Source organism: Bidens hawaiensis, unplaced genomic scaffold (assembly GCF_021521415.1).
Source record: "Bidens hawaiensis isolate Kalapana, Puna unplaced genomic scaffold, B.hawaiensis_p1.1 tig00034456_1, whole genome shotgun sequence".
NCBI lineage: Eukaryota > Viridiplantae > Streptophyta > Magnoliopsida > Asterales > Asteraceae > Bidens > Bidens hawaiensis.
The window spans coordinates 156809-228897 of NW_027495957.1; the positions used below are offsets into that span (position 1 = coordinate 156809).

Here is a 72089-nt window from a genome sequence, read left to right on the forward strand (position 1 = left end):
ATCTCTTATTGATTTCGATCTTGTGATTAATTGTCTGCTTCTCGTTTACTTGTTTATTTAATTTCTTAGTTTAATATTAGTTTAAAAACCCCTTTAAAATATTAATAATAAATAGTCATGTCGTCAGTTGAGTCTAATTAGTTAATTAACGTAATTTATAGAGTCCTGCGGGTTCAATATTCCGGACTTACTTAGCTTTAGTACAATTGATCGGTTCACTTGCCGGTGTTTTGTGTAGTTGAGTCTTAAGTCTTGTTTTTATTACTTGTCTAATTTAGTTAATATTTAATTGACTGTTTTAAACACATCAGATATCCTTTCCTCCATTCATGCTTGAGAAAACGCTTGAACCATCCATGTAGTGTATTTTCCTCATCTCCTCCACCAACTGCCTTTCTAAAGTAGTTCATATCAAGAACGGGCAGTGTGTGCATATCTGCATAGGACAGATATGTGAGATCATCGTTGGCACGTCAGATAGCCTATCTTCCAATATCTTGGTGCCATTTTGCGTAGAGGATAGGATCAGCATCGTGGTACGGCTTCGACCTCCATCTCAGGCTTGCCATGAGACTCACATAGTAATGCTTGAGGCACTTCTTTAACTTTTGTTGAGTAGGCTTGGCAGCTGGATCAACAACGAGTTCTTGATCAGCATTTCAATAGTCACCCTTTTCCGGAGTATCTGGATTGGGTGAGTAGCTTATTCCATCATCACTATCGACTTTATTTTATACCACGGAGTCTTGAACTTGTGAGTCGGTACCAGCAACAGAATAAACATTAAATAAAGATGCGATTTCAGCCTCGATTGCAGCATCGGTCTCACGAGTCTTTTCAGCCTCGTGTGGCGGAAATTCATCTCCCGCCTTATTTCCAGTGGCATCACCAATACTACTATCGTCATCATTACCACCATCACTACCACGAGGATCATCAAAAATATCATACTCGTGGTCATCATCATCATCTTTCTTCTCATCACCGTCCTCCTCATCATCATCGTCGTCACCATCATTGTTTTCATCATCAGATTCATCATCGTCTCCATCGTTTCCATCATCACCACCGCCACCTTGAGCAACATGTGGTTGTGGGACATACTGAACCAAAGTAGTTGAGAAGACAGCACTGACTTGTTCACCAGTAGAGGGTGCAACAAGTGGTGAACTTGTGGAACTGACCTGCCCAGATGTAGCGACAGTAGTAACCAGGTTCAGTTCTCACAACTGTTCCAACGACATCATCAGGTTCATCAACTTCCTTCACACCTGATCCTCCTTCACCAGCATCCTTTCTTGGTTCACCCGTGTATTAGAAACTGTACAAGTTTCCTTGAGCTCTGACCCTTTCAGCATTAGTGACCAGATTAGCTCTGCTCGGTCTTTGGCTCATTTACACGGAGAAACCCACGAAAGGTCTCCATGAGATGCATTCTCATGTTCTCTACATCTTCATCTGTTAACCGCATTACCTCCATAACTACATGGTAGCGGTTCACCAATGATTCATTAATGTGACCTTGAGAGTTTTGTGGATCTTCCATTTCGCCTTCTAGCTGCTCATTCATGTCACGCAGCTCCACACTCTCACCCATCAACCTGTCTACATCCCTGTTGATTCCACCTTCCAACAAACCAACTCTTGAGCTTAGTGGCTCAAAGTCAATCCAAACTTTATCAAGTGTGGAGTCAAGTTCCCTCTTAAAGTTGCTTGAAAAGTTAGAGGATGAGGGAAGATTAGTCTCCAATTTGGATACCCATGATTCAATACTTTCCAGCCCATTATTTTGATCATCATTTCTCAACGAGTTACTATTGATCACCTCTTTCTGATTGTTTATTCTATGCTGCAAGGTATCAATCCACTTCTTCTGACTTGTAATTCGGGCTTGATCCAGATCACGCTGCTCTTGTAGAATAGCCAACTGATCAGCCAGAGCATCACGTTGTCGAGTAACTTCTTGATTGATAGCTTGTTGATCTTTGATAAAATTGATCAACATCAGCTCATACTTGGCAGGGTTCTCATTTTCAGCTTCCAATGTCTTCATCCTCTCGAGGACAGGATCTCGAAACACTGGAGACTTCTTTGATTTACCACTTGAAATGGGAGTGGCAGCTATAACTCGGCTCTTATGGGTTGAGGGAGGTGTGGTTGAAATGGTTGAGTGTGGTGTGGTTGGTATGGGTAGGGTTAGGGACAAGGTTGGGAATGATGTGGTAATGCCTAACGGTAGGCTTGTAGGTGCGATTATGGTTTCTATGGTGGATGGTGGTTTATGATTGAATGGATTACGTGAATGTAGAGGACCAAAATGTTGTTCCTCTAATCAGTGAAGTAAATTGGTAAGTTGGTGAGGTAACAGATGCGGTGGTCATAGGGGAGGTTAAGGCTTCAGTTTGGGTGGTTAAAGAAATGTTTTCAAACATAGATGGCATGGGCTCATCTAGTCTGGTTGGCGAGGTTTCGGGGGATGTAATGTGATGGGGTTTTTGACTTGGGTTTGGGTTTGGGTCTGGTTTTTAGGATAATTCTAGGTTTGGTTTTTGATTGGGATTTGGGTGGGTACTTAAGTTTGGATTTGGATTGGGCTTTTGGTGAGGTTGAGGTATGGGACAAGGCGAATTTTATTTGTTTGGCTTTAAAGGCTTCTATGGTCTTGGCTAAGTGGTGGGTGATCCTATCTGTGGGTCAGGTATGGTGGTGGTTTGTATGGTTGAAGTTGTGGGTGCTACGGATTAACTAATCATACCTGAAATATAAGGAAATCGTACCTTAATGGAACACACTTAGGAAGGCGAAGACTTCTTGGAATCTTTGGCCTTCTTCAAGCGTTTATATGTACGCTCTAGCTCGTCTTCCTCCTCCTCCTCAGCATTAGCAGCAGACTTTTTAGAGGATTCATCAGCTTTCCTCTTGCTCTTGTCATGCTTTTTCTTTGACTTGTGCTCCACCACGACATCAACTTCCGACTTAGTCTCAGTTTCAACCGCCGGTTCATCAACGGGCTCATCATGTTCCTCTTTTCAGCTTTCCACTTATTCTTCTCATAGCTATGAGGGAATTCCCGCCTTAATGTGTCAAAGAGCCAAATATGCACATGCTTGTTCCATGAAATGAGAATACCACTTCAGTAGCCATGGTATGCTATTCATTCTTAATATTGGTAGTATTGATCCATTATTTGTTAATTATATAGCGGGCAACCAGAGTACATAGAATTCTCGTTCCTTCTCAACACCCCCCCCACTATATACTTCCTTATCATATGCATCGATCCCACATTTTTAACAATTAATTATTTAAGACGTGTGACAAAAACAAAAGTTTGGCATTTGTAGCTTCGTGCGGAGACAAATTGCAAAACACCCTCAATGATGTCCTCCCACGTGTAACGGCCTCCTCGGCCATGAATGGCTTAAAAAGAGAGCGTCAGAGGTCGTATTGGTATTGAAACTAGTGTTGTTGAGACCGCACCAGACCGGCCAGCCGAACCGGTCTGACCGTGATTCGGTCCTCTACAGTTCACTCGGTTCCATAAAACATGCAGGTCCAAACCAGTTTACCGGTGGACCGGTTGACCCGGTATTTTCTATTAAAAAATATATTTTTTGGAAAATCTTTTTTCCAACATTTTTTTAAGCAAAAGACATTCGACCGGTCTGACCGGTTGAACCGGTGAACCGGTTACCCGACCAATTTTCCGTCTGATCCGGTTATTAAAACATTGACCGAAACAACACATAGTACATAGTCACACTACAACAAAAAGGGCTTTTTAGGACCTTTTGTGTGGGACACTTGTAAAATAGGGTCCTAAAATCTATTTAATAGGACAAATGAACATGTGGGGTCCTTTTACAATATACGCTACATAACCATTGTCCTAAAAAGTTATTTTATAGGATGGATGATTCTTTGGGGTTGTATTATATATAACTTAATAAAACACTTAAAATGTAAATCCTAATAAAGTAATCTATAAGACATGGAGTTTTTGGTGTCCCATTATGTGGTAATGTAATATGACACTTGATCACTAGAGGTATTATTATAACATAAGTTAATAGGACACTTTGTAGTTAAGCCATAAATGTTCGGTGTTATAGGACCCTTTCTAGTCGAAGTCATATTAGAACATAACTTAATAGGACATTTTACACTAGGGTCTTATAACTTTAACCTTTATAAAATGCTTAATCATTGTGGTGTTATTATGATACACTGTACTTAGACATTTGATATTTGAGTCATAAAACATCTGTTTTATGGGATTCTTATTCGCTAGAGTTTTATTATAACATAACTTAACAGAACACATGACACTTGAGTCTTATAACTTTAACCTTTATAGGACGCTTAATCATTGTGGTGTTATTATAATACACCGTAACATGACACTTATTCGCTAGAGTTTTAATATAACATAACTTAATATGACACTTTTCACTTGGACCTTATAATTAAAACCTTTACATGACGTTTAACCATTTTGGTGTTATTATAATACATCGTAATTGAACATTTGATATATGAGTCATAAAACATCAGTTTTATAGTACGCTCATTCGCTAGAATTTCATTGTAGCATAACTCAAACCCAATATCAAAAAATAATCCATATCCCATCAATCAATCTGGATATGAAACAAATTTTTTAATAGATTTAACCCATTCAATATTTAAAGAGTACATCTTATGTAACATACCGATTTATATATATCGCCCCGTTTGTCGCTAGGGGCGGTGTGCCAAGAAAAAATCGCCCATATTTGTCGTCCACTACACATTGCCTAATGAGTTGACCAATAATAGACATGACCACACTTACGAATAAGAATAAGGGTTCGACCCATTTTGCTCCCTTTCGGCGAAGTAAATTAACCTAAGGTTAAGATAAATAAGGGTTTGATCCGGATTTTTCTTCCATTTAGGTGTCATAGACCGAGAAGGATATTTTCATTCCTTGTATTCGCTGATTGCAAACGCGGTATGCGTAGATGTTACAGACGATTAATCAATTTCTTTTTCTAAAGCTGTGACTTTATCCTTGTTAGTGCTGTCTATAATGATATTTGAATCAAAAGCTTGATTGATCCATAATATGATATCGTCTACAAATTCTGCATAGCTCATCTATTTGAATGAATGAAATGAATTCATAGGATTATTATTATTCATAGTCAAGTTAAACACGCCATATATATATATATATATATATATATATATTGAATTATAAAAATACTTAATTAAAAATGTAAATAAGCCAATCAGAATACGCTAAAGTTGCTTCCGCCATTTCCATGTTCGAACTTGTCACCGTCTGCGCCACTGCCTCTCAGGTTAGGTTATCGGATTGGGTTCTTGGCCAATTTATTATTTGTTAATTAATTTGTATACGCTTTTAACTGTTATATATTTTGAGGAAAACTTTTACTAGTCTAAGCTCAGCTTGAGCTCGTGTGTGCACTGTGGAATTAATACATAGAGGTTAAAAGAGTCAAAAATTATAAATGCACTAGGCACCAGCTCGGGCTCGATAACTCAATGAGTTGTATTTGATATCAGACTCGGCTCGTTTCGAGGTTTTTATCGATTCGATCTCGGGTAGCTTGCAAGTGGTTCGGCTTGTTTGCACTCCTAGATTTGTGTCTAAATTTCACTTATTTAAATCCTAAAGTTCAAATATTTAGGATTTAATGCTAAATTTGATATTTGTTGACTCATTCATATTGAATGTAAGGAGCAGCAAATTGATGATTTCAGTGACTTGAATGCAAATAAATTTTTCGTGGTTTCGTGACACAGGCCCAACTGTTAAGTTCTTTCATTTCAACTGTCTTTTGATTATAAACTTTGTTTGTAACTTCTTGTTTTATAATAATTTTCTTTTATTATATAGTTTCTTGTACGTGACGGGAAATCTTGTTCAGATAAAATAAACCACAATGTTGCTGGTATTGATTGGAACTTCAACAGCTGGGGCAGTAAGCTTTTGCAGATAACAGTTGTTTTATTCTTGCTGTTTATTTGCTTGTAAATGTTTTGTGCTTGTAGATATATGGTTTGACCATGTTGACATTTTGGGTATTATTATTTTAGGTATTGTGGATGGTTGCTACATAGATTGGAGTCATGATCTTCTTGTTGCACGAAAGGTTAAATCACTCACAAATTCATTGTTACATACATGACTCTGCAACTTTAATAGATTTTTATTATGTTTTATAAATAATATCTAAGTTTCCATAAAAAATGTTGCTTAAAATTTTTATTTATTTTGTTTTCAAACTTGGTTAGATTCTTTCAATGGAGAGGGTTCCTCGTTTTCCACAATCTATAAATGGTCGAGTTAGTTAATTCATCTCATTATATGCCTATTTGATTTTAGAGATTATCAATCTTGTTGAGTTGGTTTACTTGTGTTTTTAATTGAATTAATAGTGGAATTGATAACAAAATCTTGGAACATGTTTACATTAAAGTTTGATGCACACCAAGTGTTTGCTAAAATGCCATAACGAATAAACTATGAGATTTAAATGGAAAATGTGGCATTAGCTTGTGTAGAGATATATATGTATGAATGTATGGTAAAGACCACGTGGGATGTGTTGTTTTATTAGAGGTTTGAATTTTAATAATCTTACATAATACATTGTAGCGCGGTGTGTTGACTTGCAAACTAATTACTTGATACGAAGCTTGGGAATTAACGAAACGGGAAGAGAATCTAAGTATGTTATATCCTATGGGCGAATGTGAGTAGTACAACCCTTAGTGTTTGCTATCAACTAATTATATGATATGTAATTACAATGAAACAAGTGTGGTTGTGACAAATTTGGTAAAGTTTGTAATTAATTTCATTAAAGGTATTGTTGATGTCCACGATGAATGGTTATGGGCCGGGGTTTATTTCGGGTATTAGACAGTATACATTCGTTACAAAATTTAGTTTCAACATTCCTTAAACAATTTTATAGGTCCTATAAAAGTATTCACATCAAATGGGATTAACTAAGGGGTCAAAGCAGTCCTTTAAAAGTGAATTATTCCTTCTGTCCCAACCAGGTCAGCCTGTTTACAGATGTATTTTCGGGGCCTTAAATATTTTATTTTGACATGTTTGTTTGACAACGGTTAGCTAACATCATAATTGATATTGTGTAATTTTTATAGATTTTTCTGAAAACCTATGATATGGTTTTCGGAATTGTTTATTAACGAAATAAGGAATTTCAGCAACCAGGTCAGCCCACTTACGGGCGTCGTTTTGGGGCTTTAATCATTTTAGTTTTTCATGATTTTTAGACAGCAGTTGTCTAACATTATAATTGATTTTATGTAATTTTTGGGGATTATTTTGAAATTACTTGATGTGGTTTTATGAATATTTTGTTAATAAAATACAGATTTCAGCTATATGCTTAATAATCATGGACCGGGTCAAAAGAGTACACATTCAGAAGTGATTAATAAAGATTTTAATAGTAAATTCATCGCATGACCTTATCCATTCATCTCGGTATATATTTGTTAAACTTATGATACGAATAATTTTAATAACATGGCACTTATGCTTATACATGGATGGTTTATTTGTAGGTAGTTCGTGAGGATTGAGGACGCATGATGACTCGGGATTTTATGGTGCTTGTTTCTTTTATTGCTTTTCATTTCTTTGTTGAATGTCACAAGAATTTATGTTGGATAACGTTATAACTTATTAATGTTTAGTGGTTTTACTATGAATAAGCTTATTCAATATAATGAAGTTTTATTTCTTTCAATGGTTGATGTTATACACAATAACTATTAGGATTATATATGTTGATGGTCTTTTTATTATTTAATAAAAACCATTAACTAGATGACCATAACTGTATCGTAAAATTGTGTGTGTGGACGTTTAAAAAAGGGTTGTATAATATGATTTGTTAAGACTTCAAATTTTTGTCCTATTAAACGTTAGAACATTGTAACAGTGTCAAAATATGTTTTTAGGACGCTATTTAAGTTCATAGATGATATTATGCGACCATAAAATTTAGTTTCATAATCTTGTTTGGGATATTAGGAGCTTTTTCTTGGTAGTATAATGTTCCATTACAAGGGTCTTATAAATTAATTTTTAAGGACGCTTGTATGTGTATCAAAAGTTTACAATTAGGTAAGCGTGTGTCAGAACATTGTTAAAGTGTCCTAATATGTTTTTATTGGGACACTTTTTGGGTTGTTAATGAATATATTATGCGACCGTAAAATTGGTTTCATAATCTTATTTGGGATATTATGACACTTTTTGAGTTCCGAGACTTATTACATGGACTTCACTGCCCTAACACGTACCAATCAGTATACATGGAAATTTTACAAGTCATAATAATAGCTAAACATAGGTTACGCCAGAATTTGTTTAGCGATCCTAACATGAAGCAAATTGATAAATATATTGTGTATGGATGAAAATAACGTAGCTTAATACTCAAAGAGAGGGGGGGGGGGAGAGAGAGAGAGATCAGAAGTCCACTTATAATCACACCCAAATTTTATCTTTCATTACACAAAATACCATGATATACATATACATACATGAATAACAAACGGCAGTTACACTTCAAGAAATTAACGTCTTAAACCCTAAAAACGAAAACTCAAATTTCAGTAAACTTGGATCATTGTCAGCAAACATAAATGGTACTTTCACTTCAATATGATACTTTCTCGTTATAAAATATAAACGGAAAATCGACCTAGCCAACCATAACTGGATATAGATGACTAGTTTATAACCTAAGACACTACATATCTCTTACTTCAAACATGTTGCGGTTCTTGACAACTATATCATACATATGCATCGGTTTGAGCTTCTTAAAGTCTTTAGGCAGAGAAATGAGATGCACAGTCGCCCTTTTATGAAACTGCAACAAATCAGGATCATCGTAGTACCTTTCCCATCCGTATGATGACAAGATTCTTTCCAGCACAATGTATGAAGTCACCACTTCATTCGTTGGCACATGAACCAGAACCTTACGTCGGGCCGAACCCTGGCAGAAATCACTTCCAGGGCTCTCCACTAGTTGAACCACACCATTCTGCTTGAACACCCAAACACCGGACATATCTTTAGCTCTTAACTAGCTAACTAGAAAAGGTTTTATGTTTGGTTTTCAATTGAGCTTTGAAGAACAAGAATATGAGCGTCTGGAGTCCGGAGTGGAGATTTATATAAGGGTTTCTTAGCAATAGATTCGGTGGAGAATATTTTTATGTATATAATACATAAAAACTTTTTAGGGCCTCACTTACCCACGTGTGAGTGTGTGGGGATATATGGGAATTTGGATGTAGGAGAATCCAAAATCTTTATCCATGTCATTATAAATACCCTCATATTATCATAAAGGGAAAGATAAGCTTACATTGGTCGAGTAGTCTCTGGAACAACAAAAATTGGAGACAACTGTACTGTATATATGCATCGGCATCTTGTGTGACCAGATGTTGATTGATGTTACAGGCAGTCAACAAAATTTTAGTTGTATTTGTTATCAACTTATTTCTGGAACAACAAAAATTGGAGACAACTGTACTGTATATATGCATCGGCATCTTGTGTGACCAGATGTTGATTGATGTTACAGGCAGTCAACAAAATTTTAGTTGTATTTGTTATCAACTTATTTTGGTTAAAACAATTTTGTTGTATCTTACAAACTGAATTAATTTGCTGTCAGTTCACGTCTCAATATCACCCCGGCGGATATATAAACAGTTCCCCGAAGAATTGTTCTGAATTTAAATACTCCGTCATTGACGCACACTCTACCCTAGCTTTGAGCGAAATACAAGGGTGATAAGTCTGTAGACTAAAATGTGATGGAAATCGATGTGATAGGCCGATAAGATTCCTCAACTTATTGGATGCACACATGCAAGGGTATTAATCTATAACATCTGATGCACATATAAAGCTAATGCAGTAATATTTTAAATTGTAATACGTGTAGTTTATCTCTAAGGCATGAATCTGTAATGTAATTTATTTTAATATTTTAGGGAACAACTTGATTTCATGGTCTGTCTTTTAAGAGGTAGCTGCAAAATTCTCGTTCAAATATTCTAAGAGGTAGCTCTAATGCCGAGGTTACTAAATATGCCTCTGGAGCTTCGCATACCCTTACATCATGCCTCTGTGATTTACCGTGATAATATCTTTGTGGTTTATTTGTCAGGTAATCATGTCCAGCATTATAGGACTAAACATATGGAGATCGATATTCATTTTTCTGTCAACAAGTTCGCTTGTGCTTTATTAGTATGCTGATATTTTCAACAATTGGTCTTCCTCGCCGGCTATTTCAAAGTTTTAGATTCAGTTTAACCTTTAGTGATCTGCTCGAACTGTGGGGGCGCATCTAAGAGTTATATTTGATTTATGATAATATAGAGTTATGATCAACTAGAACATTGTGACAACCCATAATCAAACTAAAAGGATGTTCTTTGTCAGCAAAAGATACGTACTTTCACTTGTGCCCATTAGAGGAAACAAACACACGATATAATAACACACTAGTTATAAGCAAACGGAACCATATAACTGGATACGGATGTTTATTTAGCTAAGACACTATGTATCTCTTACTTCAAACATGTTACGGTTCTTGACGACTATATCAAACATATGCATAGATTTGAACTTGTTAAAGTCCGTAGGGAGAGAAATGAGATGCACGCTCGATCTTTTGTGAAACTGCAACAAATTAGGGTCATCATAGTACCTTTCCCACCCTAATGATGCCAAGAGTCTTTCAAGCACATGGTATGAAGTCACCACTTCGTTTGTTGGTACATGAACCAATACCTTACGTCTGGTTGTACCCTGAACAGAATCACCTGTTGGGCTCTCCACTAGTTGAACCACACCATTCTGCTTGAACACCCAAACACCAGACATATTTTTAATTAATTAGTTTTTGATTGGCTAGAAAGTTGTTTAAGTTTTGGTTTTAGAAACAAGAATATGAATGTATGAAGTTGGAGGTTGAGGTTTATATAAGAGTTTCTAGCCACGTAGAATATATAAGTAATACATAAAAGCGTATGTTCGGGCCCATTAAGGTAATGAAAGTGAGTTTGTGTGTTTAAGGCATCACTTATCTCACGTGTGATTGTGTGAATGTGTGGGGAAGGGGAATCCAAAATATTTTATAGTCTCATTATTAATCGCCTCAAACGAAGATTGGAAACAACTGTATTGATTGGCATCCTTTGTGACCACATGATATAATTATTTACAGCCAACAAAAGCAAATTAGCATATGCCTATTCGGCTACATATTTGCAACTTGATTCAGCATACATGAAACTATTGAATTGACAAAATAGGTATTGACATCAAAATATATATTGATATTAATCCAACTGAAATGAGAGGGGATCTAGAGAAAAAGCTATTGAGAGAGAGCAGCATTTTTTTTTTCAGCTATAACCAAAACCACTAGAGTATGCGTGCTTATACACTAGGAACCAGGGGTGTTCATGTAAGATTATATATATAGTTATATACTTATATATGGTTATTATAATCATTTATATTATAATAGATCAAAATATTAATTATACCTTATTATATATTAGTTTGGTGAGACCCATACCCGTGAATTCGGTCAAATGCATGAGAAACCTCTATTTACAAATAATGCAATTTGATGGTTTGAGAGAATTTAGGGAGCAACCAGAGAACTTTAAAAGGTTTCGTTCATATATATTATAGATTAATAGATTAATAATCTTTATATATTCAAATGTTCAGTATACGTAGATGTTAATTAATTAAATTTTCAGTCTATTGTAGTGTCAAAATTCAACACCATAAACATGACCCGTGAACAAAGAAAAATGGATTGATACACATAATAATAAAAACAAAAAAAAATAAAAAATAAAAGCTAAACTATAAATAAAAATATTTTATAATGAAATTGTATGAATTTGCAAGTAATTTATACAATCTTGGTTTTCATAGTTACATATAACAATTATATCTTGTATATCTTGTTATAACAACAATTACTAATATATGTTTACATTTAAAGCATAATATAGTTAATATAATATTCATATTTATACTATATATAATAGATACGTAAAGAGCAAATATATTACCTTTTAGTATATCACTACTTTATAGGATATTTATATCAAATATTTAATGATATTAGTTTTTAATTTAATGAGATGTTATAACCCGTTTAAGAAATATTTGGGTTTGATGAGACCCTATGCATGAGAAGCCTCCATTTAAAAATCAAGCAAATCTGGTGACTCCAAAAAAGGGGAAGCGACCACATCGCGACACGTAGGATTTTTGTGTTTTCGTTTATATATATTATAAATATATATACACTCGATTACATATATATAATTCAAATACATTAAGCCTTATCGCATACAATCAAAACCATCACATGGAGACTCGATCACTTCTAAATATACACATATCGCTCACTTTGTTAAACTTAACTCGCATACACGAGGGGTCGATTACTATGGCTGAATCGCTTACAATATGCTGATAAGGAAGATTCGATTACAATCTAGAAGTCGCTTACATTCGGGATACTCGAACACAACCCTTAGATTCGCTTACCTTAGACTCGTTTACAAAAAAAAAAAAAAAGAGAAAAGAAATCGTTTACAATATAAACATACATCGCATACAATCAGAGTAGATTACAAGACTTAGAATATAATCAAACCAATCCCATTAGACTCAATCACATCCCTGTTCACGTCCATAACATGCGGCCAATCAATTCCATTCACATAACTCACATACAAAGTAGACATGCATAACTCGCATACATTATAGACTCTATTGCATCGAAACTCGAATACGTTAACACCATTGATCACTTTGATACACTCGCATACATACACCATACTCGTATACACGGCTGTATCGATTAGAAATTCTTAATCTCATATATCCTCGAGCTCGGTTATGATGATGCCCTTGAAATACCCAGACTCGATCACACCTCTAAGCTTGTGGACAATGACCCCCCCCCCCCCCCCTCTCATACAATGACATTAGCTTACAATCATCGCATACAATACTTAGTTGTAATGGACATCAACTACAAGACTCATGCATGCAAAATATATATACGCAGACCTGTTTACAAGACCCAAGTCACTTACAATGGAGCAAATTCCATTTACATACCTTAATCCCTTATATATAAGTCGCATACAAGGAACTCGAATACACAGTTCGCATACAATATGACTTGGCTTCATAATGTAATCGAATATAAGGTAACTCGGTCACACCGATCACATCATAAGACTCGTGTACATTGTAATCTTCAATTACAAATGAGTTCCCTTACATTATGTCAGTTACAAGTGAGCTCGATTACATGGACGTCGATTACAATGACACTCGATCACTGTTGGTACATGATGTCAGTAGTTCAGTGTCTAGTGTCTGTAATCGAGTCGTTTGGATTTATGTTATGTATGTAAGCGAAGTTATCACAAGTTCGCTTGATATAGGCGAACTTGTGGAACAAGCGAAGTTAGAAACAACTTCGCCTGAACATGCCAGGCGAAGTTGTCGTGGTTATATAGCATTAGGTTACGGCTGTGTCGAGAAGTACGAGAGAGTTAATCAGTTATCGAGTTGTAACGAGTCCAGTGTTTGTGATTGAAATCACGTGTTTACGGTTGCAATATAACGAGTCTTTGGTTATTGTAACGTGTGTTTAACCGTATCGTCTTATACGCTCGTCACGTCTTACGTAGGGATTCCGCACCTACGTAGAATGAGATATCTCGTGTAGATCCGGCTAGGAACCTACAATTGGTATCAGAGCTTTTCCTCGTGATTGTGGTTCGGGATTATCACGCGGGTGTAGAAATCGTTCCGTTTGACTATTCGTGGGACGAGTTTACCGAGTTTTTGTGTCCTACTCACCTCCCAACATCATAAACAACCCATTACACCGTCACAAACCTCGCAAAATCCAGAAATCAAACCTGCAAAACCATCGTGTTCATCAGGCGAAGTTGCCGTCACTGTTCGTAGGGTTTCGGCGAAGATATAAGGTTAAGCGAAGTTATCCACAACTTCGCCTACCTCACAAGTTTGCCTAAGCGAAGTTACCCACAACTTCGCCTACTTCACAAGTTCGCTTACCTCAAGCGAAGTTATTCACAACTTCGCCAAATCAGGCGAATTTAAGAAAGAGAGCGAAGTTAAGACTTAAGCGAAGTTAACCACAACTTCGCCTACAGTACTGATAAAAATAAAATTTTTGTTTTTTTGGGTTTCTTTGTGTTTCGTAAAAGATGACTTCAATAAACATTACGGAACTGGTGAAGATGGAAGTGGAAGCGGGTTCAGCTACTAAAGCACCAAAGATGCTGAAAGGAACCGATTTTGTAGCATGGAAGGATAGGTTTGAACAATATGTCAAGTACCAAGATGCTAAAATGTGGGTGTGCATACAAGATGGATACATTCCACCAACTGCTGAGTATGAGGGTCGTGATCAGATTAAGAAATATAATAAGATGGAAGAAGAAGAGAAGAAAATGTATGAGGCAGAAAGCAAAGCTCATGCTGCAATAACTATGGCTCTTCCACAAGAAATTCTTCATACCTTCAGGAAGTACAAAACTGCCAGAGAGCTTTGGGAAGCGCTTGAAAACCGATTTGAGGGTAATGTGGGAATTCGTGCATCAAAGATTAAACTACTTAAAACCCAATTCTCGGTGTTCAAATACTTGAAGAATGAGTCACTTGATGATATCATCACTAGATATTATCATCTGATGACAGAACTCAGCAATTATTCAATTGCTTACAAAGAAAATGAAATTGTTGAAAAGCTTCTTGATGCTCTCCCACCGAAATGGGAGATGTACACTGTGTTGATGAGAGAAGACAAAGACTTTGCCGACTATGACTTGCAAAACAGCAGTTAACAAGCTACGAACTTTTGAAGTAAACATGGTTCGAAAAGAGACACCTACTGATCAGGTTCAAGATCCGGGAATGTATGGTGCAAAGGTTAACACAAGTTCAAGTTCGAAGTCTGAATCATCTGCCTATTACTCAAAGTCTGAGTCGGGCGCTAACTCAACACATGAAGGTCATGTATCTCTCAACATGAATGGTGATGTGTGTTTTGTAGCTGGAGGATCAAATGCTTCTAAACCTCAAGCAACCAAGAGTAGTTTCTCTTCAAGTGTTCCTAAAAACAACTACTATAAGATGCCCATGAGTGTTAAATCTGCTGAACATCAGTTTGCTCTCTATGCATCTTTCATTGCTTCGTATAAGAATTACATTCAAGGTAAGATTGTTGATCCAGCAACTTTGGATGAAGATTATGATCAGATCGATGCTGATGATCTGGAAGAGATGGATCTGCAGTGGCAGATGGCGATGAATGTGAGAAGGGTTAAACGGTTTATGAAGAAGACCGGTAGGAAGTTTGTTGGTGAAAAACTAGGGTTTGATAGGTCGAAGGTTAGGTGTTACAACTGTCAACAAAATAGCCACTTTGCGAAGGAGTGCACAAATGAAACTGTAGAACGTAGTCAAAACAGGTCTACACAACAGAGTGGGGGCGGTAATGAGAATAGAGCCATGATTTCCAGACAGAATGGGGAGTACAACTGGAATCTGCATGTTGAAGAGGTGTTCGAACAGGCCAATTTAGCGAACATCGTAACTGAAGAAAGTGAGAAAAAGACTGGCGAAAATGAAGCTTACATGGCAGAAGCTCAAAATGAAGCTTACATGGCAGATGTGAAAGACCAGCTCTCTGAGGTAAGTACCAAACTCCCTTGTACTAAGTGTGAAAATCTGTCTAAACAATTGACAACTATAACTGATCAGTTTGTTAGTTTGGATGCTCAATTTAAAACGCTAAAAGAAGATCATCATTTCACTAAAGCTAGAGAAAACAGTTATAAAGTAAAAATAAAAGCTAGTGAGAAAGATATTAGAAGTCTTAAAGCAAATCTAGCTGAAAAAATTCAAGTGATTGATCTTAGTTATGAAGTGCTAGAAGAGAAAACCAAACTAATAGCTGAAAGGGATAAACAGATAGCTGATCACCAGGTGAAAGTAGTGGAACTTAACAGGAAACTTGAGCAATTTAGAAATTCCTCCGCTATACTTGATCACCTCGTTAGTGATCAAGGTTCCCCAGTTAAAAGGGGAGGAATTGAAAATCATGAAGTTCCACCACCTTACAATCATAACTACACATATGATCCTAGTAATCAGAAATCTGTTGATGTTGATTTTGGTTAGACAGTTCCGGTTAAGGTAACTATTAAAGATCCAAAAGTTAGTAAAGGCGAAACGAGTAAGCCTGTCTCTAATGTGAAGATTTCTGTTCCTAGTCCTGTCTCATCAAACTCGGACAAGTCATCCGAGTCGAGTGAGACAAAACAAGAGGAAGTGTTACCAAAATGTGGAGAGAAAATTAAAACAACTGAAAAGAATTCTCCACTAAACCCGTATGTCCCACCATATGTGAGACAAACTGGCAGTAATGGAGCCTCAACATCTAAAACAACTACTGAGAAGAAAGTTGAACACAAGAGTTGTTTCAGATGTAATCAGTTAGGACACCTGATTGCTGATTGCCCTCTGAAGCAGAGATTCAGAGGTGTGAGGCCTTCAAAATCTGAGAAAAGAACTAACTGTAATCAATATAATGGTAAAAATGAAAACCCATCAAAATTCAGAAATTGGACTAATCCAGGTTTTCAAAGAAATCGATCTCAGTTTTTCACTGCTAACAACCAAACCATAAGTAATAATTCATTTAATTCACGAAGGTTTGGATGGCCTCATAGTCAATCTCCAAGAAGGTATCCGTTCAGGACTTACAGAAATTATACTGATACTAACTTTGGACAGCCAAAGTACAGGATGTATCGACCCAAGACCAATAGGTCTTGGGTCCCCAGATTTTAATCCTCTGCTTTAATCGTACAGGAACAGTTGAACAGGGCTGCAAACAATCTATGGGTTGTGGATAGCGGCTGTTCCCGGCACATGATGGGTAACAAGAATTTGTTAGACGAATGGAAACCTGTTCAGGGAGGAAGAGTGAGTTTTGCTGGAGAAAGTGGTGGAAGGATCACAGGAATTGGGACTGTGACTAACGGAAAGATGACGTTAGAGAAAGTAAATTTCGTTGAAGAACTGAAGCATAATCTGCTGAGTGTTTCGCAGATCTGTGACAAAGACTACACCGTACACTTTACCAAAAATGAGGCGATCGTGCTGTATCCTGGTTTCAAGATACCAGAGGATTGGATTGTTATGAAGGCTCCAAGAGAAAAGAACACGTATATTATGGACATGAGGTCGACTGAGATGGCCACAGAAGAATCGTGTCTTCTGTCAAAAGCAACTGAATCGGAGTCCGAGTTATGCATAGGAGAATGGGGCATATTCATCTTCGGAAAATGAACTACATTGTCAAGAATGGGTTGGTGCTGGGTGTTCCCTTGAAGAAGTTTAACTTTGAAGACCAATGTTTATCATGCAAAAAAGGAAAGCAACACAAGAAATCCCATCGCACCAAGAAGGTTAACTTAATAGTCAGTACCCTAGAACTACTTCACATGGATCTCTTCGGTCCAGTGAATGTAAAGAGCCTAGGAGGAACATCATATTGCTTGGTGATAACTGATGACTTCTCTCGATATTCTTGGGTATATTTCCTGAAGTCAAAGGATGAAACGGTTCAGATGGTAAAGAATTTGATTACCAAGGTTGAGAATATCATGGGGAAAAGGGTTAAATACATCAGGAGTGACAATGGGACAGAGTTCAAAAACTATGAGATGGAGATCTTCTGCTTACAGAAAGGGATTGAACACCAGTACAGCGCTCCGTATACTCCGCAACAAAATGGAGTGGCTGAGAGGAAGAACAGAACTTAAATTGAAGGAGCCAGAACCATGCTGGCTGATTCGAAACTTCCTGTGGTGTTCTGGGCTGAAGCTGTTGCAACAGCCTGTTATATCCTTAATAGAGTGTTAACTGTTAAAAGATTAAATAAAACATGTTATGAACTTATGCATGGGAGAAAGCCCAACTTGAGTGGTCTTGAACCATTCGGGTCCCCGTGTTCGATATTAAAGACCAATTCTAAATTTGGTGAAGTAGCCGACGAAGGAATTTTAGTCGGATACGTTGTTGGGACACCCAATAGACGGGTCTTTAATACATCGACCAGCAAGGTTGAGGTGGTGTGTAACACTGATATCACAAGTTACAAATCACCAAAACCAAGCACGGGACCCGCTGGGGTTTTCGACTATGATAGACTTTTTAAATCTTTTAACATGCCTTATTTGGATTGTGCAGAAGTTGATGAAAGAATTGCTACGAAGATGATATACGATGAGGAAGACACTTTGGTGCAACGACCGCAGTATGATGAATGTCAGCCTTCCTCGTCAAATGCTGTCGATACCCCTGCTGCCTCTACAGAAGAGGAATTCTTTAATCCGTTTCACTCTCAACAACAATCACCCATTGATGAGCTATCTTCGAATCTGGAAGACAATCTAAATGTCAGTTCGGTTCCGACTACGAGAATTCACAAATATCACCCTTTAGAGAACGTGATAGGTGATCTGTCCGATGGTGTACAAACAAGACAAAGCTTGAATGAGCACACCTGTGTTTACACAAGCATTAAAGATACGGGCATAATTAATGAATGCTTGTACACCTGCTTCATCAGCCAGATTGAACCAAAGAACTATCAAATGACTCTCAAGGACAGCTCGTGGGTTGAAGCCATGCAAGAAGAGTTAGCCCAGTTCAAGAAGATGGAGGTATGAAACTTGGTTGCAAAACCAAAGAATGTGCATGCGATTGGCACAAAATGGGTATTCAAATGAAAGAGAGATGAGAAAGGGATAATTATCAAGAATAAGGCGAGGCTGGTTGTTAAAGGCTTTAATCAGCAAGAGGGGATCGATTACAATGAGGTGTTTTCTCCTGTGGCGAGATTGGAAGCCATTCGATTGTTTTTGGCATTTGCTGCTCACAAGGAGATGAAGGTATTTCAGTTAGACGTGAAGAGTGTGTTCCTTAACGGTAAAGTCGATGAGGTTGTGTACGTTGAGCAACCTCCGGGTTTTCCTGACCCAGACTTTCCCGATCACGTGTGCAAGCTAAGTAAACCGCTGTATGGACTACATCAGGCACCTCGTGCCTGGTACTCAACTTTATCCGATTACTTGCTTGAGAATGAGTTTGAAAGAGGTAAGATTGACAGCACATTGTTCTTTAAGAGAAAAGGGAGCGACTTTCTACTGGTGCAAGTCTACGTGGACGACATCATCTTTGCTGCATCAAAAGTCGCCATGTGTCAGGAGTTTGAGGCCGTCATGAAGAAGAGATTTGAAATGAGTGCTATGGGTGAACTAACTTTCTTTTTAGGACTACAGGTTGATCAGAAGAAAGATGGAATGTTCATTCATCAGACTAAGTATGTCCATGATGTTCTCAAACGCTTCAAGATGGAGGACAGCACTCCATACGATACTCCAGTCTGCGTCAACCACAAATTGGGTGCTGATTCAAACAACGATGCAGACGTGGACCCAACCCAATATAAGGAAATAATAGGTTCTTTAATGTACTTAACTACTTCTAGGCCTGATATAATATTTGCAGTTTGTCTTTGTGCTCGCTTTCAGGCAAACCCAAAGGAATCTCACTTGAAGGGTGCGAAGAGGATTCTACGGTATCTCAAAGGCAAGCCTAAGCTGGGGCTGTGGTACACGAGAGGAGGAGACTTGGAGTTGGTCGCCTACACGGATTCTGATTATGGAGGGTGCAATCAGAGTCGGAAGTCAACTACAGGTGGATGTCAGTTTCTTGGTGGCAGATTAGTGTCATGGCAATGCAAGAAGCAGACCTCAGTCGCCATTTCAACCTGTGAAGCAGAATACATGGCAGCATCCAACTGCTGCTCCCAGGTTCTTTGGATTCAACAACAGTTGCGCTATTACGGTCTAAATTTCAATCATACTCCTATTTGCATTGATAACACTGCTGCTATCTCAGTAACTAACAATCCCGTAAAGCACAGTAAAACTAAACACATTGACATCCGTCATCATTTTATACGGGATTGTGCTGAGAAGAAACTGATTGTGCTCGAAAAGGTTGATACGTTAGATAATTTCGCTGACTTGTTTACTAAAGCGTTTGACAAAAATCGTTTTCAAAACCTTGTTGAGCTGAATGGGATGATCAATCCCGAGTAACCGTATTTAGTGACTTTGTTTAAAAAAAAAAAATGTGTCACTATCGCTTAGAATTATGTCGGTTGCCTTAGTTTGAAGGACATATCTTCGGATATGTTTGGTCCTCATTTCTACTTGTAGAATATGAGGATAGCCATTAACCAGATGACTGAAAGTGACCGGGCGGTTTATGATGAGTTTTTATTCTTTCGCTGAAAATTAGTCGATCATACTTAGTTAGAAGGACACATACTCGTATGTGGTTGGTCCAGCTGATCCATTGGATCTTCAGGATAGCCGTTTACCTGAAGACTTTGACTTGATCGGGGCGATAGAACTTAAAATTTTTATGGGAGATGAAATTATTTTCAAGTCTACTACTTCGTAAGAAGTTCCTTTACTATGTTTAACAGAAAATTGATCCAACCTTGGAAAGTGATAGATATACTGATTCTGTGTGCTTAACTAGTGAAGTTATTACGCCTAAAAGACTTTAGAACAGTCATTGTATGTCATGGTAGCTTTTTATGGTGCGTAAAAGTAGAAGTGATACTAAATAAATCTACTCAATTTTACGTGGAAACTCCTTAAGAGTTGTGCATGTCTTCATATATATCTTTCCGAATGATAGGCAGAAAAGCGATTACCCAGTCATACACGAGCCCGTGAGTGTTCTGATTCCCGTGAAGATAACGTGTCAAGATACTGCAGTGATCCAGATTCGGGACTTGCAGTAGTTTATCGGAAGTTGTGTAAATGTTAAAAAAAAATGTGAGTTATTGAGACATTCTAGAGTTCATAAATTAATACTTCTCAATCAAGGTGTAAGAAAGAGAACGGGAAGCAGAGTCTAAAGATCGAAGAGTACTTTCTAGTTAATCAGACACTACGGGTCGAGGTCAACTCGGGGTGACTTGGGGAAAGCCAAATACGCTTTGAGAATAGATAGGAGGCATCATAATCTCTGAGTTGTTGCCCACTTAAGGTTTGAGCTTAATTGAACCTAACCTGTATCACAGAAATGATGAAAACCATTCTAAGTTATTTACCTGCTTACAACCTGTTTCTTTTGTCATAATACAGCTGAACACGGATCTGTGTGACAGTCACGTAGTTAGTATGATTCCTGTTCGGATCTTTTCTAAAACATGGTAGTCCCTGTCGAGACTGAAATTTGATCCCGTGTACTTTATAGTTAAAATTTTTTTTTACTTATGTAGTTGTATGGGTTTCTACCTGGTTACTTGGTCTTGATCGTATCATTTAACACTTTAAAGGTTGTTTTAAAACTTAATTACAAATTGTTCAAATTATAGGGTTTGTTTTGAAAATTTTAATACCGGCGAAGTTATCCATAACTTCGCCTGCAATAGGCGAAGTTATCCATAACTTCGCCTGTATAATTTTGACCCTATATAAAGAAATTTCAATGGTCAAACTGTTCATTATTTCAAAACCCAGCGAACTTATTTCATAAACCCTAAGCGAACTTATCGATCTCGATTCATCTGTGTTACACTTTCTCAGTTCTAACTCGATCTAAAGGTGTGTAGGCTTGTAGTGTCGTAGAATCACTATCTTTGACGTTAATCATCGGTCGTTTCGACCCGATTCACGACCCCGTATTTCGAAAACCTAACCACCCGATTTTCAAACTTACTATCACGTGGTAGTAATGATACTGATCGTCTAGAACTTCATAAAAACATGTTTTACGGAGTCCTCAATCTCCAAATTCACCAACTACACGTCGTTCGATAAACCTATCTGTTGCCGATTCATATTCGGCGAAGTTACAGTTTAGGCGAAGTTATCCGTAACTTCGCCTGAGGTTTAACTTCGTCTGATAATTAATTATGCAACAGTATATGAGGCGATGTTGTGGTTAGGCGAAGTTATCAATAACTTCGCCTGGCCCTTTTTACTTAACTGTTATCCGGCGAAGTTCAAGTTGAAGCGAAGTTGTTCCCAACTTCGCCCCACCTCTAACTTCGCCTATACAGAATAAATCACAACTTCGCTCATGGTAACAGGCGAACTTGTGATTTGCCTTGACGTTTTATCTAACTTAGTCTGTTTGATGCAGATATGGCTGCTGTAGCTGGAGCAGGTGGTGCAGGCGGTGATGATGGAGGAGACAACCAAAGACAGTTTTTCCCGGGTCATAACATGTACATAACATTAGACCCGGACGCGAGTGGTGTTGATGATTTCCACGAGATCATCACGTTCTTACTCCGCTCGCGTATTCCACTCAATTACCACAACTCTGCCGATATCCTTGCCAAACATCGAGGATTTTTGGCAGACCGTGGAATATGACTGTCGAGTCGAGCCCCCGGTGATGCGTGCAACGGTTAACAATCAGATTGTTCAGTTCTCATCTGAACAGATCCGGGCGGCTTTACGGTTTGGAGATGAGACGAGGGATGACCCGACAGATTTTGTGGCTCCTTTCCGTGATGGAGTGTTTTTGAGGATGGGATACTCTGGTCCCTTGGGAGATACTCAGAGAAGGAACGGGTTCTTGCTTGACCAGTGGCGCTTTCTCATGCATGTCATGATTGTGTGCATGTCAGGGAGAAAGGCGGGCACTGATGGGATGGGCGCGACCATGCAGTCGGCGATGACTGCTCTGACTTATAATAAGCGTTACAGCTTTAGTCAGATGGTCTTTTAGGAGATAGATCGACAACGAAGAGCGGTGGCGCGTGAGAGATTTCTCATGTATCCAAGATTTCTCCAAATAATCTTGAATCATGTTGCTCCAACGCTACCTCAGCGCCGCCCGATCAGATACGTTGAAAGTGTGAGTAAACGGATCTTCGCCCAATGCAGATCTTCCAGTGCGAGGAGCAAACCTGAGCTCCGTCCTCGACATATTCCACTATTTGGGTACTTGATCAACCCGGAGTATGTGCCTGCTCGTGGGGACGAGTTTCGGGACCCGGCACCACAACAGGCCGGAGCACCTCAAGCTATACCTGCTGCTCCTGTTGTGTCACCGGAGGAGAATGTAGACCTTGATGCTGAATTTGGTGGTCAAGGCTTCTTTGACATGGAGAGGGTGGATCATGAGGAAGATGTACAAGTCTCGATTGCACAAGTCTCGAGTGTGAACGTGACTAGGGCCGCTACAACGGTAGCTGACTCTGATTCTGATAATGATGTGGCCGAAGCGAGACGGATTTTGGTAACACAAGAACGTATTCATGGGAAAAGAAAGAGAACTGATGATGACAGCGAGTCAGATTATGAGGAAGAAGTTCAACAGTTGATTCGTAGATCAAGAAGGGAACGGACAGGTGCAGGATCGGGAGCTGGTGAGAGTTCAAGGGTGGTACGTTTCACCCCACCCGCACTGTCCGGTATGACAATGGTCCCTTCATCATTACAAGTTACAAGGCCAAGCGCTACGGATGTTCCCGTGGTGGCTACCTCATCAGCATTCGGCCTCCCACCCACTACATTCCAACTTTCAGCTACTGAGATTGTATCGTTGCCACCTCCAACTCTTACTCCAACGGAGGTCGTGGCACGATTTATTGAGTTGACGGTTATGGCCACTGCAGGGTTATCGGTGACGATATCACCTGCGGTTACGTCTATGCCTACTTCTGAGGTCCCGGTTACATCGGAAATCCCTCCTCAGTACACTCAAGATATATCTCATCTGAGGTTTGATTTTGATGCAACCTTATCAGACTCTGAAAGAATAGAAGCACTTGAACGGGTCGTGACAGAACAATCAAGGGTGAATCTTATCCAGACCCATGCTATTCAACGCCTAGTTGCAAAGAATCAGATACAGTCGTCCCTGCTGGTCGAACATGGCAAAATCATTGATGCTTTGAAGGAGTTCTTGGCATCTCAGGGGGAGACGAGCTGTAAAGGCGATGAGTTGAGGACTAAGAAGAGAAATGATAGAGACGATGATCCCAATGCATAGAAAGGTGCAGGTGGAGAGTTGCCAAGAACTGAACAAGCTCTTGGGACTTCCGCAACTCAGGGGGAGTCAACAAGTGCAGCTGGTGGTGATGATGTGGTGGTCGTGGGAGTTGAGGAGATGGATGATGAGTTCATAGGTGATGATGATGTATTACCTGGTGATGAGATAGAGAAGATTGGTGAAGAGATTGTGATTGATAATGAGATTGAAGAGGGAGAGATAGTAGAAGAGAATATTGAGCATGAAATTCCGGAAGTGGATAAGGCTGATATGAGTAGAGAGATTGGAAGTGATGAGACGGAATGGGAAGAGCAGCCAAGATGGAAAGAAGGCTATGCTCAGTGGTTCGTCAAAACGAAGAAACCGGCGGTCCCTGCTATGTTTAAGAAGACTTACAACATTAGAGGCTATGCTGAATCGAGAAAGGGGATTATATGCTTGATATATGATGAGCAGTTGAGGCTCTTTGTTATTAAGAGGTATGATGGTATTCATTACTTCAAAAGGATGTTGAGATCATTGAATACATTGCCAGAGTGTGAAGTGAAAGACTTAGCCAGATTGGGATTGATTAACCGAAGTGATGATAATATGGCTAGAGTCATTGGGAAGATTGTTTGGAAGGAAAGTATAAAAGAAAAGAAGTGCGAGCTGTTGAAACCACAAAAGGGAAGACTTATTGAAGACAAAGATAGAGGATTGAGAGCAGATGGTAAACCTTGGATGATTATGAAGTATAAGCCGATCCGGTGTCTTAAAGAAGTGCCGATGAAACTAATGCCCAAGGATGTGCTGAAAGATCTGAAGTGGTGGTTTGTAGATTGTGAGACAGCTGAAGCAGTGATGGAGGACGAAGATGAACAAGAGCTGCTGAGAGTGTATGATCCGATGCATCTAGTGAACTTGTCACAAGCTGATCTGCAGGTGTTGAATGAGAAGAAGATATTTTATATTCCTGCTTGGAAAGACGAAGCGAAGAAATATCAAAGAGTTGTATCAGTTTGTGTACGCGAAGGAGTTCATGCTTAAAGATGAAGATGCATGATTGTTGAAGATTACGAGACACGTGTTTTGAAGATAAAGATATGAAGCTACTGCCAAGGGGAGTCTGTTGGTACATGATGTCAGTAGTTCAGTGTCTAGTGTCTGTAATCGAGTCGTTTGGATTTGTGTTATGTATGTAAGCGAAGTTATCACAAGTTCGCTTGATATAGGCGAACTTGTGGAACAAGCGAAGTTAGGAACAACTTCGCCTGAACATACCAGGCGAAGTTGTCGTGGTTATATAGCATTAGGTTACGGCTGTGTCGAGAAGTACGAGAGAGTTAATCAGTTATCGAGTTGTAACGAGTCCAGTGTTTGTGATTGATATCACGTGTTTACGGTTGCAATATAACGAGTCTTTGGTTATTGTAACGTGTGTTTAACCGTATCGTCTTCTACGCTCGTAATGTCTTACGTAGGGATTCCGCACCTACGTAGAACGAGATATCTCGTGTAGATCAGGCTGGGAACCTACAATCACCTTTACATGTCCGCTTACAATAAACCTGATTACAAGGGAGGCCATCGCATACATGTATACTCGCACACACAGCCTACACACAAATGCAACATATGAGTCACATACAAGTACCTAAGAGTATATACCATCACAATCGCATGCAATAAGTTAACTCTAATGCACGAAACTCGCATACGTTGTATTCTATGTATAAGTTGCATACATTAAAAGAAACTCGCTTACAAGGAGTTTGAATACGAAAGGGAATCGCTTACAACACTTACATATATATATATATATATATATATATATATATATCTGCATACATGGAACTAGATTACCATAATTATACACAAGATTCACATATAATTGCATACAATAGAGCTCAATAAAGAAAAGAAAGAAAGAAAAAGAATATTAAATAATTAAAAGCCGTATACATTAGGATTTAAAAAAAATAATATAAGTATAATGTAATCTAATACAATGCCCATATATTACTCCAGACTTAACACAAATATTGATACGTATAACTTATATACAGTTAGCAGAGCCCAACTAAAGAAATGATTAACGATTAACGGAGAAAGGAACAGAATCCAGGTGAGTTTCTAGCCCTATTTCCTTGTTATGTTTTCGGGGATGTGTACATACTCAATGTGAATGTTAATACACTTACCTTGAATGGTAAGTGTATGCCTTATTGATGAATGTGATGCTTATGTTATGAATTAATACTTGACAGTACGTGAACGACCTTCGGGTATTGCACGTATTGTTAAGGAATGTATTATGTATTAAGTATGAATGAGTACATTAGATAAATATGCACGAATAACGTATGTATGTATGTACGTACGTACGTACGTATGTATGTATGTATTTATGTATGAATATAAGGTAACGTATAGTAGTATAGAAGAAAGGGAGACCGGACCCTAATAATATCCGAGGATGGAGGGTGACCGGACCCTAATAATATCCGAGGATGGAGGGTTACCGGAACCTAATAATATCCGAGGATGGAGGGTACCGGACCCTACCAATATCCGAGGTGTGTAGGGCGAAATGCTCTTTATAATGTAAGGTTAGTTACGTATGTATTGTGTATGTTAAAGAAAGAAAGTACGAAAGAATGAAAGTATGCGTATGGAAAAACGACGAACATGTTAAGTATGTAACATGTATCTTCGGATACGAATATAAGTAATATGTAATATGTGAATATATTGTATGTTGCCTGATTAACTAGAACTCACTCAACGTAGCTTACTTTTAGTAAGCACGCAGGTAAGTAGGTTGAAGCTGCTCGCTTGAGGGGAACATGTGGCATTGAATAAGAGGCTGGCATTGGAAGACTCGAGACGTTTGCCAGTTAGTGTTTAATGTTAGTATATTTTAAAAGACAAAGATGTTTGTTTAAGACAAGTTATGTAATGTTTTATGAAAGTTTTTATATTCCGCAAATGTTTTTATTAACTCTGATGACTATAACTATGTGAATGAGTAAATCCAACGTCCAAATGTGAGGCACCGGTAATGGGCCTTACATAAAGAGAAAGCCTCGCTTAGGTCTTTGATATCCCAAAGACCCCCCTTTGGTATTGCACACGTGCACCGGCAGTGATTATGAGGGATGCAATATTGACAGAAAATCAACATCAGGAGGATGTCAGTTCCCGGGAGACCGGTTAATCTCTTGGCAATGCAAGAAGCAGGTCACCGTATCCACCTCCACTGCTGAAGCAGAATACATTGCCGCCTCCGCCTGCTGTTGACAAGTAATTTGGATCCAACATCAGTTGCTGGATTACGATTTGAATTTCTTTAACACCACTATCAAGTGTGATAACGAAGCAACACTTTGTATTGTTAAAAGCCCAGTCCAACACTTTAAGAAAAAACATATTGACATCTGAATGAATTTCATTCGTGATTGTTATGACCGAAGACATGTCGGTTTTGAAAGGGTCCACACAAATTACAACTTTGCCGACCATTTCACCAAAGCCTTTGATTGTACCCGATTTTTATATCTTGTTGAGTCGTTGGGTATGATTTCTTTTGATTAATTTTTTTTTATCTTTTTATGTGTTTAAAATTGTAAATATTTTTTAAAATATGTCACAATTTTAGAGAGGAGAAATGAGTTAAGCTTAACTCACCGAAAAGATTTTTCGTTTGATTTTAAGAAAAGAAAGATTAAGTCACTTGACTTTCCAAAAAGATTATATCTTAATGAAAATTAGAAAATTATTCAAAAATGTTTTCCCGTTTAGATGGAGCTCCTGCTTAGAGGAAGTCGGATTATATAAAATTATAAATTTTGAGAAATTGATCCGACTTTTGAAAAATGATAAGAACTTGTCTTTAATGATTCTAGCACATGAAAATAGTTGATCATAATCCAACAAGATCATCGCTTAATGTGTATATGGGCTTGAGAAATGCGTAAGTGTCATAGTGATATAAACTTAAATTCCCGCCTATGCTAGTGGTTACTTATTCATGAAGGGGTTGCAAACTCCAATATAAGTCATATCGATGAAGGAAAAAATTTTATTAGTCAGTCATACACGAGCCCGTTAGTGATTGATCACAAAAAAATATATTCTTGCTTTAAATACAAATATTGAAATCAAAATGATAAAGCAGAAAAACTGCAAAGTGCTAAAAAGAATTTAAATCCAGCACAAATATGTTTATAATTAACAAACAAAAAGGGTATATTAGAACCATGTAATGTGAGGCAAACAAGTAAGTCCTAAACACTTTATATGAAGGCTTGTAAGTCCATATGGCAAGTAAGTCCATGGTTCAACCTTTATTGTTTGAAAAAGTTTGCAAAAAGTTTATATAAGCTTAAAATGTTTTGATCAATCATTAGGAGGTCGGAGTCAATTCAGAGTGATCTTGTTAACAAAAACTATGCTCGAGATATGATGGAGTTTATAATTTTTCGGGTTAACTGGGGACCACATAAGTATCGTGCTTGATATATACCTTAACGTATAACATTGACATCAAAATACTTGTTTACCTTAAAGTGGATTGAAAAGGGTAAGTCTAACCTTTGAAGAATGATAAAGCTTAAAAATGATAAAAAATTGATCCGACCTTTGAAAAATGATAAAACTTAAAAATGATATAAAAATAATAAATGCTGATGACCTTTCGTCATTCAACAAAGATTAATCCAGCTACCAGAAAGAAAAAGATGATGTGGCGATACAAGACTTACAAGGAAGGGTGGGCAATCTATCATGGTGAACCATTCTTGCCCAACTTGTTCGAGCGCTGCATATGTTCGGAGTTTGATAACAACACCGATCAACTATTTAACTGCGAAGACGGCTTCGACTACAAGACCGACTGATGACGGAAGCTGACGGATTAAATACTAAAGACTTGAGGGAGATTGTACGGTCCCGTTTTATTATTTAGTCTTTTGTATTTATATGAACTATTCACAATGTATGTTAGTTAGCTTGTCGGTTTCTTAATTGTATGTTTGTGCCCGAGGCCTTGTAATATTGAGCCCATTGGGCCGTGCATAATACAATGGGGCATGAGATGCTTCCCCTATAAATAGGGAAGCATACCCATGCATAACCAACCTTTTGGAAAACTTATATCATATCCTTTCACCTAATACTCCTCTCCCTCTCTACCTTTCTACATCGGGTAATAACCCAACACCACAAGATCTGAGATCTTAGTTAACCACTAGTTATTTCTGCTAGCTAAGTGGTCCAGATGGATCCAAGAACACTATTTATTTGTTGTTTGACCCGTGCTTAAGACCTATAGGGTGGTGTTCTAAAATACTAAATATTGCAAGTAATTAAAAACTAATTAAAAAAACCAAAACAAGATTTAAATTGAACTTAGACTTTAACTCAAATGATGATGAAAGACTACCTAGGCAAAATCCCAAATGCTTTAGTTATCTTTTAATTAGACAGGGTTATTATGTAACCATGATCATAAAATACTAAACTCAATGAGAAACCGTACAGTTCCTCGACCCTTCTTGAGATGTAACCTATGGCCTTCTAACAAGTTATTAAAAACACATGTTTATTTAGACTCCCTTACGGTAACCTAACTGATTATGAAACGTACCTTTTTATGACAAACTCCTCACAATATGAAAATCTTCGGTAAGATGGATTTTTAATTCGACTCGATAGACAAGAATTGAAAAGGAAACCAAGACTGACTTCTCACGAAGAACTTAACCTAGCAATTTATCAATCAAGACTCACCAAATAATCTTTTACTTCAAAGTTATCAAGATTAGTATAACCCTTAGACCTGCTTGATTATTGATATTACTTCTATGATATATTGGCCTACTAATCACACAAATCAAAACACAAAGGCAATCATCTAACACAATCCTATTATATGAAAGACATTAAATAAGGATTATGTGAAGCAATAGACAATCATCAACCAAGTTCAAACATGCTAATGTGTTGTAAAACACACTTGTTTTCCGCACCGTTTATCATTGTTTTAATTGCTTAATTATATAATAAATAATGATTTTACTTGTTATTACAAAGTTTATTATTTTGTGTAGGTTACAAGTTTTAAAGGAGAAAAGGTTCGAGTTTTGGAAGACATATGAGGCCTTTATGATCAAATTAACAAGACCAAACTCAAGGCCCAACCCAAGCCCACTATGGGAAAGCCTTTCATTCATAATATATTAATATATCATAAACTAAAAAAAACCCTAAACCCCCTTTATCAATCCCAAAATCAGCAGCCAGATAGGAAAAAAATAACCCTAAAAGTCCCATTCAAGAGGAAAAATTCATTTTTTGCAATTCCTGAGCCAATGGAAGAAGAAGAAGATCATTAGGGACGACTTGGGAAAACAGATAGGGTTGTTTCTCAACATTAATCTCAGCCCTAATCTTGAGTATAACATTCATAAAATTTATGATCTTGTTAGTGTTCATAACTCTTGAGATTTTGATCTTTAAACTTGAATTCTTTTGCAATTGAGTTAGGGTTTGAGTTGTTATTGATAATCATTGATAGTTGAATGATTTTAATTATGTTTGTGATGATTAATATTATGTTTTTATTGAGTATATGCTGCTGTCCAAAAAACAGGTGTAGCTAATCTTCTTTGTTCTACATAGGTTTGATTGTTATTGTTAGGTTTTAATGAGTTTAATGGATTGTTTGATCAATATGACATGAATTGCTATTGAAATTTTGATTTAATGGTGAATTAGGTTGTGTTTAGTGGCTGTGATATTTTTTATTTTATCTCATAATCTCATACTTCGATTAATTGAATTTGTTTTGATTGATAGATGTATGTTCAACTCTTTACTTTGTATTTAGAGTTTGATTGCAGTAGGATCAACCTTAGGGTTTTGTTGAGATTGTTAATTGAAATAGGTCAGCGGAGTAAACACCTTCTAAGAGACCGAGAGGTGATAGGGAGTAAAGTCTTCTAATAGCTTTTACTTGTTAGAATTAGGATTGCGCGAGAGCGGGTTCGGTTCTTGTCGGGTTTGGGTTGTGAGCGATTAGTTGGTCTAGTTTAAGTAAAACCAAATTTTTCCTCTATTCTCGGTTGCGTAGTATTCGTTTCCATTAGGGTCGTGTGTCGGTGAGACCAAGAGGAGGGTCGACGTTAGAACACCTTAGCATTCGTTTTCCGGTTTATTCTTAAAATCAATTAAGTTAAGTTAGGGTTTGTTAATGAGATCGAGAGGTGATCTAGCTTTCTTAAGCGAGCCTTAGTTGTGCCATCTTTAGATACTGGTGTCGTAAGATCATTCAATCTATTAGCTTGTTAGACCTTCAATATGATTCTTACCTAGGTAAACGTTTTCCCCAATGTCAGTTAAGTTTCTAAACTAGGAAATTTTGTCAGTCAGTTTCTTTAGTCCAGTTAAGTAAGTTAAGTTAACTAATTTAGTTAAAGTAAATTAAATCAAGTAGTTTAATTATTAAAAATTAATCTAAAAATATTATTCTTAGGAAGGTCTTGTCTATAGTTTGGTTATAATAGGCGTTCTCGCGTGTCCTTGTGCTCGATACTCGGACTTCTTAGGTCTATACTACCTGTGATCGGTACACTTGCCGGTTGTGTGTGGATTCATTAGGAGTTTCATTTTATAAATTTAAAGCTTAGTTGTGAGTTCCACAGAAAAGTAATTCATTAGACACACATCAATTTTTTGGCGCCGTTGCCGGGGACACGGTTTGATGCGTATTGAAAACAACTCGAGTTAGGACCTACCTTGTTTGCTAGTTGTTTCATGTTTATATTTAGATTAGATTAGTTGTTTTAATTAGTTTAGTTTATTTTTGTGTATTGTATTTTTAGTTTGGTTTTATTTTTATTATTATTATTGTTATTTTATATTATTTTATTATATTTTTTTTCTGGTGCTCGTGATCCGTTTCTTTTAAGTGTTCTTTATAGGAAAAATGTTCAGATTACAAGTTGGAGAACCATGGTGCAAAGTTTGTGGCCGAAATCATTGGGTGCATGATGCTTATGAGAGGAGAAATATAGAAGTCGAGGCACGGAAAGCTCCATGGGAATCACTTCTTGCAAAGCCTCCTCCATACCGATTTGCATATGATCAAATGGGGAACTTCTTAGGGTATAAAGATTTGTCAGGGAATATATTAGAGCCCACCCCAGAATCGGAGGTAATAATGGATGATGTATTGTTTGCTATTAGAAATGATTTGGAATATATTCCACCTTTGTTTGAAACCTGAGTGATATTGAAGATACCGGAATGGAGGAGCAGAGAGTTGAGAAGTATGTTCCCTCTTGTGAGGAAGAATTTAAGAATGAGTTTGGTGAAGAGTTGATGGACTTTGCCATTACAGATGAAGGCGAGTTTGACCCAATTGGTGATCAAAATCTGCTTGAAGATTTAATAATAACGAGCCAAGTGTGGGGATCGAGAAGGAGCTTTGTAAGTAGAGCCATGAAGTAGTTAGTGATTCGGTCCTTCCGACACTTCACCTCGATTGTGAAAAACCAAAACACGAGCCATGCTCAATCTCCATTCAGGACGTGTTAAGGTTTAAAAATTTGGCTAAAACAACTAGAAGGAGGATTTATGGGTGAAGAATTCATAGTGTGATGAAGAAATTGACTTCCCAGTTTCACTTCATTGAACCATTTTTGGGGGAATTCAAGAATTGGTGGGCCGAGTTTAATTCATATGGTCGGGCCCATGAGAGTTGTGCAATTGGTTTCTTCCCGACCAAATGTAAGAGGAGAGTATTGAGGAGCATCGATGGGAATAGGATAAAGGAGAAGCCTCCTGATTGAGGTTTCGGGAGCGAGTCTGGCTGAAGACTATTCAACAAACTTAGCGCTTACCAGGAGGCAACCCGGTAATATCTTTCCTTATTATTTTATCTTCATTGTTATTTTTATTTCCGACTTTTGTCGGGTTGTTTCTTCTCTTACTTGTAGGTTATTACTTGGTTGGTTGATGACGTTTGATGAGCTGGAGTTTAAAACAAGTGTGGGGATGCAATTTTCTTAAGGATTGCCGTTTTCGTTCATTAGTGATAGCTTGACTGAGAACACTGGAGTTTTAAGCTTGCGTTCGAATAGGAGGGCGAGGAACATGATTCACCGCACACTTGCATGATCACATATACCAGGGGAGTCTGTTCCACTTTATTTTTCTTTATGTTGAGTTTTGTCTTTTCCTTGTCTCACATTGAGGAGAATGTGAAATTTAAGTATGGGGATCGATTTCATTGTTAAGAAAAATAAAAGAATATTGAAAATCTTGGGAGTTAATATTTAAATATATATATATATATATATTCTTTCGCTGAAAATTATGTCGGTTAATAAAGTTTGACGGACATATTCTTGGATTTGTTTGGTCCTGTTATCTACTTGTACACTACGGGATAGCCATTGACCCGAAAACTAAAAGTGACTGGGGCGACTGAATTTTGAAAAAAAAAGTTTTAAAGAAAAAAATGTCCCTTAAAAATTGTTTTTCTTCTATGTTAAGCAGGAAATGATATTATTACCTTTGTGTTAATGAACTCTCAAACTTTTGAAAAATATAATATAATAATAAAAGAATAGATGGTTTGCATATATGATTTGGGATGTGTCGGTAGGCCCAACTAGCTTTGATAGTCCTCTTTAGCAGATTTTATATATATAATAATTTGAAAAAACGATGAAACCGAATTTCGATGCTTAGGGAGGATTACCATAATCTAAAAACTTTGATATGGTAAGACTTAGATGCACTCAAACCAGCACACCACCACATGTCCATCTTTTTACGAGATTAGAAATAGTTATATACTTTATGGTGATATAAAAAAAGTATGTTATGAAAGTTATGAGTGTTCTGAAAAGTTGTTCCCAAAAATCAAATGATTGTGAGAAAGTTATGTATTGTAAAATGCCAAAGAATCATTATTTAAAGTTAGTAAAAGAGGCCAAAGATGCACATACTAGACGGGACTTAGAGTTTACGTGTTACCAAGGGGATAGTGACTCTGATGATACACTATTGGGGCTCGAAGGTTCCTAGTCAATAAATATCAAATTAGGGATTTATAGGACAAAGTCCAATAACATTTAGGAATAGCTCGTACGGCCTCCACATGACCATTCATCCATAAAATTTCACTGAGTGCATCTAACTAGTACCATCAACGAGTCCTTGGCTTATGGTGATTTGTCGAACCAGTCAACTTCAACTCTAGTTTTTCTAGCTCTCTTTGTCTGAGATGGGATAGGTGTAGCCTTGATTTTTTGACTTAAAACGCTTAATGCAATTGGGGGCTTGATTGGTTAGTGGCTGGGTTTAAATGGACAACAATACCGGCAATCGCGGTCAATATGTCGAGCTGTTTCTTATGCTTTAGTAATGGTAAATAATCTAGGAGTTTGTTGTTTTTCACTTGGTTATGATCTTGTGTAGATTTCTATTTCAGGGACCAAAAAGTCTTAATGTGGGGATGTTTGATGTGTTGTAAAACACACTTGTTTTTCGCACCGTTTATCATTGTTTAAATTGCTTAATTATATAATAAATAATGATTTTAACTTGTTTTAACATGTTCTTACAAAGTTTATTATTTTGTGTAGGTTACAAGTTTTAAAGGAGAAAATGTTCGAGTTTTGGAAGACATATGAGGCCTTTATGATCAAATTAACAAGACCAAACTTAAGGCCCGGCCCAAGCCCATTATGCGAAATCCTTTCAAGCATAAGATATTAATATATCATAAACTAAAAAAACCCTAACCCCCCTTTATCAATCCTGAAATCAGCAGCTAGCTTGGAAAAAAATAACCTTAAAAGCCCCAATTCAAGAGGAAAAATTCATTTTTTGCAATTATTGAGTCAAGGAAAGAAGAAGATCATTAGGGACGACTTGGGACAGCAGCTAGGGTTGTTTCTCATCATTAATTTCCGCCCTAATCTTGAGTATAACATTCATAAACTTTGTGATCTTGTTAGTGTTCATAACTCTTGGGATTTTGATATTTAAACTTGAATTCTTTTTGCAATAGAGTTAGGGTTTGAGTTGTTATTGATTATCATTGATTGTTGAATGATTTTAATTATGTTTGTGATGATTAATATGTTGTTTTTATTGAGTATATGAGGCTGTCCAAAAATCATGTGAAGCTAATCTTCTTTGTTCTACCTAGGTTTGATTATTATTGTTAGGTTTTAATGAGTTTAATAGATTATTTGATCAATATGACATGAATTTCTATTGAAAGTTTGGTTTAATGGTGAATTAGGTTGTGTTTAGTGGCTGTGATATTTTTGATTTTATCTCATAATCTCATACTTCGATTAACTGAATTGGTTTTGGTTGATAGTTGTATGTTCAATTCTTTACTTTGTGTTTAGAGTTTGATTGCGGTAGGATCAAACGTAGGGTTTTGTTGAGATTGTTAATTGAAATAGGTCAGCGGCGTAAACACCTTCTTTGAGACCAAGAGGTGATAGAGAGTAAAGTCGTCTCATAGTTTTTACTTGTTAGAATTAGGATTGCGCGAGAGCAGGTTCGGTTCTTGTCGGGTTTGAGCGATTAGTTAGTCTAGTTTAAGTTAAACCAAATTGTTCCTCTATCTTCAGTTGCGTAGTATTAGTTTCCATTAGAGTCGTGTGTCGGTGAGACAAAGGAGAGTCGATATTAGAACACCTAAGCATTCGTTTTCCGGTTTGTTCTTAAAGTCAATTAAGTATAAGTTAGGGTTTGTTAATGAGACCGAGAGGTGATCTAGCTTTCTTGAGCGAGCCTTAGTTATGTCATCTTTAGATACCGGTGTCGTGAGATCATTCAATCCATTAGCTTGTTAGACCTTCAATATGATTCTTACCTAGGTAGACGTTTTCCCCGTTGTTAGTTAAGTTTCTAAATTAGGAAAGTTTTGTCGGTCAGTTTCTTTAGTCCGGTTAAGTAAGTTAATGAATTTAGTTAAAGTAATATAAGTCAAGTAGTTTAATTATTAAAAATCAATCTAAAAATATTGTTCTTAGGAAGGTCTTATCTAGAGTTTAGTTATCATAGGCGTTCTCGCGTGTCCTTGTGTTCGATACTCGGACTTCTTAGGTCTATACTACTTGTGATTGGTATATTTGCCGGTTGTGTGTGGATTCATTAGGAGTTTTGTTTCATAAATTTAAAGCTTAGTTGTGAGTTACATAGAAAAGTCATTCATTAGACACACATCACATGCATGCACAACGAATAAATAAACCAACTCTTATACTTGTTCCTTGTTCCTTGATCTCTTCAACCAGTGATTCCTAGCCTTCAAAAGCGTTAAATTTTGCGTTTCCAAACTCCAAAAATCGTCTAAGGTGGCTGTAATTCGTAGCTGTCTTTAGGGTTTTAACTGCTATGTTTTTATATGAAAAATAAGCCTCAAAACCCTGCAGCTCACGAAACCGTCTGGAAAAAAGGCTCCTCGCGTCGCGAGAAGAACATGAATTATAAAAAAGTCGCACAACGCGACGTGTGTCTTAATTGATGAGAGCTTCTTATGACATGCGGGGAAGCTATGCATACCTCACCACGCGGCGCAGTGAGGGTATTTTTCTCATTTTACATTCAGTTTCAGCTCCTGTCTCTCACGAACTCATTCAGTACTCGATGTTTGCATATTTAGGTTCGTTTTCCGCCCTTTTTAATAACTTCAATTCCTGACACTTTAAAGCACAAATGGATCTGTAGTATACACATTCTAACTAAAAACAAACTAAACCTTAAATACAAAGATTACACGGAAAACATATTTATTTTACAATCACAATCTAAAGAATTTGTGGAAGGGAATATTTTAGGAAATAAGAGATGTAAGTAACCAGCGGATGGGTGTCCCAATCTTCTATGCCAAAGTGATGCTTCTCTATTAGCACTCCTATACTCCAACATCACAGTTCCTTGATGGGACACTTCATCACGTAGTACAATCATTGGCGTTCAGCGCCACGACCAATAGTCATCCCTATCCTGATGTCTTGTAAGATGCAACAAGTGGGGTGAATTTGAATTGTGTAATTTAAATCTTTCGTTACTTGACTAATGGATAATAGCTTATGTGACAAGGAAGGTATCTAGAGACAATTAGATAATTCCAAAGCAGGTGAGATTTCCATGGTTTCTCCCCCTTTTGCCGTAATGATTTCCCCATTTGCAGTTTGAAAATGGGTTTTTGACAGTTTTGTACATTTCTTTAATATATGAAAGCTCACATGTCATAGTATCGGTAGCACCAGAATCAAGTATCTAAGACGTATTACATTTGTCACTAATTTTTTGCCATATTAACTTTTCCAATGACATAAGTAATCTTTTCCTTTGTCAAATCATAATTAAAATTAAAAGGCGTCTCGTTGAGCAATTCATGAACTTCATTAAAAATGAATTTTGGTTTAAAATTGTATGAGGGTCAACATCGTACTTAATGAAACTATGAGGGTGATTAGTGTAAGGGCTTGAGTTATAATACTCAAACCATTTACTTACCAATTCAATAACTTCTTTCACATATGCCTTTGCTACTCCCCAATAGCCTTTATCTCTGTCGGTGGCTTTATGACTATTACCATCGTATTTCTATTAGCGTGATCGCCATTGCTGCTCGTGGTAATGTAGTTGTAACACCGTGTTCGCCGATGGCTGCCACTACCGCCGCTTGAGGTAGGATTGTTGTTATCGCCATCGTCGTTGGTAGCATGATTGTTGCTGACAACGGTGGTGGCTTTTCCCTCGTCTAAGCCGCCATGGTCTGACCGACGATGGTTGTTTGTAACAAGCCTTAGCCCGTCAATTTTGAGGCTATTGAAAAGATTCAGTTTTTATTTTGATATTGGAGGCTGCTTTTGGGTAGGTTGGCTAATTGAGTGGTGAAAACATTGTTGTTAATGGTGCTACCATTTTCTTACATGGCAGTAGTTTAGGGTTTTTTTCTTTTGTTTTCTAGAATAATGTTGTAAGGAAAATGATCGATCAATATCACAACAAGAATTTCAACAAACACTTTACTCGCTAATGTTGGGTGTCGCCGCTAAATCTCTTGATCCCTATGATTCATCTTCACATCTTCCTTATCGATCCAAACAAACACACCATCATCTCCTGCACATTAATACACCCTCCATAAACAAGCACCCAACTTAACACACATGACCATCTTTAACACAAAACATTCACCCACCTGCAAACGTTCCATAACAACTTTTTCCACGGCGCATCTGCAACAGGCCACCATCTCAGCATCTCCTGCAACCCGTCAACACCATAGCACACTAGCTACTTGGAAGCCACTTGATGAAGGCCCAAGTATTGACGAACTGGCCATGTTATATTTGGAGGCCCATGATCGTGTCTTCAAAGGTGGCCACGAAAACGGGCATAACTTGTCCCACGAAGCTCCGTTTCGCACCTATTACCAGTCAAATCGAAGCTTGAGACGAGGAGCACATTGTGGCAAACGCCATCGGTGGTTTGGCCCAGTCCGAAGCCCAAAAACGCCTTCTAAATAATGTTATGGGCCTTTTAATGTTTTTTCAACAATTTTTATGTTTTTGTTTTTGGGTTTGTGTTTGGCCCATGGCCCGTTTTAGGCCCATTTCGTATTAGAACACTTATTTATATGTTGGTTATGTAATTCAGAAGGACATACTTGAATATTAATAAATTTCGTTTTTCTCTTCATTTTCCCTAGACCTTTGGGTGGGATTTGGGAGTTTTGAAGTTCATCACGGGTATTCACTGAATCAACGTGATTCGTTCTTCGTTTTTGTTTACACCGCTGCATCACCACTTCAGCTCCAGCACACCTGCAACTCGATGGAAACTTATCTCCTACGAACCTACAACTTCGTCGACAACGCTAGTTTCTATTTCATGTATTTGTACAAATTATGTATAGTTTTTAGACCGATTGGTTTGTAGAAATTTGAAGAATTTTAGATCAATTTAATGAGATATTAATGGTTTTTTATTTCACTTTCAAGTTCAAACTCTCGTTTAAAGTAGTTAATTATGATTCTGTTCTTAAAAATTTTCCAGCCAAAACTTCGATGTAGGTATTAGCAGTGACGGTTTGGGCAGTAGCGTCGAGGAACTAGCGACGATAGCAGGGTGTATTAGCGACGACGGTTTGGGCAGTAGCGACAAGGAACTAGCGACGAAAATAGGGTGTATTAGTGGCGCCAATTGTCGCTGCTAAAGCTCTGATATTTTGTAGTGTATGTTTTCTTTTGACCCTAAAATCATTTAACATTGCTCTGATACCATGTTGGAATTGGTAATCAGAGTTCTTGAAACAAAAAGAATAGTATTATAATGGAATATAGGTAGCCGTTTATAGTAAAAATACATTGCATAAAAGAGGAAAATACTCAAACTGTAGCTAGATATTAGCTGTGATGAGGTCTGAATTTTGAGAGATTATGTGATGATTGATCCCTCGGTCTTTCCCTTTTTTACTTCTTTTCAACAATCGCAACGCTAAAACTCTTCATTCCCATGTGCAGGCCTAGTCAACCTTTTCGGCTTTCCACTTATTCTTCTCATAGTTATGAGAGAATTCTCACCTTAACATGTCAAAGAGCCAAAAATGCACATGCTTGTTCCATGAGATGAGAAACCACTTCAGTAGCCAAGGTATGCTATTCATTCTTAATATTGTTAGTATTGATCCATTATTTGTTAATTATAAAGCAGGCAACCAGAGTACATAAAAATCTCGTTCCTTCTCAACAAACACCCCGCACGCTATACACTTCCTTAACATATGCATCGATCCCACTTTTTTAACAATTAATTATTTAAGACGTGAGACAAAAACAAATGCTTGGCATTTGTAGCTTCGTGCGGAGACCGAATTGCAACACACACTCAATAATGTCCTCCCGCGTGTAATGGCCTCCTCGGCCACGAATGGCTTATAAAGAGAGCGTCCGAGGTCGTATTGGTACTGAACCAGTGTTGTTGAGACCGCACCGGACCGGCCGGTCGAACCGGTCCGACCGCGATTCGGTCCACTGCGGTTCGCTCGGTTCCATAAAACATGCCGGTCCAAACTGGTTCACCGGTCCGTCCAGGTAACCGGACCGTTGACCCGGTTTTTCTATTAAAAAATAATTTTTTTGAAAAATCTTTTTTCCAACATATTTTTATGCAAAAGCCGTTCGACCAGTTGAACCGTTGAATCGGTTGCCGACCAGTTCTAGTTCTCTGTCCGATCCGGTTATGAAAACATTGACTGAAACAATATTACATAGTCAAATGTTGAAATTAATGGATAATGTAAAAGATTTAAATATTACTGAACTCTTTATCACTATAAACATAACTAGGGTTTTGAAAAGCTGAATTAAAATACTCGTGAACAAGTAATCTAGTTGTATGTTGTTAATTGCTTCTTTAAAAGTGAGGTGACATGTTCAAATCCTTACAAGTACATGATTAGCCCTAACATTTTAGATGGAAAAATATGTTGTTAAAAAAAACATGAATTAAAAGATGCTTTTAACTTTTTAAAACAAATGTTCAATAGAAAATGTAGCAACAAAAATAAAAATACATTATTTTTCGAACACTGCAATAAACTAAGACTCACATGGACTTCACTGCCCTAACACGTACCAATCAGTATACATGGAAATTTTACAAGTCATAATAATAGCTAAAGATAGGTTACGCCGGAATTTGTTTAGCGATCCTAACATGAAGCAAATTGATAAATATATTGTGTATGGATGAAAATAACGTAAGCGTAATCTTCAGGGGGGGGGGGGGGATACCATGATATACATATACATACATGAATAACAAACGGCAGTTACACTTCAAGAAATTAACGTCTTAAACCCTAAAAACGAAAACTCAAATTTCAGTAAACTTGGATCATTGTCAGCAAACATAAATGGTACTTTCACTTCAATATGATACTTTCTCGTTATATAATGTAAACGGAAAATCGACCTAGCCAACCATAACTGGATATAGATGACTAGTTTATAACCTAAGACACTACATATCTCTTACTTCAAACATGTTGCGGTTCTTGACAACTATATCATACATATGCATCGGTTTGAGCTTCTTAAAGTCTTTAGGCAGAGAAATGAGATGCACAGTCGCCCTTTTATGAAACTGCAACAAATCAGGATCATCGTAGTACCTTTCCCATCCGTATGATGACAAGATTCTTTCCAGCACAATGTATGAAGTCACCACTTCATTCGTTGGCACATGAACCAGAACCTTACGTCGGGCCGAACCCTGACAGAAATCACTTCCAGGGCTCTCCACTAGTTGAACCAGACCATTCTGCTTGAACACCCAAACACCGGACATATCTTTAGCTCTTAACTAGCTAACTAGATAAGGTTTTATGTTTGGTTTTCAATTGAGCTTTGAAGAACAAGAATATGAGCGTCTGGAGTCCGGAGTGGAGATTTATATAAGGGTTTCTTAGCAATAGATTCGGTGGAGAATATTTTTATGTATATAATACATAAAAACTTTTTAGGGCCTCACTTACCCACGTGTGAGTGTGTGGGGATATATGGGAATTTGGATGTAGGAGAATCCAAAATATTTATCCATGTCATTATAAATACCCTCATATTAACATAAAGGGAAAGATAAGCTTACATTGGTCGAGTAGTCTCCGGAACAACAAAAATTGGAGACAACTGTACTGTATATATGCATCGGCATCTTGTGTGACCAGATGTTGATTGATGTTACAGGCAGTCAACAAAATTTTAGTTGTATTTGTTATCAACTTATTTTGGTTAAAACAATTTAGTTGTATCTTACAAACTGAATTAATTTGCTGTCAGTTCACGTCTCAATATCACCCCGGCGGATATATAAACAGTTCCCCGAAGAATTGTTCTGAATTTAAATACTCCGTCATTGACGCACACTCTACCCTAGCTTTGAGCGAAATACAAGGGTGATAAGTCTGTAGACTAAAATGTGATGGAAATCGATGTGATAGGCCGATAAGATTCCTCAACTTATTGGATGCACACATGCAAGGGTATTAATCTATAACATCTGATGCACATATAAAGCTAATGCAGTAATATTTTAAATTGTAATACGTGTAGTTTATCTCTAAGGCATGAATCTGTAATGTAATTTATTTTAATATTTTAGGGAACAACTTGATTTCATGGTCTGTCTTTTAAGAGGTAGCTGCAAAATTCTCGTTCAAATATTCTAAGAGGTAGCTCTAATGCCGAGGTTACTAAATATGCCTCTGGAGCTTCGCATACCCTTACATCATGCCTCTGTGATTTACCGTGATAATATCTTTGTGGTTTATTTGTCAGGTAATCATGTCCAGCATTATAGGACTAAACATATGGAGATCGATATTCATTTTTCTGTCAACAAGTTCACTTGTGCTTTATTAGTATGCTGATATATTCAACAATTGGTCTTCCTCGCCGGCTATTTCAAAGTTTTAGATTCAGTTTAACCTTTAGTGATCTGCTCGAACTGTGGGGGCACATCTAAGAGTTATATTTGATTTATGATAATATAGAGTTATGATCAACTAGAACATTGTGACAACCCATAATCAAACTAAAAGGATGTTCTTTGTCAGCAAAAGATACGTACTTTCACTTGTGCCCATTAGAGGAAACAAACACACGATATGATAACACACTAGTTATAAGCAAACGGAACCATATAACTGGATACGGATGTTTATTTAGCTAAGACACTATGTATCTCTTACTTCAAACATGTTACGGTTCTTGACGACTATATCAAACATATGCATAGATTTGAACTTGTTAAAGTCCTTAGGGAGAGAAATGAGATGCACGCTCGATCTTTTGTGAAACTGCAACAAATTAGGATCATCATAGTACCTTTCCCACCCTAATGATGCCAAGAGTCTTTCAAGCACATGGTATGAAGTCACCACTTCGTTAGTTGGTACATGAACCAATACCTTACGTCTGGTTGTACCCTGAACAGAATCACCTGTTGGGCTCTCCACTAGTTGAACCACACCATTCTGCTTGAACACCCAAACACCAGACATATTTTTAATTAATTAGTTTTTGATTGGCTAGAAAGTGGTTTAAGTTTTGGTTTTAGAAACAAGAATATGAATGTATGAAGTTGGAGGTTGAGGTTTATATAAGAGTTTCTAGCCACGTAGGATATATAAGTAATACATAAAAGCGTATGTTCGGGCCCATTAAGGTAATGAAAGTGAGTTTGTGTGTTTAAGGCATCACTTATCTCACGTGTGATTGTGTGAATGTGTGGGGAAGGGGAATCCAAAATATTTTATAGTCTCATTATTAATCGCCTCAAACGAAGATTGGAAACAACTGTATTGATTGGCATCCTTTGTGACCACATGTTGATATAATTATTTACAGCCAACAAAAGCAAACTAGCATATGCCTATTCGGCTACATATTTGCAACTTGATTCAACATACATGGAACTATTGAATTGACAAAATAGGTATTGACATCAAAATATATATTGATATTAATCCAATTGAAATGAGAGGGGATCTAGAGAAGAAGCTATTGAGGGAGAGCAGCATTTTTTTTGTTCAGCTATAACCAAAACCACTAGAGTATGCGTGCTTATACGCTAGGAACTAGGGTTGTTCATGTAAGATTATATATGTAGTTATATACTTATATATGGTTATTATAATTATTTATATTATAATAGATCAAAATATTAATTATACCTTATTATATATTACTTTGGTAATCGATGATGGGCCATATTACCTATAATTAACTAATAAAGGGTTTCCCCTTAGATGTATATAAAGAGAGATAAATATTAACATCATAACCTAATCACACACATAATAATTGTGTGTGCATTTTCTCTTCTAAACCGGGTTACTCTCAAGAACCCTAACATCATACTTAACTATACATTCTAAAGGGGAACTCGACCAAGCTGACAACCATGTCATCTACATTATTCTCTTTTGTTATTACTACTCTCCATGCTGCAACATGTACACAGATAATTATAGGTTTATCATATTATTCATGTTTTCCATTATCACCATGAGAAATTGATCAACATGTGGTATCTAGAGCGATGTTGTTTACCCATTAAATCTGGATTTAAACCGGAAGACTTGAATCTAAAGTTTGATAAAACCTAATTTTGATTTTTTTTTATGTTTGTGCTCATTGAAATCGGTTTATAAATAAACTGTTTAAATCTTTAGAACCCGATTTCACATTAAGAACCTGTTAAAAATTTACGATTTTTCGGTGATGTTCTTCGTGTTCATCATGGGTTTTTCGAAAATAATACATATTTTGGTTAACATTTAGATTATAATTGTGTTTTTCCTAAAATAATTGAAAAATAAATCTCCAAATATTTTTTGAAATCTAAATAATTATTAAGAATATAAATTTCAAAATTAAACAAATCTTGGAGATAAAATTAATCTCAAAGAATTTGAACTAAACTATTATTACCTTAAATAATTTTTGGATTTTAATGCTTACCAAATCTCGGTCAAACTGAGATTTCATCAAAACCGAATCTCATTAAAACCGAGATCCCATTAAAAACCGAAAACTTATTAAAAACCAAAAACCCAATAAAAACCGAGAACTCATAATTTGACCGAGAACTCATTACTAATAACCTTTTACAAAACATAAAAGTTTTACTTGAATGTATTTTGATGTGTCACTTCTTTCCAAAGGTGATGTGTTACATTTACTACTCATTCAAGTCTAATTACAAAACTTTGTTAATTTTGCTTACATGATTTAAATGTCACATTTCTGCCCAAAGGTGATGTGTTACATTTATATTCAGCAAAGTTAACTCGTGCATAAATAAATAATCATCTCGCTTCTGCCCAAAGGTGATGTGTTACAATTTTTTTGCACACATATACTTAAATAAATTTTAATTCTTCCCAAAGGTGATTTATTTTTTTATTTAAGTAGAACTTTAAATTATAATCTATTAGTTTGAAGTTAATAATAGACATATCACATCTTCAATAAAATATAATGATCCACATATTAATGATCATTCATTAATCTAATGATCATAAATTTTAATATGTATTATTTTAATATCCCATAACATTACTCACTATAATTTTCTTTTATAAATAATTATCTCATTCAAATCACCCACTCTAATCTCAAACCCAAATATGTTTTGCTTCATAAAGAGTTTCATTAACTTTTAGCTCTTCTCATTTTTTTATTACCCTCAAGACATGAGCATCTCGTTGCTCCTTCTAATAATATTAATAAAGAAGAAACCTAGAGCATGAAAAATGGGATGAGTCAAACAGAATGTCTCTTATGATAATCAATAAACTCATGCTATCAAATAGAGTTATTCTGGATTTAGTTTTTCCTAAAACTAATCTAATATCTATTGAATAATTAGAATAACTCATAAGATACATGTGTTCCTTGAAAATTCTAACTATAAGGTTAAATGGAATTACCGAATATATCATAATGTACAGTACCATGACCCATAAAGTTAAGGGCTCACACAAAAAATAAGTACACTTTTCTTAATCATTACATACTAAAATTTTCTTTTATTACAATTTTTTTCCTTAAAAATCAACTATAACACTCACAAGTACAAAAGGAAAACGAGTATGTTGATTAGCAACACATGTAAAATAAAAAAAAAAATATGGTAGTGGAACATAAGATGTTATTCAACTCACAACCACTACAACCATAATGAGGATAATTCTAATGTTCATTAACAAAATACAAGTATTACTTCCAGCTTTAAGTTCTCTAAGAAGAAGTCTCATTTTAAAAAAAATGTCATTATATTAGGCATAAGTAACAAGGCTATCCATAATTCGAAAGAATATCCGGCTAAAACCGTAGTCGTATATCAATGATATTTAAGTCTGCTAATCCTAATACTCCAATTAATACATGATAGGTTGAGTCTAGTTCTATAAGTTTCTTTACTAATATCAGCAAATAACAAACATGAGTGTTAGGGACAAAATTTAAATGTTAAAGATATTATAACCATAAAAACTGTCTTCTAATTATGCTTTATGATACCTTAAATATTCTAGAAATTAATCAGAATTTAGTATCATATTTAAGCTACAATATGACATTTATGAGGCTTGCATAGCCATCATAAAGTCACTCTTATCTTAAACTCTAATATTATTTGTTATCAATATCTGGATTGAAACATTTATAAAATAGAACTAGATGATATTATATACTTTCACAACTTTTGTTATCATGCAAATAAAAATTTAACAAAAGACAAATGAGACCTATTGAATTCATCCATTAAAATCAAATTTCATGAGAAATCGTGACACTATTGACGGGGTGATTTTTCATAATCTCATTCTTAGTGATTTAAATCATGTGTTAGGTGCCCTAAAATTACTTGTCTTAAGAAATAAGTATGGGTCCACCAGAAGTTATATTTCACTTACATTCGTGGAACTTATTCAAATACAATATTCAGACATAATTCCTTATTATTTAAAAGACTATTTACTTGTATCCAAATTGTCTTCTATGATTCGTTGTCTTAAAGAGATCCATTCATATATACTTAATACGATTTCTTCTAATATGTCACTAAGTTTACTATGACATTTGGTTAACGTTAATGAAATCAAATCAAGTCTAACATATATATAACAGATTCCCATGTCACGTACATCATTGAAACTTCTCTTGTATTTTTCCTAGAGATATTAAAGATCAGTGGGAGCCTTAAGTGTCTCAATCATAACATACAAGATTTGCAAGAGGTGGGGGAGTGAAAACTTTATATTATTCAATTACACCTCTTGTACAAGACACTGCTCCATCACAACACTATTCTATCAAAACTTATCTCTTTGGAATTTACAATCTCTTACAAAAGTTTCTTTGTTGCTTAAAGTGGGCAAATTCGGATTTCTTACTAAACTAATCCTCAACAAGAGAAACTCCAATAACTTATATTATTAACTTGTTTCTCTGTTAGAATCTATTGGTCTATAAATATTGACCCTAAGCATGCTAATTTCCCAACGGTTTCTAAGGTCAGTAGGAGCAGTAAAAGTCCTTATAATGACTTGGAAAAAGTACAAGAGGCAGGGGAAAGAGAGTCATTAAATTTTACTCCAAATTTAACTCCAATTACACCTCTTGTACACCATACTGTACCAACTCTTACACACTTAGAATCCTAAAATGATAGCAAATTAACCAAGAGCTAATTCATAAAACTGAAACTTGAAATTAACCCAATAATCAACTCAGGAGGGCATCTAGGTTTTAAAACCTACAAACTTTGATGATTATGTAAGCTCCCTAACTAAAGTTGAAATGGATGTTGGAAAGTTTAATGATCATAACCCTTCTAATTAAACCATTAAATCAATCAATATTCTAAATGGAATAAAGCTATTATTAGAAATTAAACTAAACTTCATAAGTCAGAATAACATTTAATATTTTGTTGAAACACCTAAGGGTGTTCATAACTAAGTTAAATCCTAACACAAACGTTAAGGCACAAAGAAGCATGATTGATTGTTAAAGGTTATATTCAAGGAGAAATCAATTATCAAAAAATCTTTTTACCTATATTACAAAAGATTTCTTTAAGTATCATTATTGTTCTAGTTGCTTATAATAGTTAAGAGCTACATTAGATGAACATTAAAACAACTTTCCCTAACAATTGACTTACATATTTATATGTTCATAACACAACCTAAAAGTTATAAACTGAAGGTTAAAGAACATTTAGTCTATAAGTCAATAAAATCCATATATGGGTTAAAGCAAACATCAAAATGTGTTGAAATCTTTATACAATTATTTTCATCAAAAACCTAGTGGATTAATGTACCTACCTCAAGATGAGTGGGAGCAACTAAAAACAAACTTGTCCTTATATAGATGACATTCTTCTGATAAGTATATGTTACATAAGTCAAATTATTGTTCGTACATACTTTTACGTGATAGATCTCAGATATATCCCTTACATAATAGATATCTAACATTCTGAGATAGACCTAAAGGGACGTTAGTTATGTTCTATAATTTTTATCTTAAATGGGTCCTTATACATGTAACAAACAATATTGCTCTATTTAGAGGATAATAGGATCATTGAGATAATTACTTTATGCTTCATAAGGAGAAGCCTTATGTAAGTTCAAGTTTATACTCGTTCAGATATTACTCAAAATTGCAACACACTAGATATGTCTAGATTAATGTGAAACATATAAAAAGAGTATTAAAATATGTTTAAAAGAAACGAAATACTATAATTTAAAAGAAGAAGTGAGAATTCAAACCGGTATATTACTCTAAACTTTGTCATATTCAGAGATAAGAAAATGTAATTTTCGGGATATATTCTTATGTCAGAAGATAAATCTATCTCATCCAGGAGTTATAATGAACTGATAACAACAACCTAACTCATAACGACATAATATGTTGATTAATTACAATGTTGTTGAATATTTATTAGTGAACTTAGAAGTTTTATTAAACTCTAGATAAATTATATATTGAAGACTAATTGTGATAAAGTCTGCTACCATGTTTTCTCAAACAGTACAGTTTGAGAGGTGCTACATTAAATTTCGATATGAAACTAATTATTCGTTTATGAACGAATTGAGGAATCTAAATTTTCGTATCGAATACATTCATGATATGCTTAAGGATCCTATAACTAAAGGTCTACATATAAGTATTATGAAAGTGCTTATAATCAGGGGGGGTTGATTGATGACCATGTACAACTACATATCTTACTATTGTTGGTGCATAATGTCAGTAGTTCAGTATCTAGTGTTTTGTATGTGTCTGTAATCGTGTTAGATTGGTTGTTTTGGTTTTAGATATGGTGTCACACAAGTTCGCCTGATGTAAGTGAACTTGTGGACAAGCGAAGTTAAGACAACTTCGCCTAGTCTGTTAGGCGAAGTTGTCGAGCCCTATATATGCCTAACTTCGGCTTGTTTAGAAAAAGTTTTTTTTGGGCAGTACGTGTAAGTGATATTCGAGATCACGTGTTGAAGAGTTGCAATACAACGTGTTTATTAGTATTGTAACGTGTGTTTGTGTATCGTCTCAACGTATTATATATCTTACGCTCGTATCGTATTACGTGGGGATTCCGCACCCTCGTGTTACGAGATACTCCTGTGTAGATCCGGCTGGGAACTTACAATTGGTATCAGAGCTTTTGCTCCTCGTGATTGTGTGGTTCGGGATTATCACACGGGTGTCAAGATCGTTCCGTTTGACTATTCGCGCAACGAGTTTACGTTGAAATACCTAGTTTTTGTGTCTTACCCATCTCCCACCATCAAATATAACCCAATACACCTTCACATACCTCACAATACGTCAAATTAAAACCTGCAAAAACCTTGTGTTCATCAGGCGAAGTTGCCGTCATCGTTTGTAGGGTTTAAGCGAACTTATAAGGTTTAAGGCGAAGTTATAGAGAAAGCGAAGTTGGGAAGTTAAGCGAAGTTAAGTTGTTAAGCGTAGTTAAGGACAAGTGAAGATAGGAAGAAGCAGCGAAGTTAAGCAGGCGAAGTTAAGCTCAAGCGAAGTTAAGCACAACTTCGCCATCTGATCACTGTTCAAAATAAAAAAAAATTAAATACTTTCTTTGTATTTCGAGACGTGTTTCTTTCAACTATGACTTCGATAAACATTACATAACTGGTAAAAATCGAGGTTGAAGCCGGTTCAGCAACTAAAGCTCCAAAAATGCTTAAGGGTACCGATTTCGTTGCATGGAAAGATCGGTTTGAACAGTACGTGAAGTATCAAGACGCTAAGATGTGGGTTTGTATTCAAGATGGATACATGCCACCAACATCCTTGTTTGAAGGTCGTGATCAAATTAAGAAGTACAGTAAGATAGAAGAGGAGGAAAAGAAAATGTATGAGGCAGAGAGTAAAGCTCATGCAGCAATAACCATGGCTCTTCCACAAGAGATTCTTCATACCTTCAAGAAGTTCAAAACTGCTAGAGAGCTATGGGAAGCACTAGAAAAACGTTATGAAGGTAATGTGGAGATACGTGCTTCCAAGACAAAGCTGCTAAAAACCCAATTCTCTGTATTCAAGTACTTGAAAAATGAATCACTTGACGATATCATCACCAGATATTATCACTTGATGACCGAACTCAGTAATTACTCCATTGAATACAAAGAAGAAGATATAGTAGAGAAACTTCTTGATGCTCTTCCACCGAAATGTGAAATGTATACGGTTTTGATGAGAGAGGATAAAGAATTTGCCAATATTGATTTGGAAACATCAGTCAATAAGTTACCAAATTTTGAACTTAACATGGTTCGGAAGGAGACACCAACTGATCAGGTTCAGGATCCAGGAATGTATGGTGCGAAAGTCACTTCAAGTTCAAGTTCAAAGTCAGAATCCTCTGCCTACTACTCAGAGGGAGAATCAAATTCAAAATCAACTCGTGATGGTCATGTGATTCTCAATATGGATGGAGACGTATGTTTCGTAGCTGGACGTAGTAATCCTTCAAAACCTCAAGCCACAACTAGAAATTTCTCGTCAAATGTTCCGAGCTACAACTACTCACAGATGCCCATGAGTCTTAAATCAGCTGAACAACATTTTGCTTTTTATGCATCCTTTATTGCATCTTATGAGAACTACATCAAAGGTAAAATAGTCGAACCTGCAACTTTGGATGAAGACTATGATCAGATCGATGCTGATGATTTGAAGGAGATGGATCTGCAGTGGCAGATAGCTATGATAGTAAGAAGGGTAAAGAGATTCATGAAGAAAACGGGTAGAAAGTTCGTTGGAGAAAGACCAGGGTTTGATAAATCAATGGTTCGATGTTACAACTGTCAACAGAATGGTCACTTTGCTAAGGAATGTACAAATGAGAGAGTCGAACGAAGTCAGAACAGGCCTACACAACAGAATGGGGGTGGTAATGATAATAGAGCTATGGTATCTAGACAGAATGGTGGATACAACTGGAATATACAAGTTGAGGAAGTGTTCGAACAGGTTAATTTGGTAAACATCGAAACTGGAGGAAGTGAGCGGGAGACGGGAGAAAATCAAGCATATATTGCAGAAGTGAACGATCAGCTCTCTGAGGTAAGTTCTGAACCTCATTGTATACAATGTGAAAATCTGTCTAAACAATTGAAAACAGTAACTGATCAGTTTATTAGTTTGGATGCACAATTTAAAACGTTAAAAGAAAATCATCACTACACTAAAACTAGAGAAAACAGTTACTCGGTAAAAATAAAAGCTAGTGAAAAGGATATCAGAAGTCTTAAAGCAAGTCTAGCTGATAAAATACAAGTAATTGATCTTAGTTTTGAAGTGTTAGAAGAAAAAACCAAACTGATTGCTGAAAGAGATAAACAGATAGTTGATTACCAGGTAAAAGTGGTGGAACTAAACAGAAAAGTTGAATAATTTAGAAACTCTTCAGCAATGCTTGATCACATCATAGGTGTTCAACGTTCCCCAGTTAACAAAGGGGGAATTGGATTTTCTGAAGTTCCACCACCGTATAACAATAACTATACCTATAATCCTAGTAATCAGAAATCTGCTGATGTTGAGATTAGTCAGACAGTTCCAGTCAAAATTTCGACTAAAGAACCTGAAGTTGATAAGGGCGAAACGAGTAAGTCAATTTCTAATGTTGAGATCTCTGTCCCTAGCTCTGTCTCATCAAATTCAGACAAGTTATCCGAATCGGGTGAGATAAAATAAGACGTAGTGTTACTAAAACGTGGGGAGGAATATAAGCCTGATGAAAAGAATTCTTCCCTAAACCCGTTCGTCCCACCATATGTTAGACAAACGGGTAGTAATGCAACCTCGACATCTGCAACAACTGTTGAGACGAAAGTTGAACACAGAAGTTGTTTTAGATGCAATCAAATAGGACACCTTATTGCTGATTGTCCTCTAAACCAGAGAATATTTAGAGTTATAAGGCCTTCGAAAACTGAGAATAAATGGAATTTTAATTATAATACGGGTAAGATTGCGAACTCATCAAATTTCAGATATTGGACTAATCCAAGATTTCAAAGAAATCGGTCTCAGTTTTTCCCAGTTAACAACCAAACCAACAATTATAACTCAGTTAATTCACTAAGGTTTGGATGGCCTCATAGTCAATCCTCGAGAAGGTTTCCTTTCAGAACTTACAGAAATCATTCTCAAACTGACTTTGGAAAACCAAAGTGCTGGATGCCGGTCAACATATTTAATCGACCCAAGACCAGTAGGTCTTGGGTCCCTAGATTTTAATTTTTTTCTCTAATTGTGTAGGGACAGTCGAACATGGCTGTAAACAATCTGTGGGTTGTGGATAGTGGCTGTTCCCGGCACATGACTGGTAACAAGAATTTGTTACGTGATTGGAAACCTGTTCAAGGTGGTAGGGTTAGTTTCGCTGGAGCGAGTGGAGGTAGAATCAGTGGTATTGGAACTGTGACGAATGAAAAAATGAAGTTAGAGAAGGTGAATTTTGTAGAAGAATTGAAGCATAACTTGCTGAGTGTATCTCAGATTTGTGACAAAGAATACACGGTGCATTTTACTAAAAACAAGGCAATCGTCCTTTATCCTGGTTTCAAGATACCAGAGGAATGGGTGGTAATGAGAGCTCCAAGAGAAAAGAATACGTATGTAATGGATATGAGGTCAACTGATATGACAACAGGAGAATCATGTCTTCTGTCAAAGGCAATCGAGTCTAAGTCAGAGTTATGGCAAGCATTAAAGAATTAAAGACACGGGTATGATAAATGTGTTTACGCAAGCATTAAAGACACGAGTATCATAAATGAATGCTTGTACACTTGCTTCATCAGCCAGGTTGAACCGAAGAATTATCAAATGGCTCTAAAGGATAGTTCGTGGGTCGAAGCCATGCAAGAAGAGTTAGCACAGTTCGAAAATATGGAAGTATGGAAATTAGTTGAAAAACCAGAGAATGTAAATGTTATTGGTACAAAGTGGGTTTTTAAATGTAAGAGAGATGAGAAAGGGATAATCATAAGGAACAAGGCAAGGCTGGTAGTAAAAGGGTTTAATCAGCAAGAAGGAATCGACTACAACGAAGTGTTTGCTCCTGTGGTAAGATTGGAAGCAATTCGACTATTTTTGGCATTTGCTGCACACAAAGAGATGAAAGTGTTCCAATCAGATGTGAAAAGTGCCTTTTTAAATGGTAAAGTCGATGAGGCGGTGTACGTTGAACAGCCTCCAGGTTTCCCTGACCTAGATTTTCCTGATCATGTGTACAAACTGAGTAAAGCTCTATATGGGCTACATCAGGCTCCTCGTGCCTGGTACGCAACTATGTCTGATTACTTGCTTGAGAATGGGTTCGAAAGAGGAAAGATCGATAGCACGCTGTTTTTCAAGAGAATAGGGGGTGATCTTCTACTCGTTCAAGTCTATGTGGACGACATCATTTTTGCTGCATCAAGAGTCGCCATGTGTCAGGAATTTGAAGCAGTCATGAAAAAGAGGTTTGAAATGAGCGCCATGGGCGAATTAACTTTCTTTTTGGGATTGTAGATAGATCAGAAGAAAGAAGGGATGTTTATTCATCAAACAAAATATGTCCATGATGTGCTCAAACGCTTCAAGATGGACAATAGCACTCCATTTGATACTCCAGTTTGCATCAACCACAAACTGGGTGCTGATTCTGACAGTGATGAAGACGTGGATCCCACCCAATATCAAGTAATCATAGGTTCTTTAATGTATTTAACTGCATCTAGACCTGATATTATGTTTGCAGTTTGTCTTTGTGCACGTTTTCAGGCAAGCCAGAAGAAATCTCACATGAAGGGAGTGAAGAGAATATTGCGGTATCTCAAAGGCAAGCCTAAGTTAGGGTTGTGGTACACGAAAGGGGGAGAACTGGATTTGGTAGCTTACACAGATTCTGACTATGGAGGTTGCAATCAGAACAGGAAGTCAACAACCGGTGGATGTCAGTTTCTGGGAGGAAGATTGGTGTCGTGGCAGTGCAAAAAGCAGACCTCAGTAGCCATTTCCACCTGCGAAGCAGAGTACATGGCAGCATCGAACTGCTGCTCCCAGGTTCTTTGGATACAACAGCAATTGCACGATTACAGTCTGAATTTCACTCAAACCCCTATTTTCATTGATAACACTGTTGCAATCTCAGTAACTAACAATCCCGTCAAACACAGCAAAACTAAACATATTGACATTCGTCATCATTTTATACGGGATTGTGCTGAGAAGAAATTAATTGTGCTAGAAAAGGTTGATTCGTTGGATAATTTCGCCGATCTTTTTACTAAAGCGTTTGACCGAACCAGTTTTCAAAATCTTGTTGAACTTAATGGGATGATCAATCCCGAGTAACCTTGTTTTCCGTTTTTCTTAAAAAAAAAACATCACTATCGCTTAGAATTATGTCGGTTGCTTCAGTTTGAAGGACACATCTTCGGATATGTTTGGTCCTTACTTCTACTAGTAGATTATGAGGATAGCCATTAACCAGATGACTGAAAGTGACCGGGGCGGTTTATGATGGGTTTTTATTCTTTCGCTGAAAAGTAGTCGTTTATACTTAGTTAGAAGGACACGTACTCGTATGTGGTCGGTCCAGCTGATCCATTGGATCTTCAGGATAGCCGTTTACCTGAAAACTTTGACTTGATCGGGGCGATAGAATTTAAATTTTTTTTTAAGGGAGATGATATAATTTTTCAAGTCTATAACTTCGTAAGAAGTTTCAATACAATGTTTAAAAGAAAATTGATCCAACCATGGAAAGTGATAGAAAAACTAATTCTGTGTGCTTAACCGGTGAAGTTATTCGGCCTAAAGACTCTAGAACAGCCATTGTAAGTTATGGTAGCTTTATATGGTGCGTAAAAGTAGAAGTGATACAAACTAAATCTCCTCGATATAATGTGAAGAATCATTCTGAGTTGTGCATGTCTCCATATACATCTTTCCGAATGATAGGCAGAAAAGTGATTACCCTGTCATGCACGAGCCCGTAAGTGTTCTGATTCCCGAGAAGATGGTGTGTCAAGTACCTGCAGTGATCCAGATTCGGGACTTGCAGTCGTCTACTATTTGAAGCTGTATTAATATCTTTATTTAAAAAAAATGTTGTTAAGCCTTTTTGAAGCTTATGTTATTTCAAATATCAACCAAGAGGCAAGAAAGAGAACGGGAAGAAGACTCTAAAGATCAATATGTACTTACTGTTTAATCAGACACTACGGGTCAAGGTCAACTCGGGGTGACTTGGGGAAAGCCAAATACGCTTTGAGAATAGATAGGAGGCATCACAATCTCTCATGTGTTGTCCATCTAAATTTTGAGCTTAATTGAACCTAATCCATATCACAGAAGCGATGAAAACCATACTAAGTTTTATACCTGCTTACAACCTGTTTCTTTATGTCACAATACCGCTGAACATGGATCTATGTGACAGCCACTTAATTAGTATGATTCCTATTCGGATCTTTTCTAAAACATGCAGGTTCTCGTCAAGACTGAAATTTGATCCCTTTTATTTACTTACTACAATTTTCACAAGCATATTTTGTTTTATTGTTTAAAACTTGGTCACTTGGTAATTTGATCGTAAAGTTTAAATCTTTAACGGAGGATTTTAAAAGACAGTTGCACTTTGATCAAATTTATAAGGTCATATTTTGTAAATTAAGTTAGGCGAACTTGTGTTAAGGTAAGGAGGCGAAGTTGTCCATGCTTGGTGTTAAGTGAAAGAAAATGAAAAATCACAAGTACTCCCAAGCACACCCTTGCTACCGAGCACACTTTTGCTTCCGAGCACACTTTAGCTCCCGAGCATGCTTGGTGTTAAGTGAAAGAAAATGAAAAATCACAGGTACTCCCGAGCACACCCTTGCTACCGAGCACACTTTTGCTCCCGAGCATGCTTGGTGTTAAGTGAAAGAAAATGAAAAATCACAAGTACTCCCGAGCACACCCTTGCTACCGAGCACACTTTTGCTTCCGAGCACACTTTTGCTCCCGAGCATGCTTGGTGTTAAGTGAAAGAAAATGAAAAATCACAAGTACTCCCGAGCACACCCTTGCTACCGAGCACACTTTTGCTTCCGAGCACACTTTTGCTCCCGAGCATGCTTGGTGTTAAGTGAAAGAAAATGAAAAATCACAAGTACTCCCGAGCACACCCTTGCTACCGAGCATACTTTTGCTTCCGAGCACACTTTTGCTCCCGAGCATGCTTGGTGTTAAGTGAAAGAAAATGAAAAATCACAAGTACTCCTGAGCACACCCTTGCTACCGAGCACACTTTTGCTCCCGAGCATGCTTGGTGTTATGTGAAAGAAAATGAAAATGCACTAAGTAATCCGAGCACACTTTGTTTTCGAGCACACTTTACTTCCGAGCACACTTTGTGCTAGTTGAAAATTGAAAAATCACAAGTGTTTTGATTTCCGGGTACACTTTGTGCTAGTTAAAACTTGAAAAATACAAGTGTTTTGCTTTCCGAGTAGACTTTACTTCCGAGCACACTTTGTGCTAGTTGAAAATTGAAAAATCACAAGTGTTTTGATTTCCGGGTACACTTTATGCTAGGAAAGTGCTTCCGGGTACACTTTGTGCTAGTTAAAAATTGAAAAATACAAGTGTTTTGCTTTCCGAGTAGACTTTACTTCCGAGCACACTTTGTTTTCTGAGTACACTTTGTTTTCCGAGCACACTTTGCTTCCGAGTATACTTTAGGCGAACTTGTAAAGAGGCGAAGTTGACCATGGTTGACCTTGAGCGAAGTTAATGATAATCTGTTGACCAGCAAAGTTGTCACAAGGGCGAAGTTAAGGTTAACTTCGCCCTTGCATTTTCAAACCTCTATATGGGTCAACCTGGTCAAACCATCGGCGAACTTATATACACTCCTAACCCTCGGCGTACTTAATCCTTGAATCCGTATTATCTGTTTCCAATCCGTGTTAAAGGTGTGTAGACTCGGTATTACATGTAATTCATACTAATGGTGATAATCAAGGGCCGTGGTGATTCGATGTGTGACATTGTTTATGCTAACTTTTAAACAATTGATAAACCAATTTGTTTCTAATGTGTTCATAACTCAGTAAATCGTCTAGATCTCCATAGTAACATCTTTTCTTGTTTTCAATCACAAATTCACCAAACAACCCAGGATCGGACCTCTGTACTCACCGTTTCAGATTCAGGCGAAGTTAGGCTTAGGCGAAGTTGTTCTCAACTTCACCTTATGCATAACTTCGCCTGATCGTGTTTAATTAATTAATTAGCCTGGTTGTTCTTAGGCGAAGTTAGGGTTAAGGCGAAGTTGCACTCAACTTCGCCATATGGTTAAATTCGCCTGCACATAAGATGTTATCATAACTTCGCTCATGGTAACAGGAGAAGTTATGATCTGCTTTGTCGATGTTCTAACTTAGACCGTTTGTTGTGCAGATATGGCTGCTGTAGCAGGAGCTGGTGGTGCTGGTGGTGAAGAAGGTGATGACAACAACCGACAGTTCTTTCCAGGTCACAACATGTACATTACTTTGGATCCGGATGCTAGTGGTATCGACGATTATCGCGAGATCATCTCCTTCCTAGTTCGCTCACGTATTTTTTACGCTATTACTACAACTCTCCCCATTTCTCTACCGAATATTGAAGATTTCTGGCGAACGGTAGAATATGACTGTAGAGTTGAGCCTCCGGTTATGCACGCCATAGTGAACAATCAGGAGGTGCAGTTCTCAGCAGATCAAATCAGAGTCGCTTTGCAGTTCGGGACTGAAACTAGAGATGATCCTACAGATTTTTCTGCTCCATTCAGAGATGGTGCATTTTTACGTATGGGCTATTCGGGTCCTTTGGGTGACACTCAAAGGCGAAAGGGATTCTTGCTGGATCAGTGGCGTTTTCTGATGCACGTGATGATTGTGTGCATGTCGGGTCGTAAAGCTGGTACTGATGGTATGGGGGCAACGATGCAGTCTGCTATGACAGCCCTGACTTACAACAAGCCCTACAGCTTCAGTCAGATGGTGTTTTATGAAATCGATCGTCAGAGACGCGCGGTCGCTCGTGAAAGATTTTTAATGTACCCCAGATTCTTACAGATGATTTTGAATCATGTAGCACCTATGCTACCTCAACGACGTCCCATCCGTTATGTTGAGAGTGTAAGTAAGAGGATCTTTGCGCAATGTAGGTCGTCAAGCGCACGTAGAAAACCAGAGCTTCGTCCGCGGCACACTCCATTGTTTGGTTATTTGGTGAACCCTGCTTATATTGCTCCTCGTGGAGATGAATTTCGGGACCCGACACAGCAACAGGTTGATGTTCCTCAACCACCACCTGTGGTACAGCAGGCTTTGCCTGCTGATCCTGTTGCAGCTCCAGAGGAACAGGTAGATCTTGAAGCTGCTTTTGGTGGCCAAGGGTTCTTTGATATGTAGCAGATTGATCCAGCTGCAGAGGTTCAAGCACCAGAGGCATCAGGTGTGAATGTTTCGATGGTAGCTACGTCTGTAGCAGATTCTGAGAGAACCGACTCTGACTCCTCCGCTGACGATATCGCTGAAGCACGACAGATTCTGGTCACACAAGAAAGAATACATGGTAAGAGAAAGAAAGACTCAGATGACAGTGAATCTGACTTCGAGGAGGAGTTAGACCAGTTGATACGTCGATCAAAAAGGGCCAGAACTGGTGAGGGTTCGGGAGCTTGTGAAAGCTCAAGGGTGGTTCGTTTCTCTCCACCCTCGTTATCTGGTATGACCATGGTTCCGGCTTCGATGACTGTAACAGTACCGATCACCTCCAGTGTTCCCGTGGTGACAACATCATCATCATTTGGTATTCCACCAACCACGTTTCAGTTTTCGGCTCCGGAGATAGTTTCCTTGCCACCTCCTACTCTTACTCCATCGGAGGTTGTTGCAAGATTTGTTGAGTCGACGTTGGTTGCTACTGCGGGGTTATATGTCACAATACCACCCGCGGTTACTTTTCAGTCTGTTTCTGACACTCCGGCTAGTTTGGGAATACCTCCACCTTATGCTCAAGACGTTTCTCATATGCGGTTTGATTTTGATGCTACCTTATCCGATTCTGAAAGGATAGCTGCTCTTGAACGGGTCGTTGCAGAACAGTCAAGAATCAATCTAATCCAGACTCAAGCTATCCAGCGCCTTGTAGCAGAGAATCAGATCCAATCGTCCCTCCTTGTTGAACATGGTAAACTTTTTGATGCTCTAAAGCAGTTCTTAGCATCTCAGGGGAAGACGAGCTACAAGGGCGACGAGTTGAGAACAAAGAAGAGTCATGATAGAGACGATGATGCCAATGCATCGAAAGGTGCAGGTGGTGAGTTTCCAAGAACTGAACAAACTCTTGGGACTTCCACATCTCAGGGGGAGTCAACTGGTACAACAGGTGGATCAGGTGGTGAAGATGTTGTGGTTGTGGATGATGAAGAAATGTTGGATGATGATGTGTTACCTGTTGAGGAGATAGAAAAGATAGGAGAACAGATTGTGATTGATAGTGAGATTGAAGAGGGAGAGATTGTGGATGACAGTGTAGAACAGATATTCTAGACGTTGACAAAAGTAATGTGAGTCAAGATATGGATGTGTCAGATGAGTCTGAGTGGGAAGAACAGCCAAGATGGAAAGAAGGCTACGCTCAGTGGTTTGTTAAGACAAAGAAGCCAGCGGTTCCAACAATGTTCAAAAAGAGTTACAATATCAAAGGGTATGCTGAGTCGAAGAAGGGTATTATTTGCTGGCTGTATGATGAGCAGTTGAGGTTATTTGTGATGAAACGCTTTGATGGGATTTAGTACTTTAAGTGGATGTTGAGATCTCTCAATACCTTGCCTGAGTGTGAGGTGAAGGATTTGGCTAAATTGGGGTTGATTAATAGAAGTGATGATAATATGGCCAGAATTATTGGAAGATTGTGTGGAAAGAAAGTGTGAAAGAGAAAAAGTTTGAGTTGTTAATGCCACAGAAAGGGAAGCTAGTTGAAGATAAGGAAAGAGGAATGCGAGCTGATGGCAAACCTTGGATGGTGATGAAATATAAGCCGATTCGGTGTTTGGAAGAAGTGCCGATGAAGACAATGCCCAAGGATGTTTTAAAGAATCTAAAGTGGTGGTATGTTGATAGCCAAACAGCTGAAGCGGTTATGGAAGATGAAGATGAAAAAGAAGTTCTGAGAGTATATGATCCCATGCACTTGGTAAACTTGTTTCAAGCTGACTTGCAGGTGCTAAACGATAATAAGATATTCTATATTCCTGCATGGAAAGATGAAGCCAAGAAGTACCAGAGAGTCTGTTTGTGTTAGACAGGGCGTTCATGCTTGAAGACGGGTGACACGAGATTTTGGGGATTACTAGACACGTGAATAAATATAGAGATATGAAGCTACTGCCAAGGGGGAGTCTGTTGGTGCATAATGTCAGTAGTTCAGTATCTAGTGTTTTGTATGTGTCTGTAATCGTGTTAGATTGGTTGTTTTGGTTTTAGATATTGTGTCACACAAGTTCGCCTGATGTAAGCGAACTTGTGGACAAGCGAAGTTAAGACAACTTCGCCTAGTCTGTTAGGCGAAGTTGTCGAGGCCTATATATGCCTAACTTCGGCTTGTTTAGAAAAAGTTTTTTTTAGGCGGTACGTGTAAGTGATATTTGAGATCACGTGTTGAAGAGTTGCAATACAACGTGTTTATTAGTATTATAACCTGTGTTTGTGTATCGTCTCAACGTATTATATATCTTACGCTCGTATCGTATTACGTGGGGATTCCGCACCCTCGTGTTACGAGATACTCCTGTGTAGATATGGCTGGGAACCTACAACTATGAATGATTAACTATTAATATTTCCTCACTAGTTTTTATTTTGTATGTCTCTTAATATGTTCTGCATGCATAATGACATATAGACAAATTATTATACAAATCAAACGTTTGAAGGGCTTACTTGAAAATTTTTATCATAACTACTTAGGTTTTAAATAAGGACTGCAGTATGATTAATGGGGATTTTGAGCTGATGTTCAATTCAATGACTGTATTTCTCTGCTCCAGTTTAAGTTTAAATCTAAAATGAGTGTTAACTCCTGATCAGGCTTATCTAATACTCATAATTAATGATTACTTGGCCATGTGGGAGAATGTAAGATTATATATATAATTATATATACTTATATATGGCTACTATAATCATTTATATTATAATAGGTCAAAATATTAATTATACCTTATTATATATTTGTTTGGTAATTGTTGATGAGCCATATTACCTATAATTAACTAATAAATGGTTTCCCTTTGGTGTATATAAAGAGAGATAAATATTAACATCATAACCTAATCACACACATAACAATTGTGTGTGCCTTTTCTCTCCTAAAATCGGGTTCCTCTTAAGAACCCTAACACTATCCTTAACTAGACATCCTAAAGGGGAACTCGACCAAGCTGACAACCATGTCATCTACATCATTCTCTTTTGCGATTACTACTCTCCATGCTGTAACAGGTACACATATAATTATAGGTTTATCATACTATTCATGTTTTCCATTATCACCATGAGAAATTGATCAAGAGTTCACGGTTCGTTTTCAAACCGTGAAATCGCCCAAACCGATCATCGGTTTAGTTTCACAGTTGGTTTTTTATATAAATTTCAAATGGTCATTTCAAAATTTTAAACCGTAATGAACGATTTGGTTTACGGATTATACCAAAAACCAACCGTATAAAACCAGACCGGACCGTAATATTTAATAATAAAATTTAGTTGTTTAGATATTTCATATATTAAGTTTAGTCATTATGAAATGGATTCAATTATAGCTTTGTATTAGCCCTCAAACTCTCAAAGTCAATTGAGTATCTTTCTGTTATTCAGGAAATAAAGCCTTTTTATTTTGTTATGCATTGGTTAATGTTCCATAATATAAGGCTTGGAGGCTAATGTTATGCTATGTTTATTGTAGATGTTACTCTTGTTAAATTGTTCCACCTTCTTATTAGTTATTAAGTAATTCTATGTATTTTGGTTTTAACTTGTAGCTGCACATCTTTTGTATTTTGGTGATTTTGGATGCTAGACAACGTTTATGTTATTATGTAGTTTGATACCCTGTTTTAAGCTGTTATGTACACAGTATCTTAGATATGACTTGTATTCTATTTCGCCGTTTAATTTTGTATTATGCAATTTGTATAAAGGCTTAATAGAACCCAAACCGGAACCAAACCGTTGGTGACGGTTCAGTGTGGTTCGGTTTCTAATCTTAATGGTTCGCTTTTGGTTTTTGATAATCAAAAACCGTTAAAAACGGTTTGGTTTCGGTTTAACCCAAAAACCATCAACCTGGACCGTGAACACCCCTACTAGGAACAATGGTGGAAATGGTAAATGTTACGCTACCTGGTATCCCTAAACTTCCAACAAATAACCCTATTGTCCTTATTCTATTTAGACTACTTATTTAATAACATTCGTAGGTTCCTTGACCGGATCTAACAACACAACAACTAATACTAGTTATCATGGATCAACCTTTACACTAGTTAGCGGAAATAACTAGTTAGGACCGAGATCTCGGATCTTGTTTGTGTGTGTTTATTGCCGTGATAGATATAGAGAGAATAGAGAGTTTGTGAGTTTAGAAGATAAGGTTTTGCAAAAGGTTGTGTTGTGCATTAGATACACACACCTTATATAGTGTGTGTGCTCATGCACATCTATTTCATTATGAACGGCCCAATGGGCTCAAATTCAAATGGCCTTGGGCCCAAACATACAAAGATAACAAGTCCAACTAGCTAACAAATACATAAATAAGATACAAAATACAAATACGAAAGACTAATCTTGAAATGGGTCTTACAATCTCCATCTAGTCTTTGGTATTTGTTTTGTTAGCTTCGGTCTTTAGTCAGATCTAATATGATTAAGCAATAAATAAAAAGCTAAAAAAAAAAATGATTTTTTCCCTGACACACGCCGCGCCGCGCGAGGATGGAGGCCAATCCCGGTCGCACGGCGCCTAGGGATTCTGATCAGCCAAATTTTGCAAGTAAAGGCCCAGTTCATTTATATAAACATCTCTTTGTAAACCTAAACGAGGGAAGTACATTGGCAGCCGATTTTCCAAGGGTTTGAAGGTTTTTTGGAGGCTAGGAAGAGAGAAGATCACAAAACTTTCATACAAGTGTTCAAGGGTCGATTAAGACGGGTTCTCTCGTTCTTTTTCATTGTTCTTGTTCATTATCTTCCATGATTTTTCTCTTTGTTCTTTTTTTTAGTTATTTATCTTTGATTATGACCATGCTAGGCAAGACTTCATGTCTACCTAGGTTTGATGAACATGTTTTGATTTGATTCTTGCTTTGGACAATTGATTTTATTATGATTTCTGTATATTAATAGTAAAGACTTGATTTTGTTTTCATGATGCATATGAATATTTATAAACTTGGTCGATTATTAACTATTGCTTCACATAGATGTTTTATCCTTTGATTGTGTTCTTTAGATTTAGGGTTTATGTTTAATCACTACTTGGTGTTTTGATTATTATTGTTGAATAGGCCTATTAGATCATAGAAGCTAGTTGATAGTTGGTTAGGGTTTTAAATGTACTGCTAAATTCCAATAGCTGTAAGGTGAGGAGTTGTTCATGTGTCTTGGTCAATCGCATGCTAGGATAGGTTAGTGACAATATTCTTGCTTATTGTGTTGATCCTTGTTCATGATGTCGTGTTTAGCTTATCAAGTTATCTAGGGCTTAGTGTTTCGTATGATTGCTTGCTTTAGATACTATTAATTAAGCTTAATTGATAACCGTGAGGAAATCAATATAACTGATTGCTTAATAATCTAATATTCATTCTTTAGGATTTTACTTGATGCGATTGAGGGTCCTTTAGGGTTTGTTAGATGAATATGTTTAGATATCAGTTTCCATATCATGTTATTTGTCCATTGCTTGATGATTGTTGATGCATGGGATTCTTACCTAGGTAGATTCCTTCTCTTATTGATTTCGATCTTGTGATTAATTTTCTGCTTCTCGTTTACTTGTTTATTTAATTTCTTAGTTTAATATTAGTTTAAAACCCCCCTTAAAATATTAATAATAAATAGTCGTGTCGTCAGTTGAGTCTAATTAGTTAATTAACGTAATTTATAGAGTCCTGTGGGTTCGATATTCCGGACTTACTTAGCTTTAGTACAATTGATCGGTTCACTTTCCGGTGTTTTGTGTAGTTGAGTTTTAAGTCTAGTTTTTATTACTTGTCTAATTTAGTTAATATGTAATTGACTGTTTTAAGCACATCAAGTTTTTGGCGCCGTTGCCGGGGACTCTTGGTAATTGCGTTATTCGCGTTAATTGGACTTATTTGATACATACATGCTATTTGTTTTATTTTCATTTTAGTCGTAGGAGTCTAATTAAATTTTAGTTTAATTTTGTTTTAGTTTTATTTTTTTAGTCTACTCACTTGGTCCATTGCGTTTTAAGGTTTATGCCACATCTGCGTTCGCAAGGACCACTGCTGGATAATCTGGATTTTTCTCCGTTCAAGACCGAGACCAGCTCGTCAGTAGAAAAACCACCGTCCAAAGTTACTTCTACACCAAAGTCGTCACCATCTAGTTCACCACCAGAAAGTCCGAGAAGTCAACCAGACGTTCAGATGGCCGACGATAGAACAATTGCTGCTCAAGCCTTCGATGGCTTAACCGGAAAACAGTCATGAATCGTCGTTCCCTAGATCGACAATTCCAACTCGTGGCAAATCCGTCATACGTCATGAACAACATCATTCAAAATAATCAGTTTCATGGGCGTGATGACGAGGATGCACCGGCTCACATTAACCGACTTTACCACGTTTTGAAAACGTTTAATTTACAAGGTGCTACTGAAGATGCTATTTTCTTACATGTATTTCCTTTTTCACTTGCAGGTAAAGCTGCTATTTGGCTAGACACTCAACCACCTGGCACGTTCACTACTTGGGAGGCGTTACGTTCAGCTTTTATTAAGAAGTACTTCTCACCTGCTAAAGCGGTTGTTCTTCGTGATCAAATCATTCTTTTCACATGGAACCAGGGGAAAATATTTTCATGCTTGGGAGTGTTTTCAGAACATGCTTGCCCGTTGCTTATAGAATGGTCTCACTCCATGGGCTCTCGTGGAAAAATTTTACAATATGAAACACAAGTTCGGGTCGACACGGCCGCAGGAGGAAGTTTACTGGCAAAGAAGAATGTCATCGAATGTAATGATATGTTTGAGAGCTTTTTTCAATCCGATTATGCCAAAGAGCTACATCGCGGGAATTCCACTCCCGTCGCTAGTACATCATTGCCCGCTCGAGGTGTACACCAGGTTAATCTGGATACTAGTGTGGCTGCTGCTTTGGAATTACTAACTAGAAAGGTTAAGGAGCTGAAGGCTAAGGTGGACAGGTGTGAGTTTTGTAGAGGTGGACATGGTACGTTGGAGTGCCCGGTGATGAATCAACAGGTCGATTTTGTTGCTGGTCAGAATAGGTTTCCCAACCCCTATAATAACAACAATCAGAGTTGGAGCACCTACAAGAACCTGAATCAGAATAATTCTAACCGGCGTCCGTCGGGTGCCCCACCCTGATTTCAAAACTCTTATAATCAAGGACAAGGTCAGTATTTCAATAATAATAACGCCGATGGTACTAATGTTCAAAATAATGTGAAGGATTCGAACGGTGGAATTGGGCGTTTGGAAGAGATGATGAAGCAAATCTTGGTGAGAGATCAAGTTACACAGATAAAGTTTGTCGAACACGATTTGCTCTTCAAGAATCAACAATATTCTACCCTCAATATTCAAAGAACTGTTGGTGATATTGCTCGTCGTTTAGAAGAAAGGCCCTCAGGTCAGTTTTCGGGTATCCATCAAACTAATCCGGCTGCTCGGTTAAAAGCCATATCCACTCGTAGTGGTAGGGTTTTTGGTCCGGAGGTAGTTAGTAGAGAAATTGGGAAATATGGTGAAGAAGATGAGTTGGTAGATGAGGAGAAAGAGGTAGAGGCTCCGGGTAAGTCACAAAGTACAACACCAATCATAGAGCCACAAGTTGAGAAAAACACCGAGAAGAAGCCGGTTGGAGTCCGGCCGCCACCACACACCATTGACCTTGTATATGTCCCGTATCCCACTCGTCTAAAGCAAAAAAGGTATACGAAAGATTACGGACATTTTCCCAATATATTTAGCCAATTAAATGTCAACCTCCCGTTCGTATAAGTTCTCCAGCATATGCCTAAATACGCCAAATTTTGTAAAGACCTTCTTAAAAGAAAGGATAAGTTGGAGGAGCATTCAACTGTTCCCCTAAATGGAGAGTGTTCTGCAGTAGTTCTTAATAAAGTACTAGAAAAATTACCCGACCCCGGTGTTTTTACCATTCCATGTCTTTCGGAAGTGATACGACGTGTCAAGCATTGGCCGATCTTGGAGCTAGTATAAACCTCATGCCATATTATTTGTATGAAAAGTTGGACCTAGGAGAGCTCGCCCCTACTCGTATGACGTTGTCTTTAGCCGATAGTTCCGTTAAGTATCCGAGGGGTGTCGTTGAGAATCTGCTCGTTAAGGTTAATAATTTGGTCTTCCCCGTTGATTTTGTTGTTTTAGATATGGAGGCCAACGAGAGAGTTCCTATCATTTTGGGTCGTCCATTCTTACGTACCGCTAGGGCGGTCATTGATGTGTTTGAAGGTAATATCACTCTTCGAGCCGGTGATGATAGTGCCACTTATTTGGCGAAGTCCATGAGACATCCGAGTGGTCAAGAATGTCTCATTGATCCATGTCACCCAGTTTACTCGATAGAATCATTTATCTCATGCATCGATCCAAATCTTAACAATTCCCACTACCAAAAAATTGGTCTATGGCAACCTTTATTTCATAAAAAAAGCTGCATTAGGTGAAGTTGCATTAGACCTAATGCAACCTTTTTGTTAGATAATGAAACCTTTTCTTTCAAATACAACCCTTTAAAAGTGTTGCATTTGAAAGAAACAATTGTGTTGTCTAATAAAAAGGTTGCAGTAGATCTAATGCAACTTCACCTAATGCAGCTTTTTTGTGAAATAAAGGTTGCCTTAGGCCCATTTTTTTGTAGTGTCCCGTTCAGTGAGATATAGTGTGGGGAAGGAACGAGAGGTTTTTAGTTCTTGGGAAATGGTGAAATGTGTTGGAGAAAGAGGTGGTGGTAAGCGAAAGATTGAAAGGGTTCATGGAGTTAGCAAGAAGAAGACAAAGGTTGAAGAATGGTCGGATCATGAATCGATATCTTTGAGGGCATCGGAGTTCTACCGAGGTGGAGGAAGCTCCACTCGATCCGCCGCGTGATTCTCAAAACAGGGGTTCTTGAGTGAAAACACAAGTGTAGAGTTTGGATATTTTCCTTTATTTTAATTTTTAGTTTCTTAGTTTCGTTGCGTCGTCGAGTAGTTCCAAGGAATCATCACCATCATGGAGAGAGGAATTTACAAGAATTCAAGAGGTGCCAGGTAAGTTTTACACGTTAAAATAACATAAAATGAGCATAACAAATACTTGGTAATTTTCTGGAAAATATTCTAAGACAAAAAGGCTTAAAAAACGCCAAAACAAATTGCCAGAAGTGCCCGTCGCGCAGCGCGATGGGGTCCTCTTCCTCCTCCGCGCAGCGCGGACCAGATGTGACAGAAACGTGGCGCCACGCTGTACGGCCTGTTCCTCACTTCCTGGTCGCGCGGCGCCTAGGGGGTATTTCTTTTCACCTAGGGGTATTTCTTTTATTTATTATTATTTTTTAATTATTCCTTTTCGCCTCTTGTTTTCATTAAGGTGAGATTCCTTGTGTTTAGTTTGGTATTTCGAGTCATGTTTTAAGGTCTAGTTGTTCGAGTCTTGTTGAAGTCATCGAGTCACTAACGTACTTTTTGTAGTTCGACTGTGTTTTGTGTTTTTGAGTCTTGCTGGTTTGAAAATTGAGTAAGCTAGAGAGATGATCCCCAAGGAAGACTTTAATGAAAAAGACAAATGTGGGGATGGAGCAGTGGAGCCGTATACTTCATGCTTATTTATTTTCTCCTGATTATTAAATCTTATATATTTATTGGTGAAAATACTTTAATTGCTTAATATCTATCGTTATCATAAGATACATTTTTATATATGTTTGTTTGTTTTTGTTTGGCCGCTTACGTTCGTGTGTGAGAGAATGAGTTACCATTTGCTGAGCACGTTCGTCATTGGATGGCATTCATAGAAGAAGACTTTGGCATCATGTGTCATTCGCATATTACTAGCTAAGTCTTTTCCATTATCTGGCTTATTAACTGTTTATTTTGCTTTTATTTTTAGATTTTTAGTTTTTGTAGTCCAACTTTATTTTTAATTTTCTTTTTATTTTAAGGCGTCATTATCCTTGCATTAAGGAAAATGCAAAATTTAAGTGTGGGGATAGAATATTTGAGTCATAGTTTAAAATTGATTTTGCTTTAATAAAAAAAATTGAAAAATGTTTTAAAAAAATGTCCCTTGATTATAGTTTTTTGCGTTAAAGTGGGAAATGATGATATTTATTAGAAATCGGTTTTTCAAACTACTAATAATATGAGATAAATAATAGAAAACACATTTAACTTGGGATGTGTCGGTAGGCTCAGCCTAAAAATGAAAGGGCAATTTGATAAAATGGTTAAAACGGAAATCTTTTGTGGGTAAAGCGTTTTGTCCGTGGAAGATAAGTAATGAAAGGTCGGGCCATACTCAAGCCTCAATTCTTGGTACGAAAAATTGGAAATATCATGACTTTTAAAATCTGAATACATTATCATATGATGCTTGGGTAGGTTTAACGTCAGAGTATGTCGTGTAGCCTGTGATATAAACTTAAAACTGCTAGTTTAGTATTTTACACCTCATTGGCGTATGGTTTTATAACCTTAATTCTTGTATTGATGGGATGCTTCAGGTCCGGAGACCATGGGTCTGTATGCAATCTATTCATCTTGGTATTCACAATCTAAGTGGGGTTGTGGATATTTAAAATAAAGCCAAAAAGAGCAAACCATTATAAGTCTATAAACCATGATCACAAAAGTACAAAAGTACAAATACACTACAGACTTGATCATCCATGCTGTTAGCCTTGTGGGGTCCCCTTGCTCGCGTCTCATTACCATTAAGAAACGAACCACAAGGGACACGCTACATGTAAGCCCTACAGATGAAATTTTGCATGCTCACCTATGGTGATGGGTTCGGGGTATTGCTTGTTAACGGGGGTATGTCATGTTGTGGGGAACACTAGCTATTAATTAATTCAACCTTAATCGTATCTAATGGCTGCTTGGTAGACTTTGATGCTTAAGCTTTGGTGGATAAACAATAACCTTGATCGTCTTAACTATTCATGAAAAAAAAGAGAGCAACAAAAGTTTTAAATCTGCTAATTTGAGGTTTAAGTCAATTTGGGGTGGTCTGGTCTAGTAAAAGCTGAAAATAAGTGGGTCTTAATTGTGTAAACCACTGAGTAATATAATTGTCGGATCTTATTTGTCCCGATAAAGATTAAGGCATAGGTTTAAGTGGATAACAATATCGGTGATCGCGGTTTTTGCGTTCTTCTAAGCTTTAAAAATTAACCTATATGTTTTTAAGACTGTATTTTCTGATTCTGATCCAACTGCATCAGATTTTTTCATGGACGAAAAAAGAGTAAGTGTGGGGATATTTGATATACATCTATTTATACATCTCGAATCCATTGTAAAGTTATGTTTATTTAATGTTTTGAATTCGGTTTAGTTCGTGTTTCATTTATCTTTTATTAATTTAGGTTTTGAGTCAAGTATTTTATAATTATCATGTTTTAACTCGTTTGATGTCTTGCTTGTTAAGCTTTAATTCTTTCTATCATTCCATGAGAAGTTTGAGTTCGTTTTGCTCATGATGTCGTGTTTAGACTTATCAAGTTCTTTCTATCGTGTTTCATTTATCTTTCATAGATTAATGACAATACTCTTTCTTATTGTGTTGATCCTTGTTCATGATGTCGTGTTTAGCTTATCAAGTTATCTAGGCCTTAGTGTTTCGTAAGATTGCTTTCTTTATATACTATTAATTAACCTTAATTGATAACTGTGAGGAAATCAATATAACTGATTGATTATAATCTAATATTCATTCTTTAGGATTTTACTTGATGCGATTGAGGGTCCTTTAGGGTTTGTTAGATGAATACGTTTAGATATCAGTATCCATATCATGTGATTTGTCCATTGCTTGATGATTGTTGATGCATGGGATTTTTCCCTAGGTAGATTCCATCTCTTATTGATTTCGATCTTGTGATTAATTGTCTGCTTCTCGTTTACTTGTTTATTTAATTTCTTAGTTTAATATTAGTTTAAAAACCCCTTTAAAATATTAATAATAAATAGTCATGTCGTCAGTTGAGTCTAATTAGTTAATTAACGTAATTTATAGAGTCCTGTGGGTTCGATATTCCGGACTTACTTAGCTTTAGTACAATTGATCGGTTCACTTGCCGGTGTTTTGTGTAGTTGAGTCTTAAGTCTAGTTTTTATTACTTGTCTAATTTAGTTAAAATTTAATTGACTGTTTTAAACACATCACATATCCTTTCCTCCATTAATGCTTGAGAAAACGCTTGAACCATCCATGTAGTGTATTTTATTGAATGTAAGGAGCAGCAAATTGATGATTTCAGTGACTTGAATGCAAATAAATTTTTCGTGGTTTCGTGACACAGGCCCAACTGTTAAGTTCTTTCATTTCAACTGCCTTTTGATTATAAACTTTGTTTGTAACTTCTTGTTTTATAATAATTTTCTTTTACTATATAGTTTCTTGTACGTGACGGGAAATCTTGTTCAGATAAAATAAACCACAATGTGCTGGTATTGATTGGAACTTCAACAGCTGGGGCGGTAAGCTTTTGCAGATAACAGTTGTTTTATTCTTGCTGTTTATTTGCTTGTAAATGTTTTGTGCTTGTAGATATATGGTTTGACCATGTTGACATTTTGGGTATTATTATTTTAGGTATTGATGATGGTTTCTACATAGATTGGAGTCATGATCTTCTTGTTGCACGAAAGGTTAAATCAGTCGCAAATTTCATTGTTACATACATGACTCTGCAACTTTAATAGATTTTTATTATGTTTTATAAATAATATCTAAGTTTCCATATAAATGTTTCTTAAAATTTTTATTTATTTTGTTTTCAAACTTGGTTAGATTCTTTCAATGGAGAGGGTTCCTCGTTTTCCACAATCTATAAATGGTCGAGGTAGTTAATTCATCTCATTATATGCCTATTTGATTTTAGAGATTATCAATCTTGTTGAGTTGGTTTACTTGTGTTTTTAATTGAATTAATAGTGGAATTGATAACCAAAGCTTGGAACGTGTTTACATTATATTTTGATGCACACCAAGTGTTTGCTAAAATGCCATAACGAAGAAACTATGAGATTTAAATGGAAAATGTGGCATTAGCTTGTGTAGAGATATATATGTATGAATGTATGGTAAAGACCACGTGGGATGTGTTGTTTTATTAGAGGTTTGAA

At 37.0% G+C, this 72089-nt stretch overlaps 4 protein-coding genes and 1 long non-coding RNA gene across 5 annotated transcripts; 1 reads left to right on the forward strand and 4 right to left on the reverse strand.

The window, feature by feature from the left end:
- Positions 1-8807: 8807 nt before the first annotated feature.
- Positions 8808-9134, reverse strand: LOC143586191 (flowering-promoting factor 1-like protein 3). The gene has a single exon (XM_077067791.1). It carries the CDS (start codon positions 9132-9134, stop codon positions 8808-8810), a length of 327 nt encoding a protein of 108 aa, XP_076923906.1.
- Positions 9135-10645: 1511 nt separating this feature from the next.
- On the reverse strand, positions 10646-10972 carry LOC143586192 (flowering-promoting factor 1-like). Its single transcript, XM_077067792.1, has one exon. The coding sequence runs from the start codon at positions 10970-10972 to the stop codon at positions 10646-10648; it is 327 nt and encodes a 108-aa protein (XP_076923907.1).
- Positions 10973-41329: 30357 nt separating this feature from the next.
- Positions 41330-41656, reverse strand: LOC143586193 (flowering-promoting factor 1-like protein 3). The gene has a single exon (XM_077067793.1). It carries the CDS (start codon positions 41654-41656, stop codon positions 41330-41332), a length of 327 nt encoding a protein of 108 aa, XP_076923908.1.
- Positions 41657-42923: 1267 nt separating this feature from the next.
- Positions 42924-43370, reverse strand: LOC143586194 (flowering-promoting factor 1-like). The gene has a single exon (XM_077067794.1). The coding sequence runs from the start codon at positions 43368-43370 to the stop codon at positions 43044-43046; it is 327 nt and encodes a 108-aa protein (XP_076923909.1). The 3' UTR covers positions 42924-43043.
- Positions 43371-71406: 28036 nt separating this feature from the next.
- Positions 71407-71797, forward strand: LOC143586195 (uncharacterized). Its single transcript, XR_013144669.1, has 3 exons — positions 71407-71441; positions 71557-71612; positions 71755-71797. It is a non-coding gene; the product is annotated as an uncharacterized LOC143586195 (long non-coding RNA).
- The last annotated feature ends 292 nt before the right edge of the window (positions 71798-72089 follow it).

Coding starts and splice junctions, on each gene's coding strand:
- LOC143586191 (XM_077067791.1), bottom strand. CDS start 9,134: ATGTCCGGTGTTTGGGTGTTCAAGCAGAATGGTGTGGTTCAACTAGTG.
- LOC143586192 (XM_077067792.1), bottom strand. CDS start 10,972: ATGTCTGGTGTTTGGGTGTTCAAGCAGAATGGTGTGGTTCAACTAGTG.
- LOC143586193 (XM_077067793.1), bottom strand. CDS start 41,656: ATGTCCGGTGTTTGGGTGTTCAAGCAGAATGGTCTGGTTCAACTAGTG.
- LOC143586194 (XM_077067794.1), bottom strand. CDS start 43,370: ATGTCTGGTGTTTGGGTGTTCAAGCAGAATGGTGTGGTTCAACTAGTG.